The sequence below is a fragment of the Haliotis rubra genome, unplaced genomic scaffold (assembly GCF_003918875.1).
Source record: "Haliotis rubra isolate DU_JTF1 unplaced genomic scaffold, ASM391887v1 Scf858, whole genome shotgun sequence".
Classification (NCBI taxonomy): Eukaryota; Metazoa; Mollusca; class Gastropoda; order Lepetellida; family Haliotidae; genus Haliotis; species Haliotis rubra.
In genome coordinates, this window is record NW_025767588.1 from 291 (window position 1) to 72,379 (window position 72,089).

The window sequence follows — 72,089 nt, forward strand, 5'->3', positions numbered from 1 at the left end:
TAATGATGGTAATATGAAGCATCAACAATGCTAATATGACCGATTAATGATGGTAATATGAAATATCAACAATGGTAATATGACAGATTAATGATGGTACCTATGAAATATCAACATGGTAATATGACAGATTAACAATGGTCATGTGATGTATCAACTATGGTTATATGACATTAATGATGGTGATGTACGCATCAACAAGGTATTATGGCAGATTAATGATGGCAATATGATGTATCAACAATGGTAATATGACAGATTAATGATGGTAATATGATGTATCAACAACGGTCATATGACAGAATAATGATGGTAATATGATGTATCAACAATGGTAATATGACAGATTAACGATGGTAATATGACGCATCAACAATGGTAAAAAGACAGATTAATGATGGTACTATGTTTCAACAAGGTAATATGACAGATTAATGATGGTAATATGATGTATCAACAATGGTAATATGACAGATTAATGATGGTAATGTGACGCATCAACAAGGTAATATGGCAGATTAATGATGGTAACATGATGTATCAACAATGGTAATATGACAGATTAATGATGGTAATATGACGGATCAACAATATGACAAATTAATGATGGTAATATGACGCATCAACAAGGTAATATGGCAGATTAATGATGGTACTATGTATCAACAATGGTAATATGACAGATTAATGATGGTAATATGATGTATCAACAAGGTTATTTGACAAATTAATGATGGTAATATGACGCATCAACAAGGTAATATGACAGATTAATTATGGTAATATGACGCATCAACAAGGTAATACATCAAATTAATGATGGTAATTATGTATCAACAATAATATGACAGATTAATGATGGTAATATGATGTATCAACATGGTAATATGACAGACACGATGGCAATATGACAGCAACAATGGTAATATGACAGATTAATGATGGTAATATGATGTATCAACATGGTAATATGACAGATTAATGATGGTAATATGATGTATCAACAATGGTAATATGACAGATTAATGATGGTAATATGATGTATCAACATGGTAATATGGCAAATTAATGATGGTAATATGACGCATCAACAAGGAAATATGACAGATTAATGATGGTAATATGATATATCATCAATGGTAATATGACAAATTAATGATATAATCTATGTATCAACAAGGAAATATGACAGACACGACGGTAATATGACGATCAACAATATGACAAATTAATGATGTAATATGACGCATCAACAAAGGTAATATGGCAGATTAAAAGATGGTACCATGTATCAACAATGGCATTATGACAGATTAATGATGGTACATGACATCAACAAGGTTATATGACAAATTAATGATGGTAATATGACGCATCAACAAGGTAATATGACAGATTAATTATGCTAATATGACGCATCAACAAGGTAATATGACAAATTAATGATGGTACTATGTATCAACAAGGCATTATGACAGATGGTAATATTGATGTATCAACATGGTAATATGACAGATTACTGATAAAATATGATGTATCAACATGGTAATATGACAGATTAATGATGGTAATATGATGTATCAACAACGGTAATGTTGACAGATTAATGATGGTAATATGATGTATGAACAAGGTTATTTGGACAAATTATCGATGGTAATATGATCGCATCAACAAGGTAATATGACAGACACTATGGTAATATGACGCATCAACAAGGTAATATGACAAATTAATGATGGTACTATATCAACAAGGTAATATGACAGATTAACGATGGTAATATGATGTATCAACATGGTAATATGACAGATTAATGATGGTAATATGATGTATCAACGGTAATATGACAGACACGATGGTAATATGATGTATTAACATGGTAATATGACAAATTAATGATGGTAATATGACGCATCAAGAAGGAAATATGACAGATTAATGATGGTAATATGATGTAAGCAACAACGGTAATATGACAGATTAATGATGGTAATATGATGTATCAACATGGTAATATGACAGATTAATGATGGTAATATGATGTATCAACAATGGTAATATGACAGATTAATGATGGTAATATGATGTATCAACATGGTAATATGGCAAATTAATGATGGTAATATGACGCATCAACAAGGAAATATGACAGATTAATGATGGTAATATGATATATCAACAATGGTAATATGACAAATTAATGATGGCACTATGTATCAACAAGGAAATATGACAGATTAATGATGGTAATATGACGGATCAACAATATGACAAATTAATGATGGTAATATGACGCATCAACAAGGTAATATGGCAGATTAATGATGGTACTATGTATCAACAATGGTAATATGACAGATTAATGATGGTAATATGATGTATCAACAAGGTTATATGACAAATTAATTATGGTAATATGACGCATCAACAAGGTAATATGACAGATTAATTATGCTAATATGACGCATCAACAAGGAAATATGACAAATTAATGATGGTACTATGTATCAACAAGGTAATATGACAGATTAATGATGATAATATGATGTATCAACATGGTAATATGACAGATTAATGATGGTAATATGATGTATCAACATGGTAATATGACAGATTAATCGATGGTAATATGATGTATCAACAATGGTAATATGACAGATTAATGATGGTAATATGATGCATCAACATGGTAATATGACAAATTAATGATGGTAATATGATCGCTTTCCAACAAGGAAATATTGACAGATTAACGATGGCAATATGATGTATCAACAATGGTAATATGACAGATTAAATGATGGTAATATGACGCATCAACAATGGTAATATGACAGATTAATGATGGTAATATGTTTCAACAAGGTAATATTTCAGATTAATGATGGTACTATGTTTCAACAAGGTAATATGACAGATTAATGATGGTAATGTGATGTATCAACAATGGTAACATGACAGATTAATGATGGCACATGACGCATCAACACGGTAATATGACAGATTAATGATGGTAACATGATGTATCAACAATGGTAATATGACAGATTAATGATGGTAATATGACGCATCAACATGGTAATATGACAGATTAACGATGGTAATATGATGTATCAACAATGGTTATATGACAGATTAATGATGGTAATGTGACGCATCAACAAGGTAATATGACAGATTAATGATGTATAATATGATGTATCAACAATGGTAATATGACAGATTAATGATGGTAATATGATGTATCAACACGGTAATAGGACAAATTACTATGGTAATATGACGTATCAACAAGGAAATATGACAGATTAATGATGGTAATATGATGTATCAACAATGGTAATATGACAGATTAACGATGGTAATATGACGCATCAACAATGGCAATATGACAGATTAATGATGGTACTATGTTTCAACAAGGTAATATGACATATTAATGATGGTAATATGATGTATCAACAATGGTAATATGACAGATTAATGATGGTAATATGACGCATCAACAAGGAAATATGGCAGATTAATGATGGTAATATGATGTATCAACAATAGTAATATGACAAATTAATGATGGTAATGTGACGCATCAACAAGGTCATATGGCAGATTAATGATGGTAATATGATGTATCAGCAATGGTAATATGACAGATTAATGATGGTAATATGATGTATCAACAATGGTAATATGACAGATTAATGATGGTAATATGATATCTCAACAATGGTAATATGACAGATTAATGATGGCAATATGTATCAACAAGGAAATATGACAGATTAATTATGGTAATATGACGCATCAACAATATGACAAATTAATGATGGTGATATGACGCATCAACAAGGTAATATGGCAGATTAATGATGGTACTATGTATCAACAAGGTAATATGACAGATTAATGATGGTAATATGATGTATCAACAAGGTTATATGACAAATTAATTATGGTAATATGACGCATCAACAAGGTAATATGACAGATTAATGATGGTAATATGACGCATCAACAAGGTAATATGACAGATTAATGATGGTAATATGACGCATCAACAATGGTAATATGACAGATTAATGATGGTAATATGATGTATCAACATGGTAATATGACAGATTAATGATGGTAATATGATGTATCAACAATGGTAATATGACAGATTAATGATGGTAATATGATGTATCAACAATGGTAATATGGCAGATTAATGATGGTAATATATGATGTATCAACAATGGTAATATGACAGATTAATGATGGTAATATGATATATCAACAATGGTAATATGACAAATTAATGATGGCACTATGTATCAACAAGGAAATATGACAGATTAATGATGGTAATATGACGCATCAACAATATGACAAATTAATGATGGTAATATGACGCATCAACAAGGTAATATGACAGATTAATGATGGTAATATGATGTATCAACAATGGTAATATGACAGATTAATGATGGTAATATGATGTATCAACAAGGTAATATGACAGATTAATGATTGTAGATCAGGAGATAAGTTCGGTAAGTTCTCAGTGGAGCTTGTACCACCAGGAGATATGTTTGGTAAGTTCTCAGTGGAGCTTGTACCACCAGGAGATATGTTGGGTGTGTTCTCAGTGGAGCTTGTACCACCAGGAGATATGTTTGAGTAAGTTCTCAGTGGAGCTGTATCACCAGGAGATATGTTCGGTGTGTTCTCAGTGCGGAGCTTGTTTCTGTTGCAAAATATGTAAATTAAGTTTCCGGTGGACCTTGCCTCATATAAAAGATCCAATCACGCTCAAACGTGGATACTGGTTGTTTCTGAGGTTTAACGTGACAGAGATAATAAACTGTTGGACCAAGTCCCATGCTTCCACGATAGTGCTATTGATTTCTAGTCATGAAGTAGTATCAGACCTGTCTCACAACAAAAACGTTATGTAATTAAGTTTCTCTTCTCGTCGGGGCATGACCAAGTCTCCGTCTGAAAGCCCAAACGTGATGACGCTTCCTGAAGTTTGTGCAGCAGTAATCAGCTTTCCACTTCTATAATTAAAATACCGTTCCTGCGTCACTGCTTGTAGTTCGATTGCCCGACGACCCTGATGTTCAAGCACGGATGTGCTTACGTCTACTTGTCAGAGCATCCTAGGGATAAACGCGACAAAAACATTTTCCTGTCCTCGTAGGAACAATACCTTCGACATATTGTTTGCATTTCGAGACCGCCTTTCACAGAAAGTGGAAAAGAAACCCCAAACACCACCGCTCTTCATGCAGTTAAAGATCTGATGCTGAACTGGTCTTCACAGCACCCCAGGTACCGTAGTAAGAGGCGACCACCGATCGGGTGCTCAGGGTGCGCTTTACGCGGGTTGACGCATGTTATCTTATCCCAGATGTGCCTGTCAATCACTGGTCACAAGGTCCAGACACGATGTTTTACGCATCTCACTATCAACAGTCAAATTGTCGCCATCTCTCGCTCCACCGGTGGCATTCCGTCAAAAATACATGGGGGTAGCCTAGTGGTTAAAGGTCTGCCCGTCACGCCGAAGGCCCGGGCCCGATCTCCCCACATGGATCCAATGTCTGATGCCCATTTCTGATGTCCCCGCCGCATATTATTGCAGGTATTATTGCTAAACGCGGCGTAAAACCATATCACTCACAAAACACATTGAAAGGCAATTCATGTGTTCAACAAGTAAAGCACGGTTAATGTATCGAAGGAGCCGTAAATAATGAATTGCTCCGCCCTTGTCGTATGTAGTAGTTATTCCATTATATGACTAGTGCTGTCTCTGCTGTTTCTAAAATGAGAACTACGCATTGCCGTCTTCTTCTGGTCTAATGGATGGAGCCGTCTCCTGAAGAGGTCGGGTTGTACTTGCCAGCCGCACCAAAAGATGTCTGAGGAAGGTATCCATTGTTTCCTGCCTAGCGCTCGGTAAGTTTTTATAAGGAACTTAGTGGTCTGGTCGACTCCTTGAGTCAGTATGCTGTGTCTGAATAAGAAATCTAAATTGAACCTAACATGCATTACACATGAAAAGGGATTATTCAGGCTCGATTATTGTCAAACAGATTCCAGTTTGCGCAAAAGCCAAACATTATACTACCACCAGATGTTCGCGATAAGGATTTTGCCCTGAGTATGTTTACTTGTTTTTCAGTCGGCGATAACGTACATACGTTGCAGATAAAACCGTTCTGCAATACCTGCTGGCGTGCATCCTTTGAACATATCATCATTACTTATAATTACTCTTTTGTAGCACACCAAATCATCTTTATTACTCCGATAGATAGTCATATCATAAGTAATACGGCATCGGAAATAATCCAGAAAAAATTGTTATACGCAACGGTATAGTTTGAACTTATGCATCGACAGAATCAGTGTTATGTTGGCACGGAAACCAAATGTTATTACAACTGAGAGCATATAATGTGTTGACGGATGAGATGTGTTATATGATAGTACTGAGTCTGATAGTCTGCCAGGCTGATCGTGAGTTCATACAGCACTCTTTTTGCTTCCAAGTGATTATTTAATATCTTGTGACACGTTGTGTACCAGTCGATCCCAAAAATGGCAGGATAAGAAAACAAACACCGCCAACCTGACCCCCGGTTAGAAATGCCTCAGCAGACCAGACTTTTCTAATGCGCGTCATCGTATCCCAGACTGATGCTTACACTATCAGTCACTGGATTATTTGGTCAGACACGAGTGAGTGAGTGAGTGAGTGAGTGAGTGAATTTAGTTTTACGTCGCACTCAGCAATATTCCAGCTATATGGCGGCGATCTGTAAATAATCGAGTCTGGACCAGACAAGTCAGTGATCAACAGCATGAGCATCGATCTGCACAATTGGGAACCAACCAAAACACAAACCAACTAACCAACTAACTAACTGTTTGTGTAGTCTAATTCAGACATCAGTGGTTATTGCATTTGACTATTGACGGAAACATATAAATGAAGAATATTCCCAGATGAGCATAAGGAAAGAGTGATGGAGTATACACCACTTTTAGCAATACGTCGCCAACGCAGACGAGGCAACCATAAATGAACTTCACACATTTTTATCTGTGGGGAATCAAACCCGACCGTCGGCGGGCGGGATGGTTTCAACCACTAGGCCAACTCACCAACCCCAAAGGGCATTTCACATACACTGCTTATTGTGTCTGATGTGTCTGATGGTGATGAAAAACGGGCAAATGATAAAGCGAACGCTTGCATTTTCCTGTCATCCTTCATTTTCTCTCAGTATAACTTAATTCAAAGTACATTCCAGCCACTTTTAAGTGCAAAATGAAACTGTGGGTGAATTTTGAAGGTGACTGAGAGGAACTTTAATGCTTTCAACACTGCTTCATCACCGCGTGTCAACATATTGTTGGGGAAGCACCCAACGTAATGCAGGTCCTCTAGACGTGTAACACCTTGATGAATCCCCATGCTTAAGTAAAACCGACTCATTGCATCCCAGAGAAAGCTGGATGGGATTTAAGCTAACATTATAGACAAGCGAAACCCAACACTACCTAGTCTATATGAGCCCTTTGCCAAAAGATGAGCAAGTAGCTTATTTGTCTTTAAGAGGTTTAACATTTTATGGCGATCGTGTTCTGTATGAACCACCTAGTGGAAAAATCTGGAAATATTGTCTCACTGTTTGGGTGGAAGAACTGACTCCTCTCTCTTAAACGTTTTCTGTGTGGGTGGATTCACGGCTCTCTATGTGGCTAAATATATCCAGTTGCCTCTGCTGTTCAGATCCCAACAAAATGCTATAGAAACAAACGCCTATCGTACCACAGTATTAATACCAGGTTATAGTGCAGATGGGTCATGGCGACCTGTAGACACGGCTTTAAAGCAACACGCTTCGCATAATGATCTTCACTACCAATGAACTTGATCAATGTTCTAAATCCATCGATTTGGAGCTCGATCTATCATTTGTATTAGATACTTGTCTCGATTCAAACAGTGGCGGGTTTAGAAAATACCCCTGCATTTATCGTGTTTTCGTAAAGGGCACAATGCAATGTTTTCTGTCGGGAAGTTTCAAGCTTAGGATTGAATCATTGCAGAGTGGTGGATTGCGAGCGGCGTTAAAAGAAAATACGAGTTTAGAATAGAATTGATTCAGACTAAATCTAACTGTGAATCGATTTATTTAAGAAATACCCTTGGCCTCGTTTGATTAAATTGTCTGGGTTGATATTAGTGAAGAGTAAAGATAATGGTTGAAAGTGTGTATATTTGCAAGCAAATGTGGCCGATTAAAATCAAGCGGACGTTCAAAAGGTCAAGGATGTTTTTGATAGTGAGTGAGCGAGGAGTTTTAGTTTTACACCAATTTTAGCAATATTCCAGCAACATCACGGTGGGGACACCTGAAATGGGCTTCACACATTTTACCCATGTGGGAATCGAACCCGGCTTTCGGCGTGACGAGCGAATGCTTTTAACCACGAGGCTACCCCACCGCCCCTGTTCTTGATAGGCGATAGATCGTACCATATAATAGATCGGCGATATTCATGTTATCATTTAGTCAGAGTTATAAATTATATTGGCTTTGAACCCATCTCACGTCATAGTTTCCGTCGCACAGCGGTAGAATGTTATATGTTATTGAATACACGCGACATGAGATAAGAGCGCGATCAAAGGATCGCTCAAGCAGTCATCCATCTAGGGGTTTCAAAATATGTTTCCCCATCAGCATCCGTTCCTCCAACCTCCTTGCGTGATGACGACTTCATTGCCGCATCTTACAGTATGTTCACGGTTTTGTATATAATTACGAAACCTAAAGCAAGTCGGACGTTGTGTGCCTGAAGTCTACATGTCATATTGATCTGTGGAAACAGACACTACTGAAGTCGAGATAGGCAGCGACACTCCACACTCCCGGAGGCAAAGTATTTCGTCTCCCGTCTGCATCATTTTTCTGTGTACGTGATAGATTTACTCCTGTAAGATTGATTATTTACGTACAGTGGTTTCACTTCAGCATTTCTGGCGGCATAAAGACCCGTGAACATCCGGCTAGAATTGGTTAGAACCCATACTTATCGTTAGAGGCAACTAAAGGGGATCGAGTGGGGCAGACTCTGCTGACTTGGTAGACACATGTCATCGTATCCAAATTGCGTACATCGATGCTCATGCTGTTGATCACTGGATTGTCTGGTCCAGACTCGAATATTTACAGACAGCTGCCATATAGTTGCAATATTGCTGAGTGTGGCGTTAAACAACCAACCAACCAAGCAACAGCGTAAAACAACATGCGTTCAATATTAAACACCGAACATTTTTCTGTCTGACCTATTGCGGCCTCCCGTCTGCTTTTTTCCTGAAACTGGGTCTTATGAAACCAGCTAAAACTAGATTGTTTGAACGTCCATGATCCCGAATGATTACTTTATATATTTAGAAGTTGCAAATTGCTTCACATGGCGAGGATCGCCGCAAGGAAGGTTTCCTCTATATTCGGACTCAGACTTCAGCACGCTGCAGGTCTTCTCCGTTTTTTCATCTGTCTTTGTGCCAAAATAATTACCCGGATCCGACCACGGCTGTTTAAATAGTGACCAAATTTAATTTCGCCATCGTGGATATAACACTACCTCGGGGTGAACATGTGATCTTTGATCTTTCGCACGGTATTTGGAGAGCATACACTTCCAGAGGTTGATCTGAAATTAGTTTCGTTAATCGATGGTACTAGACCTATTTGGCAGGTTATTGTATAGATAATCATATAATATTTCAGTCAGTTGTTCGTGAGAAGAGTTCATCAGACTGCGCATGAATGTTCGTGATACTGCAGTATCGACTATTCAACACATGTTATACTTGGGATTACACTTTCTCAGTAAAGTACAGATTCTAGTACTTTCGTGAGTTGAGTCCGATCCGGGATTCGAACCCACACCCTCAGAGTCAGGCACCTAACCGCCAGCACACAAAGTCAGCCATATAACCCGCTCAGCCACCGCGGCTTCCACAAAAACTGAAGTCGGATAACTGGTAGTCTTGACCACGGACTTTGTGTACCCCTCTGATAAGTGTATAGTACAGATTCTGGTCCTCTTGTTTATGGGACTTCCCAAATATAACACGTGTTACATCTGACCACTTTGGCATTGTGTTAATGGCATTGTGTATTCATAGACTATCTTGTATCAGGTTTGTAAGTGGCTTGCTCACGATGACCCCGGAAATGAAAACTTATGAACTTATCCGTGCTGCACTATCATTGTGGTGTTGAAACAAACATCTTTGTGGTTGAATTCTTTTGTGAGGGATCTGAAGAATCACATCTATCTGTTCTCCTGCCAACATTGACACTCTTCCCGCTTGCCTTTATGAGCCGTCCTCTTGTTTTAAATCATCGTTACATTTTCTTACATATACAAAACAAAACCAAATTCACAAAAAGTTCATTATTCTCAAACTGCTTCTAACGGTCAAATGTTGCAAGTGTTGCAAACCTGAATACAGTTACCTTCAGCCAAGGTATAATAATAATAATGTGTCCATTTATATAGCGCCAAACTCCACACTAGGTATGCTCATAGCGCTAACAATCAAGGCCATTATTACCCCGGATACCCCAAGCTGCCTGTTAGGCGCTAGAAGGTTATAGTCATATGACTTTTTTCCACCGGGTACCCATTTTGGTAAGGTATGGTGTATTTGGATCCGCAGTAAGCAGTTTTAGTTTCATGGATTCAAAATTGGCCTGTAAATGTCACGACGTGCTTGTATGTTACCATGACCTCTCTGTTTGTCAGCTTACCCAACGAGACAACCAAACAAACTGGCCACATAAACGAATACATCTACTGGAAGGAACTTGTCCAGAGCACAGGAATCCCATTAGTTACAATAATTGTAAAATAATGCTTCTTTCATCTCATATCAATCACAGACGCAGACAGTTCTTAAAAGCATATTGTTAAATTGAAAAACCTAAACACGATCTCATCTTACTCGATTGAATTCAAACCATTTGGCATCAAGGTCCCTGCTACTGATTTCAACCAATACTACGGGTTTGTTTCATGTACTGCTTCTATTTTATGTCTTCGCCTTCTATGCCCCAGCACTTTCAACATTCACATACAAAAGCAAGGTTCTTTGAAGTCGGGAGAAGAATTGTACAGTGAAATAGATCAAAGTGGTTGAAGTTTTCTTCACGTTTTGCCGCCGTCTCCGTGCACATTCGCTACAGCTTCTGTGTTGGTCTGTGCGTGGTCGAGGGTGTACAGATTAGTGCTGCTGGATGGTTTTACGCCTCTTGTTTCCATGGCCACAGTTGGAATGGCAATAACAATATTTCTCCCACACTGCACAAGTAACAAACTTAAGATTCGTGTCAGTTCCAAAGAAGACCAATAAATTGGAAGTACGTGCGACCTTCGCGTGCCACGTTAAATTGATCTCACAAATTATGATGTCATTTTGCTTTTAAGATGCAATGACGGTGACATCAGTTGTAATTATCTTGACACTACAACAGAAACACAGTTTACGGTCTTTTTATATATAATTATACATGTTGTCATTGACATTGAATCGAGACAAATGAGAAAAGAAAAAGAAACAAAATCAATAATACAAATAAATCTGCACTAAAATCAGAGGCGATTGTACGATTCTCAATATATCAAACGTATGTGCATATGAATCACATATCGAATAGTGATGGTACAGAATGTTTGATATATGGTACACATGATAGGAAAGTTGGCTATCAGAAAGTGAATTTCTATCGAATAGTGAAGGTACAGAATGTTTGATATATGGCACACATGATAGGAAAGTTGGCTATTGGAAAGTGAATCACTATCAAATAGTGGTGTTACAGAATGTTTAATACGGCACACGTGAAAGGAATGTTGGCTGTCAGTATTCTCACATATGACCTATATTGTCTAAAATACTTCTCTGGGTCAAAATAGCCTAGGTGAATATACTACCTTACATATCGTATTACTTTATTGGTAGTAATTATCTTGAAACAAACCAAATCCATCCTAATTTCCTCTGATAGTTTGACTGGTTATTAGAGTCTTGTTCAGATTTAGTTGGGCTTTTCGATTGAACTTCCGTTGTACTGAAATATCGTATGTCAGATCCACGCTGACAGGACAGGAAGGCTTCACGATGTCCCCTACTCACGAAGCTAGTTCGACCTGTACAAGTGTCATGTAGAGATAATGAATTTTTACCGCAGTAAGAACATGCCCCTGGTAATCACCCCAGACTATGTTTTATATATAAAGAGACAGCTCACGAACTGGGGAATAATAGCAAATCTTTCTGGAAGACTTCCAGTAGGCTCTGTGTCCATATAGTGTTTCCGTCTGTAGAAGATGAAATGAGGATTAGTTGGAGCAATTCTCCAGTAACATGGATACCGTTCTCAGACACAGTTTACAGACTTCGATCTGACCAGGCATTGTGTTAAACCCTTAATGGCAAGAGTTGGGGAGTGAAACTATGAGGGCAATGTCTCACGAGTTTTGGTCTGACGCGGGCGTGAATAGAACCATTGACTTTCTAGTCTCTGGACAGACACTGCATTAGCCTGCTGGACTACCTGCCAAGGATATCGTACCATTGACAAAAGTTGTGCCTTAAAATCTCCAAATGTCGCAAAATCGGTTGTAGTTAAGTATTAAGCATCTTGAGAAGCCAACTGCTATTCTGTATTAATATGTAGAGATAATGTGAAGTCAACTGTAGTTCTTTATTAGCATCTTCAGATGCTGTGAAGTGTAGTGTAATTCGGTATTAACACCTTCAGATAATGTGAAGCCAACTGCTATTCTGTATTAACATCTTGAGATAATGTGAAGTCAACTGTAGTTCTTTATTAACTTTTTCAGATGATGTGAAGTCAACTGTAGTTCTTCACTTACATCTTCAGATGATGTGAAGTCAACTGTAGTTCTTCACTTACATCTTCAGATGATGTGAAGTCAACTGTAGTTCTTTACTTACATCTTCAGATGATGTGAAGTCAACTGTAGTTCTTCACTTACATCTTCAGATGATGTGAAGTCAACTGTAGTTCTTTACTTACATCTTCAGATGATGTGAAGTCAACTGTAGTTCTTTACTTTCATCTTCACCTCGGATCTGGATTGGTCTTCAGCAACTGCTTGTCGTAAGAGGCAACTAACGGATGGGTGGTCAGACTCGCTGTGTTGGTTGACACATGTCATCGTATCCCAGTTGCGTAGAACGATGCTCACGGTGTTGATCACTGGATTGCCTGGTCCAGACTCTAATATTTACAGACCGCCGCCATATAGCTGGAAAATTGCTGAGTGCGGCATAAAACTAAACTCACTCACTCACAACTAACATCTTCAGATATCATAGAGTAGGTGGTGTTTCTGTAATTATTCTTCATATGCCGTCGACAGTAATTTATCTATCAACTTCTCTTCTTACGGCAGACAACGCAGGCACTTGTCCAAATTTGAAACAATTTGTTAGATTTCTGTTCTTCAAAAATTGAAACTGAGATTGTAAATTATCGCGATGTGCACTGTGCTCTCTCAGCGTCAGTTTCAGAAATGTGCCGGCTGACGTCAATCAGTTCATAATTCTTTTTATTCTCCATTCTGCTTTGTGCCCCTTCATGAATATGTTATGGGAAGTAATTACTATTGTGCAATGTGCATGGGATTCAGTTATAACCCCGCCCCATGGCTTTCTCTAAATAGCTCCAGAATTGCTGAATAAAATGTGCAACATATTGCTAAACGATAATTAAAATCGAAATATGTTCATGTTAAATATGCAATTTGTTTGAACAAATTCAATCTATGATGTATTAATCATCAATCCAATGTACGTTGAATTGATCTGCACAGAACATTTCGTTCCAGCCAAGTTGATTTGAGGCATTCACATGTTTGACGAAAAAGTCTCTTGACTGTTGAATTGCGAGTACTGGGTTAAGTCCAATAGACTATAAATAGAGCAGCAATCATAAGTAAAAAAAATTCGCAAAATAAATTATTGATCTAAAAATGTAAAAGAAAAATGTTTAACTGAAGATTCGACATGTTTCTTTAAACCGTTGTCTTTTTCAATTAAGATTAGTTTCACGTTTCCATCGATTTCATCCTCTTAGATTAAAACGCTTCTTCACAAGGGATTGGTCAAAGGTTGGTTCTCGTAAAGTTTAGATACCCGTAAAGAGTGAAGTTCATCTAACTGTTTGACAACTTTGGTTATGTGCCATAGCTTCCACATGCACAAGTGACAGGAGAATCATGTGATCTAACGTGCCACAGTTAGCCGTGCAGTGTTTGAAAGTCATTCATGGAACACGACTTTCAGCTTCACCAAGAAGCAGCTGAGGCAGAGACAAACCTAAGGTGTTTCTTCCATCACGTGTTCGTCAGTCCACCACTTTGGCAGAATCGGTTAATGTGCAATAGAAGGGTGTGTGGATCCGCTTTCAGGCATAACACGTTAAAGACTACGACGCAGTTACAGACCTAAACACGTGCTTATCATATCCGCAGGGGTAACCAAAGTTGGCTCCTGCCATTTAGAGACTTGTCCTCCTCCAGTTCCTCTAAATTCGCCCTAACACAGGGCTTCTTTAACGAATCCAGACCCTACTCCCAAGTATTTTAAGCATATACGTTTACGTTAAAGGCTCACGAGAATTCCAGATCAGCCCCAGTTATGCTAGTTGGATAATCATACAACACCCGTACTCATTAAACATTTGATACCTCTGATTCCTGAATCACCTTTTGCTGAGACAGCCAGATGTATCTGAAACTCGTTGTGCAGAAGGAAAACCTTTGACGAATGCGTGGTGTTTTGAATGATTCTCTTTTATCAATTCACGTAATTACCATTCCTTTCCTCCATTAAAAGTCAAATTGAATCTGTTTCTAAGATAATCGTTACTGCAGCTTGTTCATCACTTTCTGGTAGTTTGTGTCTGTGAGTAGAAAGCGCATTTTACGTGGGAGATTCAGATCAATTGAGGGTCGGGGGGTAGCCTAGTGGCTAAAGCGTTCGCTCGTTACGCCAAAGACCCGGGTTCGATTCCCCACATGGGAATAATGTGTGAGGCCCATTGCTGGTGTCCACCGATGTGTTATTGCTGGAATATTGCTGAAAGCGGCGGTAAAACAATATTCACTCACTCAGTGAAACAATTACTGGAATTGTAAAGCAATAATTGCAAATAGAAGCAAGGTCCCACCTGTAATAATAATATTGATCTCTTCTGCAGTAAAATTACCCAGAAAGAACGTATGTTGATACAGATATTGGATGTGAAATTCCCAAAATAGATATAGCATTCGTGCCATACCTCTCGAATCCCAATTTACGTATCGACCCAATAACTCCATACCAGGAATACGACGGTGTTTCATGGGCCTGGTGCTCAATACGGTGAGTGCAACCATTACATTCATCAAAATCCTTGAAAGACGAACTGACAAGCAGCAAATCGGTTGCAGACCTCAACGCCGTATCTTGCAAAACAAACCACCGTCTGAGTTATGGCTGACAGGTGCAAAAAGCCCTTATTTACAGTCATTTCATATTGATATTTTGCCCCATCTATATGTCATAAGAGATAAGGGAAATGAAGGAAATATTTGACTTAAAGTCCGAATATCCATAAATCTTCACGAACAGAAGGATGGAATTGTCCTATGAATAACAGCCTCCATGGTGTAGTGGTTAGAGCGCCGGCCGGAAAACGGAAGGTCGCGGGTTCGATCCCCGATCGCGTCATACCAAAAGACGTTAAAATATGGTACTTGTTGGTCCCTGCCTGGCGCTAGGCATTAATGGGTACAACAAGGACTGGTCGGCTCGGAGTCAGTATAACGTGTCTGAGTGGGGTATTCATACCTTACTGCGGCATGGTATCTCAGTGGGCTAGCACTATAAACCAGCTTCAGTCTGGGCTAGTACAAGCAGCCGCACATACACATACACACGCATGCACGTCGTCATGTGAGCGAAATATTCTCGAGCACGACGTAAAACCCAATTTCACCTCACCTCACCTATGAATACTTGATGAATTTCACCCTAAATGAATTTTCACTACACTAAACATTTCTTCCCATGACACTTTTTCGTTCCAAATGCATCCCGAGTGTAGAAGCAATTGCGTACCCAATGTACGTTAATGCGTTAATGTGTGTGTTCACAGAAGTGTTTGTGAGTTCTGCACATTAGGTGTTCTGTAAAATGACATTGTCACGCAACTCTAGAGTGTGATGTCTGATTGACTTTTTCCCCACGACAGATCAATAACCCAAGAAAATGGTTTCCTTGTGATGGAGGATACAACTCTCTTGGAATGTCACATCTAAGATTAACACGTTCTGGCTTGGGGCTGACCGGGGAACTCCTTCAGAGATAACATTTCCTTGTTGACGCCTACCCAAGAAGAAAATTGGTCACCGGTTTTCAATGGATAGAATTTGAGTAAGCCAACCTACTTTATGCACTGATCGTGTTGGTAAGAAAGTCTCTTAACTTTATTCTGTGTCATTGCTCATGGCATGAAGGTGGATTAAAGGGACTCAATTATACTCACACATTTTTTAGAGTTTACATCACATCAGATTTGTCGTAGATACAATGACAAATGTCTTCGTCCAGATTGCCAGTGTTATTGATCTAGAGACATAGAACAGCAGTGGTAGAAAAGGGACGTGCTCACACATTGTAATTCTTCAGTCAACTTCATCAATGATCAGTATGGTGCCTCGCTTTGTGATTATAAAGGTTATAATTTAAGTACGTCCTTGGTGGACACACCCGTGAAGATCCGGGTTAGAATTGGTCTTCAGCAACCCATGCTTGTCGTAACAGGCGACTAACGGGATCGGGTGGTCAGGCTCGCTGACTTGGTTGACACATGTCATCGGTTCCCAATTGCGTAGATCGATGTTCATGCTGTTGATCCCTGGATTGTCTGGTCCACATCCGATTATTTACAGACCGCCGCCATATAGCTGGAATATTGCTAATTGCCGCGTAAAACTAAAATCACTCACTCCTTGATGGACACTTGATTATATGGTATACGTGATGACTGATCATGACTGAAGACATTTTGTGTAAAAATAATGAACATAATTTTAACATTCTAAAAAGTGAAACAATTTATGTATTGTATATTACATCTACGTTACTATCTTGTCAGTACAAAGTCTTTTCATTATCTGCATTACTGAATGTCTTTAATCCATACTAGCATATCTGATAACCCCAATAATCACATCTAACAATGTAGTTATATAAAATTAGAACTGTTGGGTACTGACTTGCCATTTAGTGGAGTAGCCTGAAATTATTCTTCATTCCTCTTTTATCAATCACGGCTGCAGACATTTTTAGAATCAGATTGTTAAATTGAAAAACCTAAACGCAGTCTAATTAGAGTAGATTTATTTCCAATCCATTTGACATCAAGGACCAAAGGGTCGAGTTTGTTTCATAATAAAAATCATATTATACCTTCAAAACCTCCACATATAACATTCGCAAAAGAAAGTTTCTTTGAAGTCAGGAGAAGCACTAGACAGTGACATAGATCAAAGTGGTAGAAGTTTTCGTAATGTTTTGAATCAGTCTCTGTGCACATTCATTATAGATTCTATTTCGACATGATGAAAAACCCATTATTGAGTACTAATATTTGTATTACAATGGTAACAGCAATAATTATCCCATTAGTGCACATGTCACAAGCTTAACATTTGCATGCCAAGTTAAATTATTCGCACAAATTATGATGAAATTTGGCTGATGGAAAGCTTGAAAACCCAATGGTGACATCAATTGTAATTATTTTGACGTTATAAATGAAAAACACATTTGCGGGTCCTTTGTATAAAATGATATATGTTGCCATTGACATTGAATCGAGACAAACAGTGCGCAAAATAGTTTCCAAATTTTGCGAGCCAGTCGGGTTAGCTATGCATGAAAGTTACTATTCCACAAAATAATTCACTAGTCCGAAATTTCAATGTAGAAACTAAGCAAAAGATTATAAAAATAGATGAGAATAAGATATTGTCGGCATGACAGGGGTTTCATTATTGAGTTTCTAATATGATGAACATTTATATCAGGCCATAATATTGCATGATTAAAAGTGTATTATAATTTAACAAAGCAGAGAGTGATATATTTACAAAATGACCCCGTGAAAATTCACTTGCCAGTCGGGCCAGTGACTTTTAAGATTTACTTGCCCGACTGGATTTTTACTAGACACGGCCTACCGGCCAGTGGCTATTTCGCACACTGGAGACAAATGAGAACATAAAAGGACAAAACCCTTCTCATGGTCATTTAAAATCTCCACTTTAAGCAATGATGATTGTGCGATTCCAGATACATCGAAAGCCTGAGTTTGTGCTTCACTATCAAGAAGCGATTATGCAAGATGTCTGCAATATGCTTCCAGATCAAAGGGAAGTTAGTTATTGGGAAGCCCAGGTCATCTCTTGGGTCACTATCTTTGGAGACTCGATGTAGCCAGAACTGCCTAACCTTCGCCAGGTGTTATGAAGAGATAGTGAATCTTTACCGTAGTAAGAACATTATAATGACATTCCCTTCAGGCTATGAAGAGTTTCCATCCATGAGAGGCTATACCATCCTTGGATTCGACGGTGATGATACTTAGGTGGCAAGTCAGCTGTAGGAATGTGTTAACGTCTTCAGATGTCAAGGAGACGATAATCGAAATTCGCTATAAACTTAATCAAATGTGAAACCCACTCGAATCTTGTATCACTGTGTCCAAATCCTTATTTGGCATGGTTTTATTATGTCTATCAACTTAGAATCGTCGTTCGACGAGGAAAACTAAAACATTTGAAAAGGTCAACTGAAGAGGAAAGGCAACAAATTGACTTTAATTGTCATAACATAATTCGTTCTTAACTCTGTTCTGCTTCAATTCTAATCATGAATGTGTCATAGAAGCTAATTAGTATCGTATAATATAGTTTTAACGCTGCCCTTACCGAATGCTCTGAATCGATTACAAAATGTAGAACAGCATCAACAGCATACTACTGAACGTTCTATATCTAAAACTAAAATATATCGTTTGTCCAAATAATTTGGTCTGTTACGCTCTTTGTTCGAACATAAACAATCTGTGATGAATGTGTTATCAATGCTCTGTATGTTGAATTTATCTCGTCTCGCTGACCATTTCACCTCCATCAAGATTGATTTGCCGGGGCAATGTGTTTAACGAGAATCCCCTCTCGACTGTAAAATTGCGAGCACAGAGTTTTGTCCGGGAACATGCAAATAGTACAGTAAACAGCCCAGAGTAGCAAAACAAGAACAACCCTCGACATGTTTCACTTCTAGAGTTTTTTTCCAAAGTTATCTCATTCAATTAAGATTACTTTCACGTTTCAATCAATCCCATCGATTCCCTCCTTTTAGATTAAAATGCTTCTTCACAACGAATTGGTCAAAGGTTGATTGTCACATCATTTAAATACCCGCCAAGATGTAGTTAATCTTAAGCGTTGGAAATGTTTGGTGATGTGCCATCGTTTTCCACTTCCGGAAGATTCAAGTGATCTTAGGTGCCGTAGTTTAGTGTGAAGGGTTTGCCGAGCCACAATTCGCAGTGCAGAGTTTGCGAAGCTGCTCATCATGAAACACGATTTTGAACTTCATCAGGAATCTGTTGAGGCAGAGACAGACTCGGGGTTAGGTTCAGTTCGCTACTGTCACAGTATCGGCTAATATAACGAAGGGTGGTTTTTGCTTACAGGCATAATTTGGTGGAGACTCTATGACGCAGTTACGGAACTAAACACGTGCTCATCATGTCCGCAGGGGCACAGCATCATAGTTGGCACCTGTCATTTACAAACATGTCTAGAAACAGCACAAACCTCCTTCGGCTTCTTTTAATTAGACGTCTATCTTGAATGCCAAGTATGAACACATGTATTTTGTACATACAGTAAACTTGAGTAAACTATGTTTATAACAAACACGCATGTACCTAAATGACAGATATAGGTAATTGTTTTACTTTTTTCTGTTTCGGCCAGTTGCTTTGTATCATTGCGTGTAACAGATTATTGTTATACTTAACTAAAATTAATGGTCCCTTTTCTTCAATTTCAATCCTGAATATGTCATAGAAGCAAATTAGTATTGTATAACATACATGTGATTTCGCTTAACTGCCCTTTTCGAATGTCCTGAATCGATTACAAAATGCAGGACGAATATTGAAAGCATACTACTAAACGTTGTATATTAAAATCCAAAATATATCAATTTCTCCAAATAATTTGGTCTGTTCGAACATAATCAATCTGTGATGAATGTGTTATCAATGCTCTGTATGTTGAATTGATCTCGTCTCGCTGAACATTTCACCTCCATCAAGATTGATTTGACGCAGCAACGTGTTTAACGAGAATCTCCTCTCTCGACTGTGAAATTGCGAGCTCAGGGTTTTGTCCGGGAACATGCAAATATTTCAGGAAACAGCCCAAAGTAGCAAAACAAAAACAACCCTCGACATGTTTCACTTCTAGAGTTTTTTTCCAAAGTTATCTCATTCAATTAAGATTACTTTCACGTTTCAATCAATGGCATCGATTCCTTCCTTTTAGATTAAAATGCTTCTTCACAACGAATCGGTCAAAGGTTGATTGTCACATCATTTGAATACCCACCAAGTTTGGTGATGTGCCATCCTTTTACTACTTCCAGAAGATTCAAGTGATCTTAAGTACCGAAGTTTAGTGTGAAGGGTTTGCCGAGCCACAATTCGCAGTGCAGAGTTTGCGAAGCTGCTCATCATGAAACACGATTTTGAACTTCATCAGGAAGCTGTTGAGGGAGAGACAGACTCGGGGTCTTTCTTCCATCACGTTAGGTTCAGTTCGCTACTGTCACAGTATCGGCTAATATAACGAAGGGTGGTTTCTGCTTACAGGCATAATTTGGAGAAGACTCTATGACGCAGTTACGGAACTAAGCACGTGCTCATTATGTCCGCAGGGGCACAGCATCATAGTTGGCACCTGTCATTTACAAACATGTCTAGAAACAGCACAAACCTCCTTCGGCTTCTTTGAATTAGACGTCTGTCATGAATGCCAAGAATGATCACATGTATTTTGTACATACAGTAAACTATGTTTATAACAAACACGCATGTACCTTAATGACAGATATAGGTAATTGTTTTACTTTCTTCTGTTTCGGCCAGTTGCTTTGTATCATTGCGTGTAACAGATTATTGTTATACTTAACTAAAATTAATGGTCCCTTTTCTTCAATTTCAATCCTGAATATGTCATAGAAGCAAATTAGTATTGTATAACATACATGTGATTTCGCTTAACTGCCCTTTTCGAATGTCCTGAATCGATTACAAAATGCAGGACGAATATTGAAAGCATACTACTAAACGTTGTATATTAAAATCCGAAATATATCATTTTCTCCAAATAATTTGGTCTGTTCGAACATAATCAATCTGTGATGAATGTGTTATCAATGCTCTGTATGTTGAATTGATCATCTCGCACATTCCACTTCCATCAATATTGATTTGGCGCAGCAACGTGTTTAACGAGAATCTCCTCTCTCGACTGTGAAATTGCGAGCACAGAGTTTTGTCCGGGAACATGCAAATATTTCAGGAAACAGCCCAAAGTAGCAAAACAAAAACAACCCTCGACATGTTTCACTTCTAGAGTTCTTTCCAACGGTATCTCATTCAATTAAGATTACTTTCACGTTTCAATCAATGCCATCGATTCCCTCCTTTTGGATTAAAATGCTTCTTCACAACGAATTGGTCAAAGGTTGATTGTCACATCATTTGAATACCCACCAAGATGTAGTTAATCTTAAGCGTTGGAAATGTTTGGTGATGTGCCATCGTTTTCGCATATTCCAGTTCCAGAAGATTCAAGTGATCTTAAGTGCCGTAGTTTAGTGTGAAGGGTTCGGAGCCACAATTTGCAGTGCAGAGTTTGCGAAGCTGCTCATCATGAAACACGATTTTGAACTTCATCAGGAAGCTGTTGAGGCAGAGACAGACTCGGGGTCTTTCTTCCATCACGTTAGGTTCAGTTCGCTACTGTCACAGTATCGGCTAATATAACGAAGGGTGGTTTTTGCTTACAGGCATAATTTGGTGAAGACTCTATGACGCAGTTACGGAACTAAGCACGTGCTCATTATGTCCGCAGGGGCACAGCATCTCAGTTGGCACCTGCCATTTACAAACATGTTTGGAAACAACACAAACCTCCTTCGGCTTCATTGAATTAGGACCTGACTTCTTTAATGAATGTCAAGCATAATCTCATGTAGTTTGTACATACAGAAAACTTTGTTTATAACGAACTGTCGGATATAGCGGACCTATTTTTATCCCCCGCAACGCATTTTGCGGGGGGTATTAAAATGGACTCCGTCCGTGCGTGCGTGCGTCCGTGCACATTTGTCTTTTCCGGAGCAGAACTCTAAAGCCGTTGAATATTTCTTCACTAAACTTGGCACATACATAGATCTGGTGGTGTACTGGTGCCTTTTGGTAATTTTGGAATTCTGAATAAAATATTTTTGGCGTTTCCATGGCAACAAGTTCGACTTAGACTGAAATTAGTGGTAGTGCTCTTTTCCGGAGCAGAACTTTGAAACCGTTCAATATTTCTTCACCAAACTTGGCACATAGATAGATCTGGTGGTGTACTGGTGCCTTTTGGTAGTTTTTGAATTCTGAATAAAATATTTTTGGCGTTTCCATGGCAACAAGTTCGACTTAGAATGAAATTAGTGGTAGTGCTCTTTTCCGGAGCAGAACTTTGAAACCGTTCAATATTTCTTCACCAAACTTGGCACATAGATAGATCTGGTGGTGTACTGGTGCCTTTTGGTAGTTTTTGAATTCTGAATAAAATATGTTTGGCGTTTCCAAGTTCGACTTAGACTGAAATTAGTGGTAGTACTCTTGTCCGGAGCAGAACTTTAAAAATCTTTCAATACTCTCCTTCCACTTTTCTATATACACACCTAAATATTTGACATAATCATAACTCGTAGACATAATCATGAAGACTATTTTGCCATTGCGGGGGATATTGATGACTTTGTCTTCTTGTAATTTTTGGTTTTGTATTTTAGCCGAATACCTAACTACGCTTCTAACGAACTAAACTGAAGGGCAAAAGAAAGAATACCAAAAGTTACCTTTTCTCAAATTTTAAATAAATATTTTTGTAGGTAAATTATACACTGAAACAAGTCGCCCCAACGCAGAAATTTGATACCTGCAGTGGAATTCACGTGCATGTCGTGAATAAAACGTGGAAGTGGTAAATAGTATAAACCATGAATGTTGGGCCTCTGTCAGAGTTTCACATGCACTAAGGGTATAAAAGTTAGTGTGCAGGCAGGTTACACATGCAGTTTGAAAAAGATCACCACCGATATGCCACGACTATAACGTGAGAAGGCCATAGGTATGCTCCAGATGGGGTCGACACACGCCAACGATGCAAGAACCTTCGGCGGCACCCGTGTAGCAATCTAGACTGCTGCAACGTTACAGACAGACGTGTCAGACACAGGAAAGACCAAGAAATGGGAGACCGCAGGTTACAACACCAGCTGAAGACCAGCATTTCAGGACGTTACACCTAAGAAACCGTTTCCTCACGATAATGTCATCAGCGGCGAATTCCCTTCATCACCGTGTCAGTCGATACACGGTGGCTAGACGTCTTCGGGCCGCAGGTATCAGAGCCTACAGCACCCTTCAAAGGACAGGTGATGACCCATGAACACAGCCGTCACAGATTGCGTTGGGCCGGAGTTGTTCTTCGTTGGCAGCGTCAAGACTGGGTTCGTGTAATGTTTAGCGACCGTCGAAGAGGTGTACGTTTGGCTGCTGTTGTGTCCAAAGGGTCACACCATTCGGGTGGTGGGGGTGTCATGGTTTGGGGAGTCATCTGTGGAGAAGAAAGAACGCCTCTTGTGATTACTGATGGGACTTTGAGTGTAGAGAGGTATAGGGGCGGAGTTCTGCGTCCAGTGGTCCTCCCTTTTCTGAGACAGCAGCCCAATCGTGTGGTTTTCAAACATTACAATGCATGCCCTCATACTGCCAGGATTGTGTGGCCGATTTTCTGGAGAGGAACAACGTGAACGCTCTACAGTGGTCAGCACGTTCGACAGACATGTCCCCGATCGAGCACATGTGGGATGCACTAGACAGACGCATGCGGAAACGCCCTAACCCACCACAGAATAGACAGCAACTTGAACAGAGCCCTCCAGGACGAATGGCGTCCCATACCACGTGACCTTGTCCAATGTCTGACGTACTCGGCTAGGAGAGTGCGTGCCTATTGCCTCTATTGATGCAAGGGGTGGGCATACAGGATACTTAAGTGATGGTAGTGAACATTTATGGTGTGTAACTCAGTACCTGCTTATCCTCTATGTGAATGAAAACTGGACCCCAGAGAACTTGTGCATGTCTGATGCCACGTGTTTCTGTAGCATGCGTGTGATATTTAGCTCAGGTTGAGGAAATATGTTGTTAACACCACTGCATTATGTTGTGTGTGTCTAGGTAGTCTGGATCACTGATAATGACCTCTTGAAAACCTTGTATACTTTCTTTTGCCCGTCTGTTTATAATAGGCGGTTTTTTCAGTTCGTTGTAACAGTAGTTTACTGTACAGGTTTGTATTCAAGGCTCACAGGATGTGTGAATTCTATAGTCTTGCCCATGGCAGTATACAGATATGGTTGTGTTCCTTAACTGCAAGTATCATCTTGTCGTTTAAAAATCGCAGACTCGTTCCGATTATGATGTTTGGGTTCTCAAAACTACACCGGTGCTTATTCAACCAAACTGCGAAAGTTTGGCCGATATATTCTAAATAATCAGAGCTTCTTTTGTTTAGGATAAGGATATACTTTTCGCGAACATCTAACGCTATCAAAGTGATCCAGTCAGGTAATGTCACCCCATGCCTATTACGTCCTGTGGAATCTTTTTCAACAGACAGTGAAAACATAATATTCTTTGGGGCTAACTTTCTGTATTTACTGTAGTATTTCGAACTTTGTATCTGTGAATGGGGGCGATTTGTACCATGGAACCAGTGCTGTAATCAGAGAGACATTGTAAAGAGAAGCAAGGTCGTGGTTATTCTCTGATGTTTCCTATTTTCTGCATTTTCACTATGTGGCAATGTGAATGTAGGATCTTTACGTTGGATTCAGAACAATGGAAGCACTACTGGAATTGGAGAAAAGCTGTAAATAGAGGCAAGGTCGTAGCTGTGATGATGATATTGATCATGCCTGTTGCTCCTACGAAAGGCCCAGAAAGCCCGTATGTCTATACAGATATGGAATTGGAAATCCCCAACAGAGATAGCACACTTTCTTATACCTCTCGAACCCTGCTTAGGGTATCGACCCAGTCACTTCATGTCAGCAATAAACTGGTTCATCCTGTAGCTCAATATACTTAGTAGTCATCACATTGATGTAAAAACGTGTACGAAGAATCATGTAGTCATTGATGGAAAACACTGCAAGATATCTAACAATACAAACAGCTGTCGGCAATATTGTTGACTTGGTCAAACACCATAACTTTGATACACACTTGATATTGGTTTTCCAGACTATATATATACCATGAAGAGAAGCCGATAATATTTGACCGAAAGACAAAATGTTCATACATTTTTAAATTGCAATGTAGTATTGCAATGATGTCGTGGCACCTCCAAAGGTGTGAAAGGTGGTCACTAAGATAGGAAGTGGCGCGATATTGCTTGGCGGTAAGGGAAGGTTGGCTATTACTTAGTTTAAGTCATCCTTCTTGACCCACAGTCTAATGGAGAGTATGTTGTAGTGACCCGAACCGTCTACCCCATCTATAACATTTCCATTCCCACTGAAACACAACCACTGTAGGTGCAATTACTGAATCAGTTTACCTTAATAAGACAATGTGAATGTTCATGGAAGTGTTTTTGAGTGCAGTTCAGAAGGTGTGTTGTGAAATGAAGCTGTTTTACAAGCCTGATTGACTCCCTGTTTTTCCCCATGATTGACCGGCAACCCAAGAGTTCACATATAACGGAAGATGCACCTCTCGTGGAATGTCACATCTCAGGTTAAGTTCTAGCCTTGGGTGCAACCTGAATGATTACGAAGGCTCCTGCCAACACATATCCTTCTTAACCGCTTATAAATGAACAAAATTAGTGACTGGTTTTAAACAGATATAATATAGTTTAACTTACCTACTTTATGCATTGGTCGAGTCGAGATAAAAACACCGCTGACTTAACTTTGTTTCACTAACCTGTTAAAGGAACCGTAAAATCTATGACGATTTGTATCGATTTTTTCCGACAATACGATACCACATGAAACATCGTAAGGTATTGACTTCTGTCAACTTCGTTGCCTTATGATTGTTTTGTCACTTGAAGTTTAAGGTTAGTCATTCTTTTGTGATCATTCAAATCATTGTAGAATAAAGCATCGTTTCATTATATTATATTTAGAACAACTGTACAGTAAGTTGATATACATGCAAAGGATTTTAAGCACTGTTCATGAAATCAAACAAATAGTTCTGTCAAGAGAACAACTTGGGCAGTGAAGATATTATCCTTTTGTGGATTCGCCGTACATTATGCTTCTTTCATCTTAGATCACAGCTGCAGAATCTTCCTAGAGTCAGATTCTAAACTAGACAAACCTAAGCACTATATCATTTTACAAGATCCATTTCCAACACGTTTGACATCAAGGACCTGGCTGTTAAATTTAGCCAATGGTACGGGTCTGTTTCATATAAAAGAAGCAATTTCTATTTTTTATCTTTGCCTTCCTGTGCCCCTGCTTTTTCAGCAGTCGCATACCAAAGCGAGTTTCTTTACAGCCAGGGAAATAATTGTACAGTGGAATAGATCAAAGTGGTTGAAATTTTCTAGACGTTTCGTAATCGTCCCTGTGCACATTCGATACTGGTGCTATGTGGGTCTGTGCGTGGTCGAGGAAATACTCATCATTTCTGCTGAATGGTTCTACGCCTCTTATTTCCATGGTCACGTTGGAAATGACAATAGCAATATTTTCGTGTCAGTCACAATGATTTTGAGACACATGCCGCCTTTGTATGGCATGTTAAACTGCTGTGGCAAATTTGGATGATATTTTATTAGTGAAAAACTCTTCAGAAGGCAATGATGGCGACATCAATTGTTATAATCCTGACATCAACAAAGTTTTGGCCATCGCTACTGAACCAAGAGAAAGATGAAATATGTGAAATTAAAATGGACAAAACCATTTCATGAATCTTTACTAAAAGCAGGGCTGATTGTGTTTACGAATCACTATCAACGAGTGATATGATACCTATTTTTTTGCAGAGGGACTATATATTCTGACCCACACGTTACATGCATCAGAAACACATGCATTGGCAAGTCAATTATTCACTGAAAATAACACATAAGATACAATTCAAGAAAGGAATTGCGACGATTATCCCTGTAGACATTGATGTGTTAGATATGACCTCCAGGTGACTTCCACAGAACTTTTTGAAACTCCTTGTAACCCTGACAAAGTAACTCTTCTCCATGACTCGTACAGCCCTCAAAGAAATAACCATGCCTAGTGGTACCTCCGAAGGTGTGAAATGTGGCCAATAGGATGCACGCTGGTAAAATATTGCTCGGCATCAAGAGAAAGTTGGCTATTAGGTAGTTAAAGTCATCCTTCTTGTCCCGGAGGTTTATGGAGAGTATTTTATAGTCACATATATCATTGTGACATGGTGTTGCTAAACTTATTTTCCTGCCTTAAATTAGCTAGAATACCTTGTATATCACTTTACTAAAGTGGTAATATTTGCCCCAAAACTTAAAAAATGAAATCTAAATTAACTGACAACAAGAATTGCACACCCATCCCCTCCGACAGTTAGACTGAGTTTTAGGATATTGCTGAAATGTTGTTGTTGTTTAGTTTTAATCTCGAGTTGTACTGAATTATCGTATATCACCCACACGCCGACAGGACATGAAGGATCCACTTTGTCTCCCTCTCAGTCAGCTAGTTCGACCTGTACAAGTGTCATGAAGAGATCGTTATTACTGTAAGAACATGCTCCTGACTGCCACCTCAGGCTGTGTATTATATGTAAACATACTGCTCACGAACATGGGAATAATTGCAAATTATCTGAAGTCCTTCTCACTGTCACCATTTCCTTATTTTGTTTCTTTCCTTTTGATTAATGGTGTACAAGACTGGATCTTTCCCCGACCAGTTCTTCCTCGGGGACGTTTTGGCCGAGGACAGTCCTTCCCAGGGCAGATTTGGAATAGTTCTTCTCCGGGAACAAAACAGCCTAGATCAAACCTCCCAGCTGAAGATATATTCTGAGCAATTTCTTCACGACCTAATTGAGAAATACCACTTACTAAAAAGCAGTGTGCGAAATAGCCACTTGCCCGCTGGCCCGAGCCCAGTAAAATCCAGTCGAGCCAGTAAATCTCCACAATCACTGGCCCGACAGGCTGGTGAATTTTCATGGGGTCATTTCGTAAATGTATCACTTTCTCCTACTTGTTAAGTTATAATACACTTTTAATTCATGCAAGATTATGGCCTGCTTAATGGTGACTTAATTGGAAACTATTTCGCACACTGACCGTAGGTGACTAAGATTCAACCAAGGAACGATCCTGCTCACTCTGGGTTTCAGGCATACTGAATATAAGAAAGACTATGTTAGGCCAGATAACCACGATAGTTACTGAACAAAAGGGTGGGGAAGATTCAGCTTTCTGTGCAAGTTCTTCTCCCAACTAAACTTAAGATTTAATGACAACTGTTTACTGGCATTCGACATATTTATAGTTCTTGAGTTATCTGAATGCAAGTAAAATGAGAAAATGGCCGAAATAATTCCATTACCCTAATTTTAGGAAGAAACAGCTGGCAAGTCCTTTTTGATTTTGAAATGCATTAGTTTTCTGAAAAGGAATGAATTGTTACCTTTTCATATGGCATACATAGGATATACACAATAACCTACAGCTTATTTGTTTAGTTAATGTAGATAGTATTGCTCATTGACCACAATCGCATTTAATGTTTCCAATATTTACAATATATTGTAATAGTAATGTCATGTTTCAATGCGATGACAATAATGTGTTTGAAGGAAACAGCAGCTTTTGCCACGAAAGTATCATATTCACTATTTCTTTTTAAAGAAAGAGCAAACTAGTAATTGGATCATGGAGGAGACTCAGATTAAGCTCGTGTTCATTTGAATTTAATTTGTTAAAATCTCAATATTTGATTGCCTAATTAGCACTTTTATCCCTTGGACAAAATATGACTAAATCACCTATATCTAGCATGCTATTCCTCTACTTGATTTACCACATATTTTATGTTCATTTCTATTTTACCATCATACAGAAGATTAACATATATACAATGAAAATCACTTGCGAGATGGAAGCTAAACACGTGTTATGAAAATAGTGTACCTACAATAATATGAAAATAGTGTATCTTTCAATATGATGAAAAAAGTGTACCTTTCTTTATGTTGAAACAATGCTGATATATTACGAGATGAATATATGAAGAATTGATAAAGAATAAAAATGAATACAATATTATTTTCCTGAAGAAATCCTTAAGCAGAGAGATTTGGCGAGATCCTGTTTCCAATGATGATACATGCTTGAGTACTTGTGGAAAGTAAGACCATATTGTATGAGAACTCTCACAGTGGAGATGAACCCGCCTTAGCTGCCCATTTCTAATTGTCCCTTTCTGTCCAGGGTAGGGTAAGAAATAATCTTGGCTCCTTCTTCCTTGGAATAGAATTTGTCTTGGACAAACTTTCCCCGGGAACAAACCGGTCAATTCCATCCCGAGGACGTAGGTAGGTCGTTGTGAGGTGATGTCACGACCAGAACATTAAAGAATTTGGGAGTTTTCTGTTCTTGAACCCTTCAAACTTATATTGCAAATGTCACGATGAACTTCACCGTGGCTTCTCTGCGTTAGGTATTTGCAGGTCAATCATTAATGTCAAATCCTATATATACAGTCCAAGACACACAAAAGCATCTATTCTAGGAGCTGATTACTATTGAGTGAAATGCATGATTTAGGACTAACAGTTCGACATGGCATAAACTAATCGGGTACAAAATGCATAATGCATGTTGGCAACACACCGAATTTTTTAAAATGTAGACATCGCATGAGGAAACAATTTTGTAAAATGCTGCATTATTACTTCTGATTGTAATACACTTACGGAGATAATCAGATTTTATCATAGGCTGGACATTCAACAAGAAAATGTCATTCGTCTTCAATGCCTTTTTACAAAATGGACATGATCTATAATTTCTATAGTCTTCTTCCTGGATGGATAGTCTTCTTCCTTCATTTACTAGCTAAGATGCTCCACGTGAAACACGATTTCAACCTTCATCAAGAAGCAGCTGAAGCAGGAACACTCTCGAGGTCGTTCTTCCATCACGCTCAGCTTAACTGACACAGTATCGGTTAATATAGCGTGCACAATAGACTGTATGTTTCCGCTTTGGGGCATTATTTGGTCAAGTGTCTGTGACGTAGTTACAGTGCTAAACATGTGCTCAACATACCCGAAGGGGCTCGTCAAACAAGTCAGCATCAGCCTTTTAACAAACTTGTCTATAAGCTGCACACACCTCCTATAGCTCCGTAAAGTTTATCCTGACGAAGTCCCTCTTTACGACATGCAGAGCAGACAATGAAACAGTCAAACCCTGTTGTGTTGAAGCTGAAGAGATGTGCCTAAATATATCGAGTTACCCGGGGTTCGAGACAACAGCAAAATGATGAATATTTATATAAGATACGCAAGGTAGAAATTGTTACTTCGAGACAATCTTAAGTTCGAAATATCAAAGCATCTCATGTGAACCTTCTATATCCTTTCTCAAAATATATCATCAGTAAACACAGATATTTTCGTCGTTTGCCTGGGAAGAATTTGTGGCCTGAATTCGAGATTCACTCCAATTATGAAGCTTGGGTTGTCAGCATAACATCTACGCTCGTTTAGCCAAACCGTGAAGCCTATAATACCTTAAATATTTTTGTAAAGACGTCGTATTATATCTGACATTCGTTGTGTAAAAGCAGGACATCCCATTTTCACGGACAATTTTGGTGTCATTACTGAGTGACATGCGAAAATACATCGAGTTAATGATAACTAAAAGACACGCAATGACCAAGCTTTTACTTCGAGACATCCGTACATTCGACGAGTCTAAAATATGCAGACGGCAATCTTTTACTTGTGACAGCCATAAGTTGGTCAAATCAAAGTAACCTATTCATAAAATGTACACTTCTATTTTGCCTTAAACGTCCCATGGAATATGTTTCCGCAGACAGTCGAGAATGGTTATTCTTTGGTGTTTCCTATTTTCTGAATATATGGCAATTTGCAACTTTGAGTGTAGGCGTCTTAACGTTGGATTCAGAACATTGGAACCAATGCTGGACTTGGAGAAAATCTGTGAATAGAAACAACGTCGCAGCTGTGATAATGGTATTGGTAATGCCAGTTCCACAAATATAACGGCCCAGAAAGCACGTGTCGATACAGATGTGGGATTGGAAATTCCCTAGAGAGAGATAGCACACTTGTTTTATACCTCTAGGATCCAGCGTCAGGTCTCCACCCAATCACTTCATGTCAGTAATAAACTGGTTCATCATGAACAGTCTGCAGCCCAATATATTAAGTGCAGTCATTATACTGATGTATAAACTTGGAAGACGAACCGTGCAGCCATTCATGGAAAACACAGAAATACGAAACGTCATCCAGCAAGTGGGTTGAAAACGCGATATCATGCAATACAAACGCTGTCTGACATATTGCTGATTGGGTCATAAAACCTTACTTTCACTCACACTTGATATTGATTTTTCGGCCCATCTGTATCTCTTGAAGAGAAATTGAGTGATAATGTTTAACCCAAAGACAAAATTTCCATTCATTTTCAATGGTGAAACAATGGTATTGTCATGATGAATTCTTGAGGAATTTCTGAATTCTTGAGGAATTTCCAACAAACCAAGAATGAAACATCTTCCCTATCTATAACATTTCCATTCCCACTGAAGGAACGCAATTATTTTACAATTCTGAACGTTAATACACATTTTGCATGGAAGGTCCAAACAAAGGAACAATTACTAGAATTGACAAAAAGAAAGAAAATGTAAATAGAAGCAATGGCGCTCTTGTGAACATGATATTAATAATATCTGTTCGACATTTAACATGACACACGCTGACACACGTTCATTTTATTCAATTTTAGCCAAACTATATATCTTCAAGGAAAAGAGACCCATGAAGATCCGGGTTAGAATTGGTCCTGAGTAACCTATGCTTGTCGTAACAAGGTGGTCAGGCTCGCTGTCTTGGTTGACACATGTCATCGTATCCCAATTGCGTAGATCGATGCTCATGATGTTGATCACTGGATCAATAATAAAGAAGTTGTCATCCATAAAGCACCATACCAGCATCATACGTTCTTGAAAAAGCATGCCCATACTTTTGAAATCATTCAAGAAAAATGAAGAATCGTATTATTAGATTATTAAACCTGCAGCGTAAGAGGTGACTAACGGGATTGAGCGATCAGGCTCGGGGATTTGGTGGACACATGTCATCGTATTGTGTAGATCGATGCTCATGCTTTTGATCACTTGATTGTCTATCCCAGACTCGATTATTAGCTGGAATATTGCAAACCAACAAACCAACCACAGCACCTTCCATTCTTCATAGTGCAAAGGCTTGACAAGCTGACATACAGTAAAATGGTTTCTGATAAATTTTGACCATTCTGATTATCACAATTACAGAAATAAACAGTCACACACACAAAAAATGCATGTACAAATACCTTCTGAGAAAGGCACTATTTTTATTTCATCCTTTCGCATTCCTCTACCCCAGCACACACAACATTCGCATGCGAAGTCAGGAGAAGAATTGTACGATGAAATATAGGAAAGTTGTTAAAATTTTCGTCACGTTTTCATACCGTCCCTGTGCATATTCGCTATTGATTCTATGTTGGTCTCTGAAGGATGAGGATTCACAGATCAGTGCTGCTGAATGGTTTTATGTCTCCTGTTCCCCATGGCCACATCTGGAATGGAAATACCAATATTTCGCCCACACTGCACAAGTAACAAACTTAAAGGTCACATGCAACCAAAAAATCAAACATAATTAAAACACAATTATCACTTATTCATGACATATAATATACATTGCTGGTTATGAAAAAACATATAAACAAAATTATAAGCGTACAATCGCAAAACAAAAGTGCAATATTGTGTACTTCGGTTTACTTCCCAAGAAACGAAGCAGCCGGGATACCGAACCCAGTCAGAGCGGGTGGGTGTGCACTCAAGTGTAACGGCTGGTTCAGTTGCAGATGCCTTCACGGCTAATTGTGTGTATATATATAGAGAGAGATGTTGGGTTTTGTAAATACATGCTCATTTTTTGTGTATAACATTTTGCAATCAACAGACATCATAACATGTCATGTGTTCAAGTATCACACCTGCCTGTCTGTGTAATTACATAATGTGACAGAGACCGAACTCGGGCCATAAATCAATGCGTTTTGTTTATTGTGTATAGCCTGATTGGTGTTAGTTCAAATCGCTTGTGGTCAGTGATAGCAGCTGTGTATTGAATATTGTCATTAGCAGACAGGCAGGCAGACACACAGGTGTCAATAAAACAAGACATTGAGTTTTGTCTGTGACAACGACATATCTATATCACAGTTAGAAATTCTGTCAACGCTAAATAGTGACATTGCTTTTAAGTATCGAACTGAGAAAGTTTCTCGGTAAGAAGAACGTGTGGTGAAATAGACAAATGAAATTATATAAACAGTTAATTTACTGTCATAACATATAAAAAGCTCGCGCCTGTGAGATATCAACAAAACATTAGAAAAATAGCTCACACCAAAGCCTTCACCGAATATTCACCCGACAACCGCTTCCAAGCTGCGCGAACCTATTTACTTGCGCACGTGCTATGAGCGCAGCCCAGCTGTTGAAACCCGTTTTCCCCAGAAAAGTCTGGGGAAATTTAGTGAAACGTTTGAACTCCGATTTCGCGCGTTTTTTTTCATCGCGTTATTTTTCAACTTTATAAGTTGAATTTGCATTTTTGACGATTTGTTTCGGTATGTCCATACCGAAAGGTATCAGAATCTGCAAAGTTGTGTTTTACGTTGCATGTGACCTTTAAGGTTAATTAATAAATCATTTGAGAGAAAGCGTGGGACGATGTTGCTATTATCTAACGTTCTAAACCAGAAGCGAAAGCCTATTGGAAAAGCTTGGCAAATTTGATCATCACAGGCCATGACACTTGCTTCAAACTGGCTCAATATATCAACCTTCTTTACGACAATAGCACCCTCTTCGTGGCAGCCTCGAGTTACGCTATCGTCTTTAAGTCGGCTAATGATGTCTCAGTGTGCTGAGCAAACTGAGACGGATCTGGATGTTGATTGGACTAAAGGAGATGATCCCGGCATGTAATATAACTGTATTATTGCTAACTGTTCATCTTCATTATTGTGAAGATCCGATGCTGCTGATGATGGGACGTGTTGCACTGTGAGTTGTCACTGTATCTAAATTAATATTGAAATGGCTATGCTTTTGAAACATGATTATATTTGTATATTTTTAATGCCGCATTCAGCAGTATTCAAGCTATAAGACGGCGTCTGTAAAAATAGAGTTTGGAGCAGACTATCCAGTGAATGACATCATGAGCATCGTCTCGGATTGGGATACGATGACATGCATCAAGTGAGCGAGCCTGACCACCCGATCTCGTTAGTCGTCCCTTAAGACAAGCATTGGTTGCTGAAGAGAAATACCTCCCGGATCTTCAAGGTCAGATGTATGTGTTTTATAAGGGTATCAGCTGATTAACGTTAAAGGTGATGATTTAGATGACTGAGAAGAGTTTTGAGTCCCATCGTTTGATATGGTAGGGATTAAAAGACGGAACTTTTGCTCTCCGGACGAACGTTCTGTCCACTTGACCATTGATGCGGTCCCGGCGAAGCTAAGAACTGTACACATGGACGTAGGTTTCTAGCACGCCTCTTGCAATCATGAATTAATACCCATGTCTAATTTGAATCATTTAAACACTATTACAACCCAAAGAAACAGGTGCGTTTTCAGCGTAACATTGAAAAAGTTGGGTTCAATTGACTTCGGTTTAAACAGTAGTTCAGTCAAACCACCGGTGTCAATCAAATGTGTCAGAAAATGGCTATGTGACAGAGATCTCGAATATCTCGGTGTAGCACCTTACCTCAGATGAAGTTCGGTTCCGTATGATTGTGGGTGTGCTCCGCTGTCTGAAGTCGGTCTCCACTTGCCACGATACGGGCAGAACACCCAGCATCTGTGCACATCCAGTAACCTGTGTCCCCTACTGTCGGTTCAGGCGAAACTTGTTTCCAGCCAAATAAAGTATTCACCGTATCTTAAGCCTTGGCGGTACTCACCTACTCCTGGAAAATTAGCTCTCCAGGACATCCGAAATATATATTTTAGCCTTTCCGGCACGACACTTGTAGCACCAAGGAATCAGGGGTCTTGGTTATGACACCTACCTTATCGGATCCTGGCATGGTCTTCGGAAATTTATCCATTTACCGTCTCAAGCCATCATATCCGAACCATCGGAAAATATGCCATCTATTGTCTGAATGTTCTACATCTGCCCTTGTTCGTTCCCTCATTCTTTCCAGAATATACTATTGTAATAGCTATGTAACACCTTTGCATATCCTTCACGTGTGTATGTGTGTTTATGTGCTTGCGTGCGTGCGTGTGTGTGTGTGTGTGTGTGTGTGTGTGTGTGTGTGTGTGTGTGTGTGTGTGTGTGTGTGTGTGTGTGTGTGTGTGTGTGTGTGTGTGTGTGTGTGTGTGTGTGCACGATTAAAGAACACACAAAAAGGACGGCTGACACTTTACTAGTTACTGTTTACGTATTACATCTTTCATATCTTTAAATACTTCTTGACCTTAGTTTACGTTCAGGAAGCGATGGCCAGATGTAAAAGGCGCACAGAATGAAACCATGGGTTCCCATGATTCATTTATCGTGATTTCAAATTCAACACGCAGCTCGTCCTAACTTCAACACTGATACTAGGGCACTCAATCACAGTTTAACCAGTAATTTAAATTACGTCAACTTTAAGTCAAAGTTGATATTTCTTCTTTGACGTTACTGGTATTTATTGATCTTTGATGACGGGAAATGTCAAACAATCAGATTAACTTCTACTTGGCAGCGTATCAGAAATGTTTCAGATCGATATAAAATGTGTAATGTTATATTGGAGATAACATATTTCCTCTCTTGACGATGTATCTGGAAGATGAAGTGGAAGGCTGTTGTAACTGATGAATGGTGGGGAAAAACAGATGTCTGGGGGATTACCTAAATCAGACACAAGAACTAGCTGACAATGCTTGACATTCACTGGAAGATGATCTCCATCAAGCCTGTTTCAGTAAAAGCCCTACGTATTCTATAGCGTCTCATTTATCCAGCGAAACTCATTCCATTGGGCGCATAATAGTGCTGAATATCCTATGAATTGATCACGTATATCCGTGTTTACAGTAAACGTTTATTTCACTTTTAATGTGATTAATTTTATTTTATTCCAGCACAAAGACATTCTGCCTACACATTTGAATCTTTCACAAAATCAACTATATTTTTATGCAGATATCTCTTTTGCAATTTGTTTGGGAGTACCAAAAGAGGATCTCAATGCTTTTTTTCCAATTTATATTTCTGATAACTAGCCATCTTCTATAGTAATGGAAAACTATTTTTCATGAATTACTTTTTAAGATCCAATATCTATAGTGGTTCCTTTATTTTTCAGTGCTCTTTTCTCATTAATTGGCATCGCTGCGTCCATACGCTGGGCAACGTCCTCCTCACACATTCCGCAACTCAACGACGTCCCAAACAGCGGATGTAGTTCTTCATCCACTGACGGTTGCCCATGGCAACACGTGATATCAGACTTAGCCAATCGTCTGCAGTTACTCGAGATGGCATTCAAAGAACAAGTGGTTGCCAGGGAAACAATAGTTAAAGAAGTCAGTAACCAGTCCGATGTGAATTCTTCGCTGGAAAAAAAATTAACATTATTTCTTCAGCGATTGTCACAACTGGATTCTCATATACACAGATTGGAGACCAGACTTGAGGAGCTGACAAACAGACTGCATTCTGATGGTAGGCAAGTTTAATGTCTTGGTTGTCATAGCAAAAGACTCAGTTAACTTTGACTTGAAATGGTAGCCCTATCGTTAAATTTATTTATAGCGAACCCTGACCCGTTAATCGTTGTATAACACTTTTTTTGTCTGTCTGGACACAACTCTGACTTTTAGAACATTGCTTCTCGTTGGTTTTATTGCTGACGTTTAGATTTAATCGTTGACATAACAACCAATGATATCAAATCTCCAAATGTCATTGTTCTTGGCGGTTACCACGAACGCATTCATATTGTAGAGAAACATTTAACACTGCATTTTGATGAAAATCAGATTGTTGTAACTGAAGAACAAGAAAAGGTTTTGAAAACAATTAACGGTAAAAAGACATGAATGGACCAATAACTATCAGTGATGACTAAAAGTTACGCAATACATACCGAATACATCAAGACAGATTTAAAGGGAATGGGGTAGAGGGTTACATTTTCGTCTGAGTACTTTTATTGTCAGCAAATTCAAACTTTATGTTGGCCACTTGTAATCAATCGATCCAAGACCTCGACGTTCTTTGACCCAAATCAACCACATTTCTGATGTGCCATCTCCGAATGATGTTTTATGTGTATCTCTAGACAACATGCAAGTTGCTCTACGTATGATGTTGTTTACCACACATGTATCTCTCGTACAACATGCATGTTGCTCTACGAATGACGTTGTTATCCACACGTTTCTCTCATACAACACAATGATGTTGTGATTCAAACATCTATCTCACGTACAACAGGCATGGTGTACTACGAATGATGTTGTGATTCACACATCTATCTCACGTACAACAGGCATGTTGCTCTACGAATGACGTTGTAATCCACACATGTATCTCTCATACAACAGGCATGTTGCTCTACGAATGACGTTGTAATCCACACATGTATCTCTCATACAACGGTCATGTTGCTCTACGAAAGACGTTTTAATCCACGCAAGTATCTCTCATACAAAACATATGTTGCTCTACGAATGACGTTGTAATCAACACAAGTATCTCTCATACAACAGACATGTTGCTCTACGAATGACGTTGTAATCCACACAAGTATCTCTCGTACAAAAGACATGTTGCTCTACGAATGACGTTGTAATCAACACAAGTATCTCTCATACAACAGACATGTTGCTCTACGAATGACGTTGTAATCCACACAAGTATCTCTCATACAACAGACATGTTGCTCTACGAATGACGTTGTAATCCACACAAGTATCTCTCATACAACAGACATGTTGCTCTACGAATGACGTTGTAATCCACACAAGTATCTCTCGTACAACAGACATGTTGCTCTACGAAAGATGTTGTAATCCACACAAGTATCTCTCATACAACAGACATGTTGATCTACGAATGACATTGTAATCAACACATGTATCTCTCATACAAAAGACATGTTGCTCTACGAATGACGTTGTAATCCACACAAGTATCTCTCATACAACAGACACGTTGCTTTACGAATGACGTTGTATACCACACGTGCATCTGTCATACAACGGTCATGTTGCTCTACGAATGACGTTGTAATCCACACATGTATCTCTCATTCAACATTATTTTACACTGAACTCAAACAAGTTTTAATATATTTGTGATAATCTAGTCGTTATACTGTCATTCGCTGACAGCTAAGTATAAATATATGTATTCTCAGTACATGACTCTTTGTCGTCACGATATGGCTGAAATATTGCTGATGCGACGTAAAAGTTTAAGTCACTGAAACAACAGACATGTTGCTCTACGAATGACGTCTTCAATGATCATGACGTCACATATCACATCTCTATCTGAACCGGTTACATTTAGTGAAGTTTCTCTGTAGGTATTATCGTTTATACTTTTTTCTCTTTTAAAATGTCAATGTTTAATATTTTGATTACCCAACACGAAGTTGGAAATTTCGGATTATCTTTTAGTCGGAATGAATGCTGTAAATCCCTCACCAAAGGCAAGGATTAACGTCATTCATTGGTTAATTTCAGTCGGGCCAGATAATCCGTAATTCCCCGCAGCTCGATGGCTATGCTCGAAGACGTTCCCATAAATAAAACTCTAGACTTGCCCATATCCGACTTTACGTCGATCTATCAAATAACGTTTGTTCTGGGAATTATAGTAGGCTTTGACTGGAACAGTGATGCCTGCCAGCGTAGAGACCACATTGACACCCACAATGTTCTGTGAAGATGGCAGTAGATAGATAGCTTAAGTCATATTTCCTCACACTCAACCCACACATAACGGTACACCATTGGGTTTGCACTTCGGATGCTTCGTATGCTGAACAGTTTTTTTCTTATGCAAGAGAGCGAACACCGTTTTCACCACTTTTTGAAGCATTCCATCAACAAGTTAAACTGACGAAACCTTTTCCATGTCCATCAGTCGATTGTAAGATTGATAAGCAAGGGTTTATGAATCACTGTCAAATAATGCCACGAGGTGTTACAAAGGTACATGTAATAGTATTCTGCGTATTCCCATCCCTGGCTGTCCGTATGAACTCCTGCAAAAACAGGAAACACTTATACTGACGGTACAATAATAATAATAATAATAATAATAATAATAATAATAATATAATACTTCTCCAAATTGTCGATTCCCTAAAGGCAAAAATAAAGGTTTGGACTGAAAGAAAGAAAAATGGGAAAAGAAAAATAAATTCATCAAACAAAATAAACTGTTTAGAAACAATGAAAAGCACTTCTACAGGCAACTGAAAGCAAAGGGTGATGGTGAACATGACAAACAGTTGTGGTCTGTACCCGGCAACTGTAACCTTGAGGCACCATGGGTCCGTGATTATGACCATGCAATGCATGAGAAGGTAACTAGGTCGTTTGTCTGTTACATCTCACCAGATTGCCTGAAAAGTGTTATAAAAAAGTCCAAATCAAATACAGCTCCAGGGCCTGATGGCATTCGAAATCGGTATTGGAAACTGTTCCCCTGTGTCCAAACACCATTACTACACTGTTTCAATACTCTTGTGGACACAGGTGATGTTCCTCCATGGTTCTGCAAAGGTCGCACAATACTTCTCCCCAAGAAAGGAGACTTGACTGATACCAAAAACTTCCGCCCTATCACATGTTTGAATACTCAGTATAAAATATTCACAGGGTGTTTGACAAACCTCGTGTCATCTTACTGCTCTTCCAATGATATGATTTACAGAGAGCAGAAGGGAGCAAGAAAGGGATGTTGGGGGTGCAAGGATCAACTTCTTGTACAGAAAATGATTTTGGAAGAGGCTAAAACATATCACCGCAACCTCTCCATGTGCTGGATTGACTACAAAAAAAGCATATGACTCTGTCCCTCACGAATGGATTCTGAAGTCTCTTCATTGCATTGACCTCCCTCAGCGACTACTTGATTTACTCAAGTCTTTAATGAGTTGCTGGTCGACTCAACTTGAGATGTACTCGCTGGGGCAGGTGCAGACTTCGGAATCTATTCCAATCAGAAGGGGAATATTTCAGGGGGATTCCTTTAGTCCTTTGCTTTTTTGTCTGTCTTTAAATCCTTTGAGCTTTCTGCTCAATAAAGAGGAGGGTTACCATCCCGGACCTCCTCAGCACAGATCCCCAACACCTCTTACTCATCTCCTTTACATGGATGATATCGAGCTCCTTGCCAAAGGAGATACCAATTTGAAAGAGCAGGTTCTCCTTGTCGAGTCCTTTTCGAATGATATTGGCATGACATTTGGACTCGACAAATGTAATACTCTTCATTTGAAACGTGGCAAGGTAACTAATGATGGATCGGTCAAGTTACAAGGGGGGAGGAGTTATTGAGCATCTTGTGGAAGATCAGGCCTACACCTATCTTGGAATGCAAGTTCGAGATAAGCTCCAGAATGCCCAGATTCAAGACAAACTTCGGGCCGAGTACAAATCTCGTTTAAAGAAAATCTGGAGCTCAGAGCTAAATGCTCGAAACAAGGTCAAAGCCACCAATACTTTTGCTGTGCCAGTCCTCTCCTATTCCTTTGGAGTAGTTGATTGGACGAAACAAGACATCCAGAGTCTTGACCGCCTGACCAGAAGGATCATGTCTGATAACAGAGCCCACCACCCTCGTTCCTCTCTTAACCGTGTATATATGCCAATCAATTCTGGAGGTCGGGGTTTGATTAATGTGGAGGCTCTTCATGACAGAATTTTATTGTGTACTTTTGCACATATTTATTTATCGAATGATCCTCTGGAGATGCATGTGAAGACTCATGATGAAAGCAAGGAATTCCACAGCTATTTTAAGCGTGCCAAGGTTGTTGGACAGAATCTGAAATTTGAGGTTGACTTTGCTGATGGCGATGTACTGCTGGACGGTACAGCGATGGGAGTAAACCAGGTGAAGTCCTTCACCAAGTCTGCCCAGAGTCGGTCTTTTGTGGAGAAGCTTTCTGAGAAGCCATTGCATCGTGTGTACATGCAGTGTGTGGAACAGAATAGCAATCCCTCCGACTCCTTCGCCTGGATGAAGTCGGCTGGTCTTAAATGTGAAACTGAGGGCTTCCTATTTGCTGCTCAGGACCAGTCACTTCCCACTCGTAATCGCCTAAATGTGATTCTTAAAGAGAATATTAACATGAAATGTCGACTTTGCAATGAATTCACAGAGACTGTCCAACACCTTGTCAGTGGATGCCCTTCCTTGGCACAAACAGCATATCTTAAACGACATGATGGCATGGCTCGCTGCTTTTACTACTGTCTCCGACATGCCTGTGGCTTTGACTCCGAGGTCCATCCATGGTACGACCCTGAACATGTCCAGGGCGTCATGGAAAATGATGCTTTCAAACTTCTGTGGAATAGGCCCATATACAGCCCTCAGAAGAATTCCAGCCAACAAACCTGATCTTGTCCTTTTGATAAAGCCAATGAATTTATATATATCATTGAATTTTCTGTCCCTTTGACAGGAATGTGATTGACAAGATCAAGGAAAAGCATGATAAATATGCGGACCTCGCCTTTGAAATGTCTCTGCTTGCATCCCAAGTACACTGTCGTCAGGCTCCCCATTGTTCTCGGTGCCCTTGAGTTTGGTACCTCCTGATCTTTGGCACAGATCAGGAGAGTGCCCGGGTTCTCCACCGGGAGTACAGCTCTTCTGACACTCTGGGTAATGCAGAAGGCTGCAGTGTTGGGGAGCCTTCATATTCTCCGGAAAGTTCTTGGTTGGTCTGACTAGGCAGCGTTTCCTGGGAGAAGTCCCATTCGCTGTCTGGGCTGCGTGTAGAGGGGCAAGGACCCTGAGCTGATGATGAGCCTTACCAGCCTGACTGTGCCAGGATCACCCGAACCCCTCTCTGCTGCATATTATCTTTAATCTGTAAAACATAATAATAATAATAACAATAATAATAATGTGTGGAACAGAATAGCAATCCCACCGACTCATTCGCCTGGATGAAATCGGCTGGTCTCAAATGTGAAACTGAGGGCTTCCTTTTTGCTGCTCAGGACCAGTCACTTCCCACTCGCAATCGGCTAAATGTGATTCTTAAAGGGAATATTAACATGAAATGTCGACTTTGCAATGAATTCACAGAGACTGCCCAACACCTTGTCAGTCGATGCCCTTCCTTGGCACAAACAGCATATCTTAAGAGACATGATAGCATGGCTCGTTGCTTTTACTACCGTCTCCGACATGCCTGTGGCTTTGACTCCGAGGTCCATCCATGGTACGACTTGAACATGTCCAGGGCGTCATGGAAAATTATGCTTTCAAACTTTTCTGGAATCGGTCCATATACAGTCTCAGAAGAATTCCTGCCAACAAACCTGGGCCCTTATTCTCGAAACGTTCGTAGCCCTAAGAATTCTTAACTTTGATCGTAGCCAATGTGTTAAGAATGGGCTTACGAAGTTCGTAAGGCTACGAACGTTTCGAGAATATGTAGCCTGATCTTTTTGATAAAGCCAATGAATTTATATATACACCTGGAACTTAATTAAGCACCCCCCCTATTTTCTGGATGATGAGAAACAAAACTTGCTGTAACTCTCTCACTATTCCGAAGATAGTGGAACCTTAGCTATTGTGAAACATACGATCTATTGGCAAATGAAAAACAAGACAATGATTCCAATACGTGTTGTTTTAATAGCGTAACCAATGTGATTTGGTCACTATTGATTCTTGATGAAAATTAGTCACTGAACAAGTATGGTCGTAGCATTGTCAATGGCTGACTATTACAAGAAATGATGCACAAGGAATGTCACATGTTAACATCTGATGGGTCTGGCATCAGTATCGGGTGTATCCCCCACGTGCTTGGATGACAGCTTGAATCCTCCTCATCATGCTACTGGTAAACCTTCTGATATGATTCTTCATGCAAAGCAGCTTCCAGCTATGCAAGATGCTGGAGAGGGGGTTCTCTCAACCTCTCACGGCGTCCAAGAAAGTCCCAGATGTGCTCCAAAGGATTCAAATCGGGGCTCATGGCTGGCCAAGGTAATGTCATGATAGCCTCATTCTGGAGATGTGCGGTCACAGCACGTGAACGATGCGGCCTGGCGTTGTCGTCGATGAATATCGGGTGTGTAGCCAACGGGTGGTTGTCAAAGTGGGGCACGACAACTGGATGGAGAATATCCCGGATGTACTGCTGACCATCAAGATTTCCTCGGACAGTCACCATTTGAAGTTTACAGTCGTGTGAAAGACAACCCAAGATCATAACCGATCCTCCACCATAAGGAACAGTAGGGTGGATATTCCTGGGCACGTAAGCAGTGTTTTTATGCCTCCACACTCTCATTCGACCATCTGTAACGTGGAGGAGGAACCTGCTCTCATCTGACCAGTGGACCCTCCTCCATGTCCTCAGGTTCCACTGGCGACGGGCCATACAACACTCCAGACGTCGTCTCTTATGGAGATCAGACAGAGCAGGACGTTTGATGACTCTTCTGGACCTCATACCAAGTGCCCTAAGGCGATTTCAGACGGTTCTGGTCAATAATTGTCTGTAGGGTAACCACAGGAACTTCAAAACCGAACTTGTGGCAAAGGGTTCTCGCCATACCAGACGTGCCAGGCTGCGATCATCACGGGACGTTGTCTTCCTGGGTTGTCCAGGCCTTGGACGATCTCTCAGATCTGTCATCTGATGTTTTCGGACAAGTCGGCTGATGACCGAGTGACCAGTTGTCGTCCAATAGCTTTGAAGGACATGCCTGTTGCATGCATGCCGACAATTTGCCACCTTAGTGCTTGAGAAAGTCTTCTCCTCGCCATTTCAGTATTCATTAATGGAGACAGTTACAAATTTGTCTGCTTTTATACCCATAAATTGCATGTTAGAGAAACTGAATTTTGGGAAATGTGTGGGTTGTATGCTTCACGTGCACAAGGGATGCGTTGTGACGAGTGCAAAGGAGCTGAAACACCTTTTTTAGACTACTAGAGATGTGTTGTAATACAGAGATATCATTCATGTTTAACGATGGTTAACAGTTGCTTTACTATCATGAAATATATCAGGGGGTTCTTAATTAAGTTCCAGGTGTATATATCATTGAATTTTCTGTCCCTTTTTGACACCAATGTGATTGGCAAGATTCAGCGAAAGCATACTAAGTAAGCGGACCTCGCCTTTGAAATGTCTCGCTGGCATCCCAAGTACACTGTCGTCAGGCTCCCATTGTTCTCGGTGCCCTTGGCGCAGATCAGGAGAGTGCCCGGGTTCTCCACCGGGAGCACAGCCCTTCTGACACTCTGGGTAATGCAGAAGGCTGCAGTGTTGGGGAGTATGCATATTCTCCGGAAAGTTCTTGGTGGGTTCGACTAGGCAGTGTTTCCTGGGAGAAGTCCCATTCTCTGTCTGGGCTGCGTGTAGAGGGGGCAAGGACCCTGAGCTGATGATGAGCCTTACCAGCCTGACTGTGCCAGGATCACCCGAACCTCTCTGCTGCATATTATCTTTAATCTGTAAAATATATTAATAATAATAGTGGATTTGTATTGAGCTCTTTCCATACTTGGATATTATGCTCAAAGCGCAGTGAGGATTGATCAGAAGAAAGTTTGGCGGAAAAGATAAGTTTTGATAGATGTTTCGAAGGAAGAACAGGTTTGACATTGGCGGACATCAAGGGGAGATTGTTTCAGGCAGTGGCTGTAGCATATGCGAACGATTTCTTCCCATAACTGGACTGACTGACTGACTGAGTTTAGTTTTACGCCGCTTTTAGCAATATTCCAGCAATATCACGGCGGGGACACCAGAAATGGCTTAACACATTGTGCCCATGTGGGGAATCGAACCTGGTCTTCGGCGTGACGAGCCAACGCTTTTAACCACTAGGCTAGGCACACACACACACACACACACACACACACACACACACACACACACACACACACACACACACACACACACACACACACACACACACACACACACACACACACACACACACACACACACACACACACACACACACACACACACACACACACACACACACACACACACACACACACACCCTAACTGAGAGTTTCACTTTTGGAACAGTTAACAGATGTTTGGATTCAGACCGAAGGGTTCTGCTGAGACAGTACAATGGAAGTAAGTCGCAGAGGTACTAGGGGCTGTTTGAGAGTAGCATTGGAATGCCAGACAAAGGAGCTTAAAGTCAAAAGAGGGATTAATACTTTATATCATCCTTGTCACAGATTCATAAAATCTGGAAATTTCAACCCCATGTTAACTATAAAATATTTTACTGAAAATGCTTTAAACAACGCTTTACTGAGGCCTTGAATGTTGTAACTTGGATCAAACAAAGTTTTAATCATCATAGAAAGCGCTTGATGTGTTTTTACCTCAAATTAAAGCCACCAAAACCTGGAGCTGCATGTATATTGCTCGATATCCTTCTTGTCATACAGTCTAGTGGAGAGTTTTGATGTCTATGAGCCATTATGCATTTTATGAAACCGATGATCAGTCTCGCTGGTCTATATATATTTCTGGGGGCAAATCAATGGAAGGGAATTGACTGTTCGATGGCTATTGGATGATATCACATAATCGATATATTTGAAGCTTAAGTGCATGTTCCTGGTCAAATTACCTTCCTTAACTTTGGACCGAGAGCGGAAGGTCGCGGGTTCGATCCCCGACTGCGTCATACCAAAAGACGTTAAAATATGGTACTTGTTGGTCCCTGCCTGGCGCTCGGCATTAATGGGTACAACAAGGACTGGTCGGCTCGGAGTCAGTATAATGTGTCTAAGTGGGGTATTCATGCTTCACTGCGGCATGGTATCTCAGTGGGCTAGCACTATAAAACCAGCTTAAGTCTGGGCTAGTAGAAGCAGCCGCACATGCACATACACACGTATGCACGTCGTCATATGAGCGAAATCTTCTCAAGCACGACGTTAAACCCAATTTAACATCACCTCACCTCCTTCACATCCTTGACTTTGCCAATCCCAGCAGGAATTCGGACTTAAGAAAATTAGCATACAGTCAAACAACGTTGTGTCGAACTTATTAAGTAAAAGCTTGTCTCGAAATATAACCTTGTCTCGAAGTGAAAGCTTCTCCTCTGCGTATGCCACATCCAGTCATCATTTTGCGGTTGTGTCGAATATCGGATAACTCGAAGTATTTGCATACTTCCCTTCAACTCCGACACGACGTTGTTTCGCCGTAATTGGTTCATATGGAGCTGTATACTTTTTACCTAAATTCCATGCCCCAGGAGACATCAGACGTCTTCACATATAGAACCCTGGTATTCGGCGTGATGACTAGTAAATGCTTTATCCACTGGGCTATGTATACCCCTCCGTCCTTTTTCCACAGTTAAATGGGTGCAGTGTGTGAACATAAATGGTTACAAGTTTACTTGTCCCGTGGATATGTCTGACTTTGACCAAGTTTCTTCTTGGCTCTTTCAGAGTCGCTGGGATTCTTAGTCATAGTGATGATAATAGTAGAAGTGATGCTGCGACTTCATCCAAAGGTTCAGAAGCTGAATCCATTCCGAAGATTTTCCAGAGATGGGACAAACTGCACTCAGAAAGTAGAGAAAGAGACTTCGTCTGTTTCCAAGGTAACTTTGTGACCATTTCATTGAAATAATAGTTATCATTCATGCACCTCTCTATCTTGCCCTATCTCACTCTCACTTTGCATGTTAGTGCACAAGTCTTTTTCATGGCTTTCATCTTTTTTGCTTGTTTTGTTTTTACTGACATCAAAACGGAATGCAAGAAAAAGTCAGAAGCAATATCTTTTGCAGCTAAATAGTAAAACATGATTTATCTTTATGGTGTAATCACTGTAGCCCTATGAATTCAGGTTTCCCAATATCCCTTTTTGGTTTCTTCAGAGACGAAAGAAGTATTATGTACCGCTCAACATATCCGCTCATAAGCTCACTATCTTCACGATCAGCATGACTGCACAAACCTCATTTGAACAGATTTGGTTGTAAAACACCCCACAGCTATCATAATCGATTCCGCAGCATATATTTAAGATGAATTAGACTTCATCAACATGAAAGATGGTTTTGGAATGATAAGCTCTGGCTTATATGTTGCCAGAGGATGTAGCTGAGCCGCCCTTCTCTGTTTGCAGATGTCGTTGTATGTGTACAGAATGTTGAAGTGGACACCGGTCAACCTATCTTTAAAACGATTTCCCCTTCAGCGTGCTAAGTACAGGAAATCGTCCCTTCCGTCTACCAGCGCCTCAACCAATGGCGATCACTCCCCTAGGCACCGTGTTGCTGTAGGTTCTTTACAGTACATCTTCGTCAGTCAAGGGTGTATTGTCCACTTATTGTCCTCGGAGAGTTAATTTCGCGAGTCGGACAAACTGGTGCTTAAAGCCTTTGCTCGTCAGGTGGATAATATATGGAGATTCGAATTTGCTTTGGTTTTTATTCGTTAATTTTCGTATGAGCATTATATTTATTTAACTGCCGAAGATGGACAGTTTTAAAGTTATTGATATCTTGTAGCATGCACCAAGGATATAGCCCGCTTCCTGTGATGCTTTTGTTTCCTACTCTACTTACTTCTGTTACATCTCTTATCGTAGTTGTGTTGAGCATTCTTTCAAAATGGTAGATAGACTCTCCCTTAACAATCTGTAGTCCTTCACTTAATTTTACAGTAATGCAACAGTAAATGTTTCTATTCATATTATGCAAGATTTATACATTATTAACTCATTAACTGACAATATGAATGATATAGTGAAAATAGTTTAGGCCTGATATCTCATTATATATGGCTAAGAGGGCAAGGACAATATTATCAATTATATTCATTCATTCATTCATTCATTCATTCATTCATTCATTCATTCATTCATTCATTCATTCATTCATTCATTCATTCATTCATTCATTCATTCATTCATTCATTCATTCATTCATCCCGTGATGATCCCAGTTAGAATTGGTCCTCAGCAACCCATCCTTGCCGTAAGAGGCGACTAACGGGATCGTGAGGTCAGGCTCGCTGACTTGGTTGACACATGTCTTCGTATCCAAATTCCGTAGATTGATGGTCATGCTGTTGATAACTGGATTGTCTGGTCCAGACTCGATTATTTACAGACCATCGCCATATAGCTGGAATATTGCTGAGTGCGGCGTAAAACAACAAACAAAGAGAACAAACATTCATCACCATCGTCATATTATGTTATTACTATTATTTTAGAAAATTACTCTTTTTGTTTCCCTCACTCGTATTCATCTTTCCAGAACGGAGTCAACTTTTCGCCCAAACACGGGCTATCCCTGAAGAACGAGCTGTGTGTGGTGTTGTTCAAACGTGAAAACAACAACATCGTTGCGACTCTGATAGAGGCCATCCTGAAACAGCTGGATGACGTGAAGCTGTCCGTCAAGCCTCACTACATGATAGAGGGGTCGGAACACCTCAAGTCCATTCCCAGAGTCAAGCTGTTTCTGGTCGTGTCCGAGATGGAGGACAAGGGAGGTCAGAGCTTCCTCCGGACACAGGACAGTGACCTGCATACATCTGCTGTTCGTTTCATGAAATCTCTGGGAGGTACGTTGAGGTTCAATTACTGAAAGATGTAGGATGAGGTTCCATATTTGGTCGACGTGAAATGTCAAATTGCGTAGAGAATTCTTGAAAAGATCAGCATGAAAAAGTATCAAAGTTTCAAATTGTTGAAAACTAACCTCTGTATTTCATTTATTTGCATGTTTAGTCAAGACAGGAGTGGACAATATCTCACCTTTGTTCAATCAGTATGCAGTATGAGAAGGAACTAACCGAAAATGAATTTTATTTATATATCTTAAAACAGATGGCATAAAAGATTGGCTCCTGTTTTAGTAGCAGAACATGCTTTCGGGGAACATCCATAATCAGGCTTCTTTGACAGTCGTACCTGTACAATTGAATTCTCATTCACAGACACCCAGTTGGTACCTTTCACAACTAATTTTGCAGCTCAAGTGGGATGCAGGATTTCTCATCATGCCTAATCCTTCGTATCTCAATGAAGATACCGCTGTGATGATGTAGGGATGCATAGACTTTCCTCCGGTACCTTTGTGCTTTAGCTAATTATAATATGTAGAGCGGTGGGTGGGCAAAGTTCATCACACCGAATTCCTGTGTTCGATTCGCCACATGGGCACAATGTGTTAATTCTATTCCATGCGTCCAACGCCGTGATATCCCTGGCCAAAACCTGTGACGTACCAAATTGAAGGATTTTACTGACGCCTTGTGTTCCGCTTAGATGGATTATGTTTGAGTCTATTTCAGCACTGCTTCATCGGTTGCTGCTTATTATAGGTATGTGCTAGATGAAGTGGAGTGATACAAAAATTAAATAAAATAAAAATAAACATTTGTTGTTTCAGCTCAAATAATTCTCATAATGGCAAACGACGAAGGTTCCAAAAAGTTGACAGCGCACAACATGTACAACACCAGTTTACGTCTCGTCCAATCACACGAGGTGTTACAAGAGTTGGCGTCCACCGGAAGAGTGTTCAGCATTTGGCGCGAGCTGACGTCACATCAACTAAGTCATCTCAGGAAAATCATACGTTCAGTATTAAATATAAAGACAAGCATACGGTGAGAGGAAACTGCCGACCGGGTGTGCTCATATTCTGAACTGCATATCGAAGTCGTGGATGGAGGAGGTCTCTGGGATACCTTACGCAGACTGGAGAGAAAGGATTGTGCATTCTGTGTCGCCGGAAGTCAAGATGTATGTCCACTGCGACAGTTTCCTATAGACGTTGGGCTGTTCTGCAGTAACGTTAGACTGCAACGGTTTGTCGATCCCCGGAATTATGATGTTCAGCTGTCCGTATATTTTTTCTGTTTCCCATTACCAGCCTGACCTGAATTTTCATTCCGACGTGAAATAATTCAAAATTCTTATCTCAATTTTCCAAACCTCTGTTATATTTTTATTAAAATTTTGTTTCGGGCAAAGCGACTCCATCTACATCATAAATCAATTTTATAAACCAAGTGATTCAAATTTTAAAAGTAAGCATCATGAGTTACACAATTACTGAAAATGTATTTATTTATCTATCTATCTATCTATCTATCTATCTATCTATCTATATCTATCTATCTATCTATCTATCTATCTATCTATCTATTATCTATCTATCTATCTATCTATCTATCTATCTATCTATCTATCTATCTATCTATCTATCTATTATTTATTTATTTATTTATTTATTTATTTATTTATTTATTTATTTATTTATTTATTTATTTATTTATTTATTTATTTATTTATTTATTTATTTATTTATTTGATTGTGTGTGTAATTTTTTAATTTATTCTTTTTTATCCGCCTGCTGTCTTGGTGGTTTAGGTTTGAGATGAGAAACACAGAAAATAATACGGATAGCCGTTATAGCTGGGCGTTCAGTCCAGATGAAAATAGATTTAACTACATTTCATGTCCATTGGAGCGTTATTGTTAGGTGCTATTGAACACAAAGCTGCATAAGAAAATTGGTCATTTTTGTAGTAGGTGCCGTGGTAATACAATGTGTGAAATCAGTAAGACACATTCCTGTGTCCCTTGCCACAAAGCGATTGACGAGTTGTGTCTGTCGTACCGTGAATTCAAGCCCAGGATTTAATAATGAAAATTACCCCTTTGGTAATCAAATTATTTAACCATACTTAAATTCGGGAATTGCACACAATGAATGGGAAAAGCTAGTCTATCGTACAGACCCTGAAATAAATGTACCCAATGTAGGCCATGCAAGTCTAGACTGTGTGGCAAGTCTAGATATTCACAGTTTCAGGAAAATGAAGAAAGTCTTTGGGCTCCTACTATTTTATTTTAATTTAAAAACATTTTTCTGTAAAATATGCCCATTTCAGAGACTGGCTGTTAGTCATGGAAAAAGCAGGGACACAATATTTGACATACCTTAATTCCACTCTCATTTCGACGGAGGAAAATGTCGCATTTTCAAAATTTTCCAATTTGATAATCTGGTGTCCCCAGCAGTGATATTGCTGCAGTATTGCTGAAGCGGCGTAAAAATAAACTTACTCACTCACTCCAATTTGAATGATACAGAGTGTGAGTCGTACGCATTTCAGACGTCAATTACCGTGTCAAAAATCTTACCTATCTCTGGAGTCCAGTGAGTCCTCTACACGTGGAATCCCCTGATTGCAAGATGGACGTTGTAAACACCGACGTCCGCCATATTCTTTCACCAAGGGACATCACTCTCAACAATAAAATTAAAAATACTAATATAGGCCCATGGGACTAAAAACGGTACACAATCCCGAATTCAGACAGATGAAATTAAATACAGGCAACCCTGGCTAGTTAGTGTTCTGAACAAATGCTGTTAGGTGGTGTTAAATACTTGGATATAAAGTCGTCTTCTGTCGAGGTCGCCTTGTGGTAAGGGACACCTGAACCATTCGGTCAGCGTATATTTCTATCTACATCATATCATAATTCATCCTAAACGCTCAAGGTATATATTGTGGTAACAATGATAGTTTTACATTACATGCAATATGTGCATATGCAATCATTTTCTTGATTCATTTTTATGTTAATTACAGGTCAGCATTGTTTGCAACTGTTGTGTTGGAACAGTTCAGAAAACGAAAATTCAGTTTTAAAGTTTAGTTATTAGTTCTCATCATCAAATTCAGAAAAAAATGCTTCATTATGTATTTTTATATACTAATATGACGCATAATCCCAAATAACATAATTATTTAAGAACTGTATAAATGACTCACAGCAAACCAAAGACCATCGTCGGTAACACACATAGAACAAATATTTACATTTGTGAGGTTATGATACTTTATGTCAACAATGCATTCATGTAAAAACTAAGGCGGAGACAGAGGTCGGGCAGTCGTCATTTGCACCGCTGCTATTTGCTGTGCAGAGTTGCGTCCCTTAGGCGTGACATAAACCGGTTATCTAATCCGGATCACCCCGATGTATTTTTTTGGGTTTGAAAGCAGATGCCTGTCCTCTTGGGGTTCATCAAAGGGGTACAAATCCATGACATGCCTGTGTCACAGGTTTTCCTCGCACATCGACCTGACACCTCTTATGAAATAGTGTTCAAAAGGGCCTAATACCAAATATCCATTCACTTCCTCACACATGATGCAATCGACACCATAATTTAATATAAACTTGCTTTTCTTGGAAAAGTTCATTTACATTTGAGTTGATTGTCTCGTGACAAAAACGTGAATATAAAACCTGGCAGGTCGTCCTCTAACTGAAATATCATTCCCGTTCTCTTGGGTTTCAACAAGACATTACTAGTCCATAACATGCCTGTATCACTTCAGGTTTGCCTATGAAATATCATTCCCGTTCTATTACATCGACCTGGTAGGTCGTCCTCTAACTCCCACATACACCTGGCAGGTGCAACTGCAACACTGTTCAAAGGGGCGTAATACCAAATGCACCCACTCCTGATGCAATCAACAAAAACATGAATATAAAGGTGGTATTCTTAGAAAATTGACAACTGGTACCGAGCCGAAGGAATAAATGTTAAAAATATTTCTACCATGACTTCAAGAAATACTGGATTGTGATTGGTTAATTAAAGTCATTCAGAGGTATTTATTCACGTTATATACCTCTGATTTTCCAACACAGTATGTTTATCTCCTAATTTGATCATTTACACATGAGCTTATGAGTATTGTCTCATCACTGTGGTAAACTTATCATTTACAAAAGTAGATGCTCTTTGAAAAATGTTTCAGAACTGATCTGATCGGAACCGAGGTAATACATGTTAAAATAGTTTTGTTCATTTACATATGAGTCGACTATTTCATGATGCAATCGATAAAACAAATGAATCTATAAGTGTTATTCTTAGAAAAGTCATAACGACCGACACGATTTAATAAATGTTTATAATAATTTGTTGATTTACATTTGAGTTGACTGTCTCATGGCCTGCGTGGACTATTGGGAGATCCATCATGATGCATACAAACCAGATTATCTGATGATGTATTTATCTACATACGAATATATTTGTACCATAACATGAAGACAACGCTATATTTGCCTACGTCACACCTTGTACAAACTACCGTATACATGCTCAATGTGTTCCTTTGTGCCAGTTCATTTTACAGTGGCTGTTTTGTTATGTAATATATGGTTGTTGATTTATTATATATGTTGGTAATTCAGTAAACTTGATCAGAGCAAGTCTTCTGTGTTGTTCTTATTGCAAGCGGAGAAGAACGGGATTCACAATATTAATGTAAGAGACATGAGTGAATGAGTTTAGTTTTACGCAGCTTTTGGAAATATTCTAGCAATATCACGGTGGGGGACACCAGAAATGGACTTCACACATTGTACCCATGTGGGGAATCGAACTCGGGTCGTCGGCGTGACGAGCGAACGCTTTAACCACTAGGCTACCCCACCGCCGGGGAGAGACATGAACTTCGGGTTGTTTCCCAGGATATACCTAACTGCACATGACGAAAAACACAACACAGGATACGCAACTACGACAGCAGTAAAATATAAGACTTTTTACAAAATACATATACATTGAATCAAATTATCAAATAGCATACGTACCATACACAATATATTTCAACCACATTTTATTGAGTATCATGTGGATACTTACTACTGATTTAGGTGTGTACAATATTTTTATAACGTTCTTCGAATATCGTTTTATTTTTCAATAAATATGAACATTTTTTGGAAAAGTTCATATTAATTTTTGCATCAGTTTTTGGCCAAACTACTAATTGGGCTAAATCAGGGTTGGCATCTCTGCAAATGACAGGAGTCGTATCAGATGGTAAGGCTCGCTGGTTGGTGCATGTCATCGTGTCCAAGTTGCGTAGGTCGATGCCCATGATATCAATCACAGGATTATCTGGTACAGAATTGATTATTTAAAGTCCGCCGTTACCTACCTGCAATAGAACTGTGTGACAGCGTGAACAACACACAATCAAATACGCAAAGCACTGCCGATACACAAAAATACGGAAGCGTAGTAGGGCCTCAAAATAATTGGTCTCACTATCTCCTTCGTAGGACATACCATCTCCTACGTAGTACTTTGTATTTTCTACGTAGGATTTTGTACCTCCTACATAGGACTTAGTATCTCTTTATTGCATACTATTACAAAATGTATTGGATATTCAACAAAAAGGTGTCACAGCTTTTGATATTTTTTATGTTTAATGAGATTGATAATTTAACGTTATCACAGGGACATCTGATTGAGATTTGCATTAGTGGTCAGATGGTTATATTTTGTTAAATGATTAGCCCAAGCGCCATACTGTCCATCACGTCATTTACCGTAAAAAGTCAAACTCATCAATATCGCTTGACCCCGCCTCTATTCTAAAGACAATCCCTGATTCGACGAGGCATACGCACAGTCAAACTTCCAATGTCATCTTGGTTCATTGTATCCCATTCTTCCTGCAGAGCAGCGCCAAGTTCCTTGTGAGTGGTCGGTGGTTTGACGGTGACGTCGGTGTCGTCCAAGGACATCCCAGACATGTCCGATAGGATGACAAGTCTGTACTGAGTGCTAGTCATGGCAAGGTGGTTATGTTCGCCAGTTTGGGGTACTCCTTAACAATACGAGCCCCGTGTGTTCGTGCCTTGTCAACCTGAAACACAAAACGACGTCCATGTCGGCGCGCATGCGCATACAGCACCACGTGTGCCTCCAGCATGTTGGTCAGCTAGTACTGCCTAGAGTTACGGTTAATAATTTGCCGTGACAAAAGGTTTAAGAGTCCCCTTTGAACCAGCAAAATAGAACACAGAGAAGTCTAAAATATTCAATAATATATTGAACAAACAATGAGCAAGCTATGTACAATGAATCACAATAAGACAGATTTCTAGTACAATGCAGTTGAGTCACAAATCTAAAATAGTGGGTCACAAATATACAATATTAACTCACCAGAGTCTTGACATTTACAGTGAGAGCAGATATACTGATTGAAGGTTGTTTACAATGACAGCAGTTGAATAGACAAGCACGGTCAGTCTTGAAATGTTGAACAACTTGATGATGGCAGACAGATGTGTATAAATCCAGTCATGTGAAAAGACCCGTCGCACTACTCAACTACCAGCCTTTATATAGCTCTTACACAGTTCTTGTTCATTCTAGCAAAGCTAGGCTCCATCATTATTCTCTCAGAACGCCATGGAACCATGTGGAAAACACACGACGTCAAAACACAACAAAACATTGTGACCCATAATAACTAGCACTTAATAAATATGTGATATTACAAATTACAAAAATGAATAGCATGTAAAGGTGTATTGCCAGTCACGGTGATCTCGAACCACATAATTACTGTGCCGATCCCAAAACGATCGTTCTAACTTGGTTGACACATGTCGGTTCCCAATTGCGCAGATCGATGCTCATGCTGTTGATCACTGGATTGTCTGGTCCAGATTCGACTATTTATAGACCGCCGCCATATAGCTGGAATATTGCTGAGTACGGCGTAAACTGCTCACTCACTCACTCTACGCCACACCTTCTTGTGCCTGTGAAACCTTGATTCTTCCTTGAATACATAACGTTCGCCCAACAACAATTCTGGTCCAGCGCTGGCGCTCTTAACGCCAGGGACGTGTTAAAGTAATGTGACGGTCCACCAATCGCGATATAGCACGTGGACGTTAAATATGCATGCAGGTTCCATCAGTGTAGAGTGTGTGAGTGTAGCTTTCGCTCGATCAGTTACAATAGCAAGGACTCTCGTTTCGTATAATTCGTATGTAATGAGGTCCTTTGTAATATTCAATATTTGAGTTTAAAGAAAGGTAAGAAAAAATTCCAGTCTAGTTTTCATCAGTTAAATGTACAGAAGCACATTGACACGTTTCATTGTAAATTTCTAATTACTAGTATACCCCGACTATGTTCACCTGCACATCATGCCAAACGTTCACGCGTTTTGAATGGAATAATCATTTTCTAATTCCATACACAATGATAGAACTAGGTTCCCAAATATATCCCCTACTATTAAAATGATATATGATCCGTAAGATTATTCTGGTATTATACTCTGCAAAAAAACTACATCGCATTCAATCAGCGGACTCATCTGAAGGAGTGCGTGTGTCAATATTCCAGCAATATCACAGCGGGGGACTCCGGCAATGGTCTCCACACATTGTACCCATGTGGGGAATCGAACCCGAGTCTTCGGCGTGACAAGCGAACACTTTATCCATTAGGCTACCCCACCGCCCATTGGTCAGTGTAGACAATGGCAATCAGCAGGACACATGTTACCCGGGATTCCATTAAAAAACGTATCTATATCAGGAATAATATATTCCAATATCGTGTTAGTTTAGTTAAACTGCATACTATATTTATATTAAATGTAAATGACTATAAACTTACCACTTTTGTAGAATTGATTGCCATAGCCAGGTATATGTTGACGTGTAACACAGCTTGATTATCTTTGAGATTTCCTTCAGCCACGTTTCGATCGTGATAACGTTATGTTGAATGTACCTGTCACGCGATTGCAAACAGGACTTTTAGGAGTGCCTTTTGTGATACACGTATCCATTGCAAGCTAACGGTCGTTTCAAGGCTAGATAACGGTAAAATGCTCATGGTTGGTGTCAATAACCGTGATTAGGTCGATCACTCATGATTTTGCCAAAGTTAATGTAAGAATTATGAATGAAACTTTTGAATAAGATTAACACAACAGATTGCAATAAGCATTCCAGATACACGGCGGATTTGTTTTACCAGTATGTGTAATGGCACGAGTATGTTCACACATGATCACATGATACCCGCCACCTTTGATGTTGCACTCGGGTTGATGGATTGCAAAAAACAACATCGTCAAGCGTGGTTGTTCAACTGTAAGTAGAACATAATACCTTTTCAATACAGTATTTGCATGTTTATTGGTGGTAATTGAAAATTAATTCACTATCAGGATTCCGCTAAATGAAGCATTTTATGTCGTATGTAGCTCGTTTCACGTAAATACAGTCTGCGTAGGTTCAGGGTATCTGGGGTTCGGATTAGCGGGTTTCCGGATATCTGGGGTCCGGAGAAGCCGGTTCCCAGCATAGGTGGTTGTATGCGGCCTATACGACGATACGGAGGTGAGATTAGTATATTAAATCTATGGACAAAAGGCCAAGTGTGATAAGGGACTGTTTACCGCACAGCATATGCATATTTATATGGAAGTGTGTTAGTGCCACAGTCTAAAAACACTTTCATCTACGTAGATGACGATACTTTCATCTTCATTGAATATACTTTAGTTTACGTCAAAATAATTTCATCTCCATATATGATAAATTATTTCATCCAGAATGTCACCCGCCACGATCCGCGAGCAGGGAGTACAAAAGTCATGTTATCCCGCCACGCCTCAGTGTCCACGTGAAGTGAGAAAAACGTGCATCGCCAAGCCTTTAGTAACGTGCGCTGCACCGAGGTCAATCGATCAGCTGTTGTCAACATGGCAGCAAGTCGATTCGATGTGTATTGTGTGTTTTCTTTTGATTTAGTAAAAACATTCGGCTAGATAAATGCGTTATCACATCGTGTCGAGGGAAACACGGAGTTTTATCAGTCTGATAAAACCCTGATGTGATAACTTATAATAGTAGATATAAATTTCATTCTACAGCACAGACGATCCCACATAACACATCCCACCCCCAAAAATCACTCATTTCATGCTCCAATTAGCAAAAACAATTGAACCAATGACCAGAAATCCCACATCCCACATCCCACCCCCAAAAAATCATACATTACATGCTCCAATTAGCAAAAACAAAGGATCCAATGACCAGAAATCCCACATCCCACATCCCACATATCATCCTAAAATAGTCTTACAATACAGCAATTAGCTAGTAATCCCACATCCCACATTTTATCCCACAACCCACATTTCATCCTAAAATAGTCTCACAATACAGTAATTAGCTAGTAATCCCACATCCCACATTTTATCCCACATCCCACATTTCTTCCTAACATAATCTCACAATACAGTAATTAGCTAATAATCCCACACCAGCTTCATATAGAACAGTTAAGAAAGGGTGACATCCCTCATCCCACATTTCATCCTAAAATAGTCTTACAATACAGTAATTAGCTAGTAATCCCACATCCCACATTTTATCCCACATCCCACATTTCTTCCTAACATAGTCTCACAATACAGTAATTAGCTAGTAATCCCACATCCCACATTTTATCCCACATCCCACATTTCTTCCTAACATAGTCTCACAATACAGTAATTAGCTAATAATCCCACACCAGCTTCATATAGAACAGTTAAGAAAGGGTGACATCCCACATCCCACATTTCATCCTAAAATAGTCTCACAATACAGTAATTAGCTAGTAATCCCACACCCAGCTTCATTAAGCGTAGTGATACACAATGTCTTCTTCATTAAGAAGTTAATGATTGATTTTAATGAGAAAATTATTTATCATGAATGGATGTTTCCCGCTATATTTGAATTACGGTTTGCTTAGTGTCACAACAATTGGAATGCTGACTATTCAAATATATATATATATAGAACAGTTAAGAAAGGGTAGCGTGACTGGATGATACTCAATGCATGGTGTACTCTATATATAGAACAGCTATGAAAGGACAGCGTGACTGGATGATTCTCAGTGGTAAATGTTGAAAGTGGATGCATAGGCGGTGTCTAGGTGGTGTTGGCGTGTTAATTGATGACTGACAAAACTTGACTTACTTCGTCTTAATCTGAATAATTCTCCGAGTTCAATCCTCTTACCAAGATCAACAAATCATACAATGAGAGGACTGACACACAGAATTATCTCGTTATATATCTAAAACCCAAGGTTAACCTTTGTCATTGTTAGACTTCTATCAGGCACCCATAGCCGTTATTGTCCTATCACTCGCGGGCGGATAACATCTACACTGGTGGTGGTGAATTGAAATGAGAGACTAATTGAAACCCGCGAGGTGTTATAGTTTCTCGGTTTGTTCTTGGCTGGGGCGAGTTTCCAGAATAGACTCAAACATCTAGCGATTTTGTTTCAAGACACATGCACGCTCTAGTCCATCACGACTCCATCTCGTGGTAGTAATTTCGTGCACTGAAATTCGCCTTGTGTCATCAGCAAGAGAAACGCTGTATCACGTTCATGCACGGGTTTTCTCATTATCCTATTGTGTCAAAGTGCTGACAAGTAGCTTGATCTGTAGGTCAAGATGGTTCGCTTTGTATTACTGTCTATAGAACTGAGATGCACAAGACCCCTCCCTGTTACGTTTCAGTAGAACTGATGATGAAAAGAAATTGTTAGTACCGCGACAGTTCGTTTAAGTATGCATACGTGCCACATCATCAATAGCTTTTAACACATTTAAGGGTTTGCAAAATTCGTTTACATCTTAAAGCGCACCACTGTACGCAACGGATTTATTTGGAATATTTCATTTAATGGGTGTTCGCGTTACATTTAATGCTACAAAAAAGAGAGTACGAACTTAAAATTGGAAATAATAATAACGCTTCGGATTTTATTTTAGATTTTGAAACAGTTTCCAAATTAAAAGCGTTATTTATCGACTTTTTCCAAGAAGCTAGAAATTTTAAATCTAAGACATACAACGTAACCACGTGTTGTTTGTTGAGTCATATTATAAAAAACTTTTATTTCACTTTCGATCGACTGTTTGAATCACTTTCCATTTAAAAGACAGACACTAGCTCTGTTGTCATATTGGATATCGATGACATGAAAACTATTGTTGAATATCTGATTCAAGCCGATGCTATTGTGGAGTTTCACCGATTCAAAGAAGAATTTAAAGATAACTTATAGAAGGTAAGTATATTCATTATTTATATAGAGTAGATGTTTCAGTACTTTATCTCTTTTTTTGTTTAATCATTTTGTGCACTTTACCTCATCAAAAGGACTATAGATTTTGTTGCTAACAATAAATTTTAAGCCGCGTGATTAGTGATCTGTTGAAAAGCTGCAGAACCTAACACACAAGTACTTTGCATCAACTTCTATCATCACATATGTTATCACAATCACGTATTATCTATCATGTGATACAGATTACTTTATCTGTCTGATAAGTGGTTTATAATTATGTTCATGCGATTGTCTTGAACAAAGGTGATATGTACAAATTTATACATCTTGATAGGTGTAATAAAACCGCTCAGATAATGATCTTGTGTACCGAGTATGAACAACTATTAAGAATTTCTACTGAGAACGAGAAAATTCACAAACGTGTTCTTGCTCTCACACTTTTTATATCACCCACATCGCGATAGTGTAGGATAAATTTCATATTTATTGCTATATACTATTATTGCTAAGATGCGGGAAAATACCGCTGTGAAATTAGGGTTAATATATTGTAACAGGTTACCATCCACATTTAAATAAAATCATGCGTATTACTTTAAGGTGTTAAGATTTAAAGTTCCTTTGACAATATCTCATCCATATCGTACATAAACACATTGTTTAACTAATGTAACTTAAAACTTATTCTGCACAAGTTTTAAAATATATGTACGTTTAAAATGAGTACTACTAGCATCATAATGTCTTATTAAGATGGACGGCATCTCTGTAGTTATTCTGTGAAGTAATCTAAAACGATATATGAATGGTGCTTGCGAGGGTGTCGTCTCAAGACGCCGACCTTTCGATTTTCCGACCAACGGTTTCCTTTGAAGGTTAGGTTCTGATTAGGCGTTGCGGATAATCTACTCTAGATGCTTTGATAAGGTGAACTCGTCGCACAAGGTGAACATATCGCAGTGGAACGCAATGGAACCACCACAACTCAGATGGGCCAAGAACCAAGAACCACCTGGAAGGGTGACATTCACGTCTGAAGAGATACGTCGGCAAGGCTCACCCAAACATCTTCGAGGTCGTGCCGATCTTGTCACCAACACGGAAAACAAGAAGAAGAAATACAGGGACTTGGAGCGACGACTGGATGACATCTGTCACCAGCACAGACAAGGAACGCTGTCCGCAAGACAGATAGCTGATTCAGCATTCCACCTGTTGCATTTGGGTTAAAATCTGTGGAACGATCCCTGTGAAAACAATAGGTGCTATATATATATCATGAATACGCATCGGATATGCGATGTATTTATCAAAAATGTTGCGTATTTACTTATGTGAATCATTGTAAAAAACCGTTAAAATCTGTCAACTGAGTTTGTTGATGAGTGCTTCAGGTATGGAAATAAACTGACAAAAATATATACTGTTGTCGTCTTCTCATTAGGTGTCCTCTCATCCGCATAATCCGGATTATCCTCTTCTAACAACTCGTTGATCCTTCATTGTCCTCGTATCCTTTATTAATTGGCAAAATGAAACTAGTCTCAGGACGCCGATATTTCTTTTCCACTCAACCGTGAAGTTTGGTCGAAAGGTCGGCGTTATGAGCCTGAACCCTTGCGAGACGTTTCTCCGAGGAAACACCTGATCACCCAACTCACAGAGCCATTGTTCGTGACGTGTATATATATATACACACACACACATGCCCCTCATCAGACTTACCCACTCACGACAGGGTACACACCAGCAATGAAAAGTATTGATATAATTTATCATTCGGATGGTGAGTGGAGTTTGAAAATTTCGGAAAAAACATCACCATTTGAAACTATTATCTTAAATAAATTTTCTGCCGAAATCGTTTATAATTATTTAGGAAAATATTTGAAACGGGCAAGAGTAAGTGAGGTTGTCACTATTGGTATAAATTTAAAAATTTTCTTTCCAAAATTTTCCCAAAAACATTTTTCTGGTGATGTCCTATTGTGCCACGGAGGTTTAACATTTATCTTGACGAAGTCGGAGATTGACGTACTTTTAATGAAAGTTTCCTCCTGTTTGTAAGGTATGAAAATCGTTTTGTGTTTAACCAGAATGTGTACTTGCACAGTTTGTATCACCTATTTCAGCACGGCTCCCTTTGGTGCTGCATAAATCGCCTTACACGCGCATGCCGCGCGTCGTTGGATAGCTGTGTCCTGGAGCTACACGGAGAATGTTCCCGTTTGTTTTTATGCAACTTTATAGCCGAGCAATTAAGGCTCTGTGATTTTAAGCTGTGTGTTTTTCTTCCACGTAGGTCCCGGTGGAAGAAATTTGTTCCACCCAGCCTCCGGTGGAAGTCGCCTGCGCCATTGCATTTTGCAAGCCTTCTACTTTGTCATATCTATGCATGTTATACATTGTTCGAAACCTGAGGAAACGCTCTCTCCAAATATGCAAACGTGAATATTGTGCTGCCCTTGGTAACCAGTCCAGATTGAAACTCCGACGTGATGTTTTGTGTAATTTTACTGAAGTTCAATTCTTCTGTGATATAGCAATTTTCGCCAACATCGTGCAGTGATGATATAACGGCTACTATTCTTACACATCACCTAAGAATATACATTTTTATAGCGCGTTTGAAAGCCTATTAAGGCGTGTTTTAGACAATGTATAAAACGCACATGTTGCACATTCAGTGGTGGAGCTATATAAGTATTAATATGCGAACTGCAAAATATATGGGACGTGATATAGATTGGCGGAATTTAGATGAATCTGTACACCGGCTATACCGGCGGTGTTAATATTTACATCTATAGTGCATGTGCAAGATCATTCACGTGGGATTCTGGGAATATGTAATATGTTGTTGTGCAAAATTAGATAGTTGAGCAATACAGGAATGAACATGCTTGACAGAACTAAAAAGTACAATAGTTTGGAATCTAACCATAACAGCAATACCTGTCGTGTTAATATTTATACTTTTAGTGTATCGGAAAGCCCTTGAAAATGCGGTTCTGCCAAGGTATAATGTGCATTCGAGTCACATCTGATAGTCGGGCTATACGCGCCATTATATTCTGCTGATACCGGATTAAATCTATGATCTGGCGTGCATGCTCCGTCGGCCCGTCGGCGTTATGACAGCTATAATTTATCACAAAAGCCGCCTCTATTGTCACTTAATTAGCTGTATATCACACTCTATATATCACATCTACGTATCATCATTGTTTTTATAACGTCTGTTTGATCTGTCCTCATGGATTGGTTGTATATACATGCACATCTCCAGCTTCCTGTAAATCTAATTATCACTTCATTAGCTGTATATCACTCTGCTGTGTTCACTGTTTAGTCTGAGGCGTGGCAGGTAATTGCAGGAGATGTACCACTAATCAGCAAATTTAATTTCGTCACCGTGGAGATTTGCTCACGTTTTGTTAATATCACTTTGCCTGGGCCACCTCCTTTTGATAAGCAGCTTTGTGATTTTATAATCTTGTCGCCCGACTGATTTCAACCTTGTGCATAGAATGCTTGGTTTTCTTTGGCATGGGCAATTCACACCTTTTGGCATGTCCTTGCCGCTCCATATGGACGTCATGCATAGAATGGAGATGGGCAATTCACAATTTCCTCCTCGCCCTTAAAAACATCCGACTTGGTCACATGACAGTGAGCTTCATCTAAACCATTCCATTGGCTATCTGGCTGGGACGTGGTAATATAAGTGAATGCTCACAATATCATCATCACAGACCGAGTGTCTTAGTGGACGATCACCAGTCGGCGTTGACGATCCCTATTGGCAAGTGAACTTTACTTTGATTACCTTTTGCTTGTTTTTAATAAGTCATCTACGCTGCTCAATATATCAAACTGATACATAGCATAAATACGGTTCTTAAAATATCCAAGTACAAAACTGTGACATCCAGGCCCTTTTCTGTAGCTCCCAGAAACATAGTACAGTGAATTTCTGCCAATATGCCTTCCACAAATGTATCAGTGGGTTTGTCAAAAGTGCAAAACATATTACAAAGGCGTTACGCATTTAAAAACTGTTATCCTAACAGTTCTATTGCTGCTATAAACGCCATTCATGCCCAAAATCGCCGCCAAAGCGAGTCTTATACCGCTACTCAGCTTGTATCCATGTCGGCTCTATTGGCATTTTGTGGCACATTCACCATCAACAAAACCAAAATCCCTGAGTACATCAGGGTACTAAAACACTTTGGTCACACAATACAAGGAAAGGACGCACCTGTAGCCTCTCCTTTCAAATAATAATCAAATGCCGAGTACCAGTACTGGTTTGACTGGGTCGACCAGAAGTGGTACTCGGTATAATTACTAACACAACTCAGTCAGGGCTAATCTAACTAACTCTGGCTTATATGATAGGTTCCCTGAACGTGAACCCACACTTTCAGGGTTTAAGCAATATTTAACCAATATTCTTAAAAAAGCAGGGCGTAATGCTGGTGACACATGTCGCCGCGTTTCTAAGTTTTTCTATTACATCCAAAAACATGTATTCCCAAATAGTAATATGGCTTGTATCAATTTTGATATATTTGAGCACGTAGATGAAATACATCATTTCAACTTGGTATTTTCGCAAAACGGGGTTTCTGCAGGTGCCATTAAAAATTACATGTTAGCAGTCAAATCTCACCTACTGTCAAACATATGTTAAAATGTCTCCCAGGGTTTTCGATAATTTGCGTAGGTTTACAAGTGCTACACATTGTTCATATACAGGTGTAAGTAAACAATATAAACGTGAAGAAGCCCATAAATCTGTTGCAGAATTCAGAGATGAAACCAGACAACAGCCGCCCATTTCCGTTGCTCAAAAGGGGTACACGGATCCTGCAACCAGACAGGAGGTGAGGGACATCCTGGATCGGGCCAAGGCAGATCGACAATCCGATGATGATCAGCGCCTGGTGATGCGGTACCTGTATTGTGGGATAATTCAACTTGGTCATGCCCAAAGACCTTCAGTGGCATCCTGTATAAAGTTGGCTGACTTCGATAAGGCACGATCTGTTGCCGGCAGGTACCAGATTTCTTTCATGGACAACAAGACGTCCACGAGCTTCCTGGTCAGCATAACCTTGTGCAAAGAGGAGTACAACATGTTCAGGGATTACCGCCGGTATGTACGTGGTGACATGCCTGAAGATGTCAAGCCGGAAAAGTCACCATTCTTCAGAAACGTGGAGGGTACCGAAGTGGAAAACATGTCCCTCGAGTTGGCCCGCTTCCAGACCTCAAGAGGTTTCTTTAAAACCAACGAGGGAAACAAACGTAGGACATTTACAGCCACGGATGTTCGAAAAGCTTTGGAGACAAGGCAGTGGCAAGGCAGCATCCCAATGATGCTGCAAAACGTAAGATGGCCAGTGACTATCTTGCACATGGCCAAAAAACAGTACGCAAATACTATGCTAACAAAACACCCTTACAGGCTGCTAGTGAGTGTGCATTTGTAGAGGGTGTCATCAAGCAAGCAGCTAGTACATCAAACGTTGAGGAACCTGTCTCGGCGTCCATTCCAACAGCCACCCAGCCCAAGCCCAAGCCCCCAAACCCTGAAGGTAGGGGGAAAGGGAAAAGCAAAAGTAAAGGCAAAGGCAAACTCATCAAGCCCAAAAGGTAATAAATAAGGTGGATAGTGGAAGGTAGGGGAAGGGCAAGGTAAAAGTAACAGGGAAAGATGATCAAACCATAATCAACTATAGGCTAGAAGTAATAGGATATAACCTGTAATTCCATAACCTAATGTCAGTTTTGACCCATTAGGTTTATACAACAGTAGTAAAGGGGTTCGCTGTTCGAACTTGCTGTTGTGGGAATGGTGCAGGAAAATGAAAATGGCACTCTTAAAAGAGCAACCTCCACGTTGTGAGTTCTGGTTAATACGAATAGCTCTTAAATGTTTCTTTGGGGTGGTTCCGACGAGCTATAAATCACCATTGTGCAACTTATTTGATATGTAGACGTACATGTATTTCATAATATTTATCATTCATTTATATGATTATTTATATATATATATATTATATGTTTAAAAGGTCTCTTTTTTTCAGCTATAATGTCTATATCCATGGTTCGACTGAAATATCTATAATGCATATGAAAGTCCTTTCAAATTCGTTACTAACGAGGTATAACACCTACATGTCGCTTGTTTTTTCCCGCGTCACCCCCACTATCAGCGGGGGTAATAAGTCCTATATCCGTTGTGCAATCCTTAATATCTTTAATGCATATGGAAGCCCTTTCAAATTTGTTTCTAACAACGTATAACACGTACATGTGCAAAGGTACTAGACATGTCCGTGTATAATGGTAATTTCCGTGTCACCTGCGCTATCGGCGGAAGATGATTTCTGTTCTAAATTCATTATCAGTAGATATACATTTCATTCTACAGCACAGACGATCCCACATCCCACATCCCACCCCCCAAAAAATCACCCATTTCATGCTCCAATTAGCAAAAAACAAAGGAACCAATGACCAGAAATCCCACATCCCACATCCCACATCCCATCCTAAAATAGTCTTACAATACAGCAATTGGCTAGTAATCCCACATTTTATCCCACATTTCTCCCTAAAATAGTCTCATAATACAGTAATTAGCTAGTAGTCCCACATCCTACATTTTATCCCACATCCCACATTTCTTCATAAAATAGTCTCACAATACAGTAATTAGCTAGTAAGCCCACACCAGATTCATATAGAACAGTTAAGAAAGGGTGACATCCCACATCCCACATTTCATCCTAAAATAGTCTCACAATACAGTAATTAGCTAGTTATCTCACACCCAGCTTCATTAAGCGTAGTGATACACAATGTCTTCTTCATTAAGAAGTTAATGATTGATTTTAATGAGAAAATTATTTATCATGAATGGATGTTTCCCGCTATATTTGAATTACGGTTTGCTTAGTGTCACAACAATTGGAATGCTGACTATTCAAATATATATATATATATATATATATATATAGAACAGTTAAGAAAGGGTAGCGTGACTGGATGATACTCAATGCATGGTGTACTCCATATATAGAACAGCTATGAAAGGACAGCGTGACTGGATGATTCTCAGTGGTAAATGTTGAAAGTGGATGCATAGGCGGTGTCTAGGTGGTGTTGGCGTGTTAATTGATGACTGACAAAACTTGACTAACTTCGTCTTCATCTGAATAATTATCCGAGTTCAATCCTCTTACCAAGATCAACAAATCATACAATGAGAGGACTGACACACAGAATTATCTCGTTATATATCTAAAACCCAAGGTTAACCTTTGTCATTGTTAGACTTCTATCAGGCACCCATAGCCGTTATTGTCCTATCTCTCGCGGGCGGATAACATCTACACTGGTGGTGGTGAATTGAAATGAGAGACTAATTGAAACCCGCGAGGTGTTAAAGTTTCTCGGTTTGTTCCTGGCTGGGGCGAGTTTCCAGAATAGACTCAAACATCTAGCGATTTGTTTCAAGACACATGCACGCTCTAGTCCATCACGACTCCATCTCGTGGTAGTCATTTCGTGCACTGAAATTCGCCTTGTGTCATCAGCAAGAGAAACGCTTTATCACGTTCATGCACCGGTTTTCTCATTATCCTATTGTGTCAAAGTGCTGACAAGAAGCTTGATCTGTAGGTCAAGATGGTTCGCTTTGTATTACTGTCTATAGAACTGAGACGCACAAGACCCCTCCCTGTTACGTTTCAGTAGAATTGATGATAAAAAGAAATTGTTAGTACCGCGACAGTTCGTTTAAGTATGCATACGTGCCACATCATCAATAGCTTTTAACACATTTAAGGGTTTGCAAAATTCGTTTACATCTTAAAGCGCACCACTGTACGCAACGGATTTATTTGGAATATTTCATGTAATGGGTGTTCGCGTTACATTTAATGCTACAAAAACCGAGTACGAACTTAAAATTGGAAATAATAATAACGCTTCGTATTTTATTTTAGAATTTGAAACAGTTTCCAAATTAAAAGCTTTATTTATCGACTTTTTCCAAGAAGCTAGAAATTTTAAATCTAAGACATACAACGTAACCACGTGTTGTTTGTTGAGTCATATTATAAAAAACTTTCATTTCACTTTCGATCGACTGTTTGAATCACTTTCCATTCAAAAGACAGACACTAGCTCTGTTGTCATATTGGATATCGATGACATGAAAACTATTGTTGAATATCTGATTAAAGCCGATGCTATTGTGGAGTTTCACCGATTCAAAGAAGAATTTAAAGATAACTTATAGAAGGTAAGTATATTCATTATTTATATAGAGTAGATGTTTCAGTACTCTATCTCTTTTTTGTTTAATCATTTTGTGCACTTTACCTCATCACAAGGACTATCATGTACAGGTATCCTCAATGTTTCCACTCTTATTGAAATGTGTGATGATCATGCTGTATCAAGTGATAGGGCGTTAGATAGAATTATAGCAGTTAGGCTGAACGGAGAATTGTATTCGTTTGGAACGTACATTGTCTTTATACATATGCGATAGTGAGTTCACTAGCAAACTGAGGGAGATTTTGTTGCTAACAATAAATTTTAAGCCGCGTGATTAGTGATCTGTTGAAAAGCTGCAAAACCTAACACGCAAGTACTTTGCATCAACTTCTATCATCACATATGTTATCACAATCACGTATTATCTATCATGTGATACAGATTACTTTATCTGTCTGATAAGTGGTTTATAATTATGTTCATGCGATTGTCTTGAACAAAGGTGATATGTACAAATTTATACATCTTGATAGGTGTAATAAACCGCTCAGATAATGATCTTGTGTACCGTATACTAGGCGAGTATGAACAACTATTAAGAATTTCTACTGAGAACGAGAAAATTCACAAAAGTGTTCTTGCTCTCACACTTTTTATATCACCCACATCGCGATAGTGTAGGATAAATTTCATATTTATTGCTATATACTATTATTGCTAAGATGCGGGAAAATACCGCTGTGAACTTAGGGTTAATATATTGTAACACGTTACCGTTCACATTTAAATGAAATCATGCGTATTACTTTAAGGTGTTAAGATTTAAAGTTCCTTTGACAATATCTCATCCATATCGTACATAAACACATTGTTTAACTAATGTAACTTAAAACTTATTCTGCACAAGTTTTAAAATATATGTACGTTTAAAATGAGTACTACTAGCATCATAATGTCTTATTAAGATGGACGGCATCTCTGTAGTTATTCTGTGAAGTAATCTAAAACGATATATGAATGGTGCTTGCGAGACGTTTCTCCGAGGAAACACGTGATCACCCAACTCACACAGCCATTGTTCGCGACTTGTATATATATATACACACACACACACACACACACATGCCCCTCATCAGACTTACCCACTCACGACGGGGTACACACCAGCAATGAATAGTATTGATATAATTTATCATTCGGATGGTGAGTGGAGTTTGAAAATTTCGGAAAAAACATCACCATTTGAAACTATCATCTTAAATAAATTTTCTGCCGAAATCGTTTATAATTATTTAGGAAAATATTTGAAACGGGCAAGAGTAGGTGAGGTTGTCACTATTGGTATAAATTAAAAAGTTTTCTTTCGAAAATTTTCCCAAAAACATTTTTCTGGTGTTGTCCTATTGTGCCACGGAGGTTTAACATTTATCTTGACGAAGTCGGAGATTGACGTACTTTTAATGAAAGTTTCCTCCTGTTTGTAAGGTATGAAAATCGTTTTGTGTTTAACCAGAATATGAACGTGCAATATGCCTCACCCACATTCCTTTCTTGTCACCGACATGAGACTGTGTGTCGCCACTGTCTTTGATCTTTGAACATCATGTGTTACATTGTTGCTGTTTTCACGTGCATTATTCTCGCGCGTGTACGTGGGTCGTATTTCATTGGTTGATTGAAAACAGTCAATCAAAATGTTTATGGTATAATAGGAAATTAACCTTTCATTCAAGCAAAAAATGATTTGTTTGATGCTGTTTGCGTTGAGCGGAATGGTATCCCCAAACCGTGTAAGTCATGCGTTTTGGTCTCCTGGTTTGATCACGTTGTCTATGTGATGGTATGTTCAAGTCTAACTGACTGATATATTTTGCAAGCATACTCTTGAAGTAATACATTAACATTAATTGTATAACCTAGTTTTTACCCCCAACCAGCGTCACTGTGATGTTATACAGCTAAACATAGAACTAGGTCACTGTCGCCAGCAAGCCTATGTGTTCACTGTACTATTTACGGTCTTACCGTCGTGAAAGATCGTGTGTTTGTAGGCTGCAGTGGGTCATCCTGAGTGGGTTGAATAATCCTGTGACTACCACACTGTTGCTCTCAGCCAAGGAACACGACATTTACGCATATACTCCGTGTACAGAATACTTCATAATATTCTTAAGGCTGAAAACGTAGAAAACACTACCGGTCACCTCTTAATGTTTCCAAACGACTACATTTCTCAACAAACCTAGCTGTTCACACTGCTACGCGACTCGTCCGCCAGCTCTTTACACGAGCCTCTCATCCGCAGGGGAAAGTGTCACGTGACACCACCCTGAATTCTCACTATGTGACACTATTTAACACTCGTGTGGATAGCCAATGAAGGGCGACATGACTACCTCGCTCTTGCACGTGTCCTTCCCTGAACCTCCCCTCCGGTTGTGCAGAACTTAGTCAAAGAGTCTTATAATCTAAATGGGGATATCTTCTTAACGGGTCCGATCGGATTCGAACTCTCACTACGACACACTTACAAGACACGTTAACTACCACACCGTAATTTACACAAACACTGCGACTCCGTCTAAGCAAACCGTAATTCTAGTGTTCTTGAAGCATGGTGAAAGGATAACAACAACAATGCGGATGTTATTTGTATTTATTCATTCGGTGTGACTGTATTATCTTTAAAAATCTCCA

The 72,089-nt window shown here is 39.4% G+C and overlaps 1 protein-coding gene across 1 annotated transcript; it reads left to right on the forward strand.

The window, feature by feature from the left end:
* The first annotated feature begins 34,735 nt into the window (after nucleotides 1-34,735).
* LOC124262825 lies at nucleotides 34,736-51,003 on the forward strand. Its single transcript, XM_046697392.1, has 6 exons — nucleotides 34,736-34,806; nucleotides 37,201-37,559; nucleotides 47,556-47,710; nucleotides 48,241-48,393; nucleotides 49,379-49,688; nucleotides 50,519-51,003. Exons 1-6 carry the CDS (start codon nucleotides 34,736-34,738, stop codon nucleotides 50,740-50,742), a joined length of 1,272 nt encoding a protein of 423 aa, XP_046553348.1. The 3' UTR covers nucleotides 50,743-51,003.
* Nucleotides 51,004-72,089: the final 21,086 nt, after the last annotated feature.

Coding starts and splice junctions, on each gene's coding strand:
- LOC124262825 (XM_046697392.1), top strand. CDS start 34,736: ATGTCTCAGTGTGCTGAGCAAACTGAGACGGATCTGGATGTTGATTGG. Junction 34,807..37,200: donor AAAGGAGATGATCCCGGCAT/GTAATATAACTG, acceptor TTTATTTTTCAG/TGCTCTTTTCTCATTAATTG. Junction 48,394..49,378: donor CCCCTAGGCACCGTGTTGCT/GTAGGTTCTTTA, acceptor TCATCTTTCCAG/AACGGAGTCAACTTTTCGCC.